General features: G+C 46.2%; 1 long non-coding RNA gene and 1 pseudogene across 1 annotated transcript; both read left to right on the top strand.

The window, feature by feature from the left end:
- The first annotated feature begins 20,301 nt into the window (after positions 1 to 20,301).
- LOC137861237 (GTPase-activating Rap/Ran-GAP domain-like protein 3) lies at positions 20,302 to 42,141 on the top strand (annotated as a pseudogene).
- LOC137861088 (uncharacterized) lies at positions 28,074 to 31,283 on the top strand. The gene is made up of 2 exons (XR_011099370.1): positions 28,074 to 28,982; positions 29,960 to 31,283. It is a non-coding gene; the product is annotated as an uncharacterized lncRNA (long non-coding RNA).
- Positions 42,142 to 72,089: the final 29,948 nt, after the last annotated feature.

The following is a 72,089-nucleotide window of genomic DNA, read 5'->3' as shown; positions in this document are numbered from 1 at the left end:
CACTTGTTACCCAAAGCCTTCTTTTGGGGGCACTTTTGGATGGGCGAAAGGGGCTTTCAACGCCTTTTCTGGGACCCGAGTTTTCAGTAGTCTCCGATGCCGGTTGGGATATATTTCGGCTTGTTCGGAAAGAGCGAATACGGAGGGTCCAGTTGCATGTGGGGCTGCGTAAAGGCTCCCCTGGGGAGTTCACTTGTACCCAAAGCCTTCCTTTGGGGGCACTTTTGGATGGGCGAAAGGGGCTCGCAATGCCTTTTTTTAGGGCCCGATTTCTTAGTCGTCTCTGATGCCAGCCAGGGTTATGTTTCGGGTTGCTCGGAAAGAGCGAACCCGGAGGGTCCAGTTGCATGTGGGGCTGAGTAAAGGCTCCCCTGTGGAGTTCCGCTGTACCCAAACACTTCCTTTGGGGACACTTTTGTATGGGCGAAAGGGGCTCGGAACCTGTTTTCTGCGGCCCAATTTTTCAGTCGTCTCCAATGCCAGCCAGGGATATGTTTGGGGTTGCTCGGAAAGAGCGAACCCGGAGGGTCCAGTTGCATGTGGGGCTGCAAAAAGGCTCCCCTGGGGAGTTCACTTGTACCCAAAGCCTTCCTTTGGGGGCGCTTTTGGATGGCCGAAAGGGGCTCGCAATGCGTTTTCTGGGGCCCGAGCTTTCAGACGTCTACGATGCCGGCCAGGGCTATGTTTATGCTTGTTCGAAAAGAGTGAAAGCGGAGGGTGCAGTTGCATGTGGGGCTGTGTAAAGGCTCCCCTCAGGAGTTCACTTGTACCCAAAGTCTTCCTTTGGGGACACCTTTGGATGGGCGAAAGGGGCTCGGAACCCGTTTTCTGGGGCCCGATTTTTCAATTGTCTCCGATGCCGGCCAGTGTTATGGTTCGGGTTGCTCGGAATGAGTGAACCCGGAGGGTCCAGTTGCATGTGGGGCTGCGTAAAGACTCCCCTGGGGAGTTCACTTGTTACCCAAAGCCTTCTTTTGGGGGCACTTTTGGATGGGCGAAAGGGGCTTTCAACGCCTTTTCTGGGACCCGAGTTTTCAGTAGTCTCCGATGCCGGTTGGGATATATTTCGGCTTGTTCGGAAAGAGCGAATACGGAGGGTCCAGTTGCATGTGGGGCTGGGTAAAGGCTCCCCTGGGGAGTTCACTTGTACCCAAAGTCTTCCTTTGGGGACACTTTTCGATGGGAGAAAAGGGCTCGGAAACCGTTTTCTGGGGCCCGATTTTTCAGATGTCTCCGATGCCGGCGAAGGATATATTTAGCCTTGCTCGGAAACAGCGAAGGCGGAGGGTCCAGTTGCATGTGGGGCTGCATAAAGGCTCCCCTGGGGAGTTCAGATGTACCCAAAGCCTTCCTTTGGGGTTACTTTTAGATGGTCCAAAGGGACTCGGAACGCGTTTTCCTAGGCCCAATTTTCAGTTGTCTCCGATGCCGGCTTGGGATATATTACGGCTTCTTTGAAAAGAGCGAACCCAGAGGGTCCAGTTGCATGTGGGGCTGCGTATAGGCTCCCCTGGGGAGTTCACTTGTACGCAAAGGCTTCCTTTGGGGGCACTTTTGGATGGGTGAAAGGTGCTTGTAACGCGTTTTCTGGGGCCCGATTTTTCAGTCGTCTCCGATGCCGGCCAAAGCTGTACTTAGTGTTGTTGGGATAGAGTGAATACGGGGGGTCCAGTAGCATGTGGGACTGCAAAAAGGCTCCCCTGGGGAGTTCAGTTGTACCCAAAGTCTTCCTTTGGGGACACTTTTCGATGGGCGAAAGGGGCTCAGAACCCGTTTTCTGGGGCCCGATTTTTCAGACGTTTCCGATGCCGGCCAAAGATATATTTAGCCTTGCTCGGAAACAGCGAAGGCGGAGGGTCCAGTTGCATGTGCGGCTGCGTAAAGGCTCCCCTGGGGAGTTCACCAGTACCCAAAGCCTTCTTTTGGGGTTACTTTTAGATGGTCCAAAGGGGCTAGGAACGCGTTTTCCTAGGCCCAATTTTCAGTTGTATCCGATGCCGGCTTGGTATATAGTTCGCCTTTTTTGGAAAGAGCGAACACGCAGGGCCCAGTTGCATGTAAGGCTGCGTAAAGGCTCCCCTGGGGAATTCACTTGTACCCAAAACCTTCCATTGGGGGCACTTTTGGATTGTCCAAAGGGGCTCGGAACGCGTTTTCTAGGGCCCGATTTTTCAGTCGACTCCGATGACGGCTAGGGATATATTTAACCTTGCTCGGAAACAGCGAACCCAGAGGGTCCAGTTGCATGTGGGGCTGCGTAAAGGCTCCCCTGGGGAGTTCACTTGTACCCAAAGCCTTCCTTTGGGGGCACTTTTGGATTGTCCAAAGGGGCTCGGAACGCGTTTTCTAGGGCCTGATTTTTTAAAACATCTCCGATAGTGGCGAGGGCTATGCTTATGCTTGCTTGGAAAGAGCTAACACGCAGGGTCCAGTTGCATGTGGGGCTGCGTAAGGCTCCCCTGGGGAGTTCACTTGTACCCAAAGCCTTCCTTTGGGGGCGCTTTTGGGTGGCCGAAAAGAGCTTGAAATGCGTTTTCTGGGCCCCGAGCTTTCAGACATCTCCGATGCTGGCTAGGCCGATGTTTAGGGTTGCTTGGAAAGAGCGAACCCGGAGGGTCCAGTTGCATGTGGGGCTACATAAAGCCTCCCCTATGGAGTTCCGCTGTACCCAAAGCCTTCCGTTGGGGACACTTTTGGATGGGCGAAAGGGGCTCGGAACCCGTTTTATGGGGTCCGATTTTTCAGACGTCTCCGATGACGGCTAGGGCTATATTTAACCTTGCTCGGAAACAGCGAACCCAGAGGGTCCAGTTGCATGTGGGGCTGCGTAAAGGCTCCACTCAGGAGTTCACCAGTACCCAAAGCCTTCCTTTGGGGGCACTTTTGGATTGTCCAAAGGGGCTCGGAATGCGTATTCTGGGGCCCGATTTTTCAGTCGACTCCGATGCCGTTAAGTCTCTATTCAACCTTACTCGGAAACAGCGAACCCGGAGGGTCCAGTTGCATGTGGGGCTGCGTAAAGGCTCTCCTGGGGAGTTCAGTTGTACCCAAAGCCTTCCTTTGGGGGCACTTCTGGATGGCCGAAAGGGGCTCCCAACGCGTTTTCTTTGGCCCGATTTTTTAAAACATCTCCGATAGTGGCGAGGGATATGTTTATGCTTGCTTGGAAAGAGCTAACACGCAGGGTCCAGTTGCATGTGGGGCTGCGTAAAGGCTCCCCTGGGGAGTCCACTTGTACCCAAAGTCTTCCTTTGGGGACACCTTTGGATGGGCGAAAGGGGCTCGGAACCCGTTTTCTAGGGCCCGATTTTTCAGTCGACTCCGATGCCGGTTAGGGGTATATTCAACCTTGATCGGAAACAGCGAACACGGAGGGTCCAGTTGCATGTGGGGCTGCGTAAAGGCTCCCCTGGGGAGTCCACTTGTACCCAAAGCCTTCCTTTGGGGGCACTTTTGGATGGGCGAAAGGGGCTCGCAATGCATTTTCTGGGGCCCGAGCTTTCAGATGTCTCCCGTGCCGGCCAGGGTAATGTTTATGCTTGTTCGGAAAGAGCGAACCCGGAGGGTCCAGTTGCATGTGGGGCTGCGTAAAGGCTCCCCTGGGGAGTTCACCAGTACCCAAAGCCTTCCTTTGGGGGCACTTTTGGATTGTCCAAAGGGGCTCGGAACGCGTTTTCTAGGGCCCGATTTTTCAGTCGACTCCGATGCCGGTTAGGGGTATATTCAACCTTGATCGGAAACAGCGAACACGGAGGGTCCAGTTGCATGTGGGGCTGCGTAAAGGCTCCCCTGGGGAGTTCACTTGTACCTAAAGCCTTCCTTTGGTGTTACTTTTGGATGGTCCAAAGGGGCTCGGAATGCATTTTCCTAGGCCCAATTTTCAGTTGTCTCCGATGCCGGCTTGGGCTATATTTCATCTTGTTCGGAAAGAGCGAACCCGGAGGGTCCAGTTGCATGTGGGACTGCAAAATGCTCCCCTGGGGAGTTCAGTCGTACCCAAAGCCTTCCTTTGGGGGCGCTTTTGGATTGTCCAAAGGGGCTCGGAACGCGTTTTCAGGGGCCCGATTTTTCAGTCGACTCCGATGCCGGTTAGGGCTGTATTCAACCTTGCTCGGAAACAGCGAACCCGGAGGGTCCAGTTGCATGTGGGGCTGCCTAAAGGCTCCCCTGCGGAGTTCACTTGTACCCAAAGTCTTCCATTGGGGACATTTTGGGATGGGCGAAAGGGGCTCGGAACCCGTTTTCTGGGGCCCGATTTTTCAGTCGTCTCCGATGCCGGCCAAAGATATATTTAGCCTTGCTCGGAAACAGCAAAGGCGGAGGGTCCAGTTGCATGTGGGGCTGCGTAAAGGCTCCCCTGGGGAGTTCAGTTGTACCCAAAGCCTTCCATTGGGGGCACTTTTGGAAGGGCGAAAAGGGCTTGCAACGCCTTTTTTGGGGCCCGATTTTTCAGTCGTCTCCAATGCCAGCCAGGGTTATGTTTCGGGTTGCTCGAAAAGAGCGAACCCGGAGGGTCCAGTTGCATGTGGGGCTGCATAAAGGCTCCCCTGGGGAGTTCAGATGTACCCAAAGCCTTCCTTTGGGGGCACTTTTGGATGGCCAAAAGGGGCTCGCAATGCATTTTCTGGGGCCCGAGCTTTCAGACGTCTCCCGTGCCGGCCAGGGTAATGTTTATGCTTGTTTGGAAACAGCGAATGCGGAGGGTCCAGTAGCATGTGGGGCTGCGTAAAGGATCCCCTGGGGAGTTCACTTGTACCCAAAGTCTTCCTTTGGGGACACCTTTGGATGGGCGAAAGGGGCTCGGAACCCGTTTTCTGGGGCCCGATTTTTCAGACGTCTCCGATGCCTGCCAAAAATATATTTAGCCTTGCTCGGAAACAGCGAGGGCGGAGGGTGCAGTTGCATGTGGGGCTGCGTAAAGGCTCCCCTGGGGAGTTCAGATGTACCCAAAGCCTTCCTTTGGGGTTACTTTTGGATGGTCCAAAGGGGCTTGGAATGCGTTTTCCGAGGCCCAATTTTCAGTTGTCTCCGATGCCAGCTTGGGATATATTTCGGCTTATTCGGAAAGAGCGAACACGGAGGGTCCAGTTGCATGTGGGGCTGCGTAAAGGCTCCCCTGGGGAGTTCACTTATACCCAAAGTCTTCCATTGGGGACACTTTTGGATGGGCGAAAAGGGCTTGCAACGCCTTTTCTGGGGCCAGATTTTTCAGTCGTCTCCTATGCCAGCCAGTGTTATGTTTCGGGTTGCTCGGAAACAGCGAACTCGGAGGGTCCACTTGCATGTGCGGCTGCATAAAGGCTCCCCTGGGGAGTTCACTTGTACCCAAAGACTTCCTTTGGGGGCACTTTTGGATGGGCGAAAGGGGCTCGCAAAGCGTTTTCTGGGGCCCGAGCTTTTAGACGTCTCCGATGCCGGCCAGGGCTATGTTTATGCTTATTCGGAAAGAGCGAACCTGGAGGGTCCAGTTGCATGTGGGGCTGCGTAAAGGCTCCCCTCAGGAGTTCACTTGTACCGAAAGTCTTCCTTTGGGGACACCTTTGGATGGGCGAAAGGGGCTCGGAACCCGTTTTCTGGGGCCCGATTTTTTAGTCTTCTCCGATGCTGACTAGGCCGATGTTTAGGGTTGCTCGGAAAGAGCGAACCCGGAGGGTCCAGTTGCATGTGGGGCTGCATAAAGAGTCCCCTTGGGAGTTCACTTGTACCCAAAGACTTCCTTTGGGGACACTTTTGGATGGGCGAAAGGGGCTCGGAACCCGTTTTCTGGGGACCAATTTTTCAGACTTCTCCGATGCCGGCCAGGGCTATGTTTATGCTTGTTCGGAAAGAGCGAACCCGGAGGGTCCAGTTGCATGTGGGGCTGCGTAAAGGCTCCCCTGGGGACTTCACTTGTACCCAAGGTCTTCCTTTGGGGACACCTTTGGATGGGCGAAAGGGGCTCGGAACCCGTTTTCGGGGGCCCGATTTTTCAGTCGTCTCCGATGCCGGTCAATGTTATGTTTCGGGTTGCTCGGAATGAGTGAACTCGGAGGGTCCAGGTGCATGTGGGGCTGCGTAAAGGCTCCCCTGGGGAGTTCACTTGTACCCAAAGCCTTTCTTTGGGGGCACTTTTGGATGGCCGAAAGGGTCTTGTAACGCGTTTTCTGGGGCCCAATTTTTCAGTCGTCTCCAATGCCGGCTAGGGATCTATTTAGGGTTTTTGGGAAAGAGCGAACCTGGAGGGTCCAGTTGCATGTGGGGCTGCATAACGGCTCCCCTCAGGAGTTCAGATGTACCCAAAGCCTTACTTTGGGGGCACTTTTGGATGGGCGAAAGGGGCTTGTAACGTGTTTTCTGGGGCCCGATTTTTCGGGCGTCTCCGATGCCGGGCAAGGATATGTTTAGGCTTGCTGTGAAAGAGAGAATAAGGAGGGTCCAGTTGCATGTGGGGCTGCATAAAGGCTCCCCTGGGGAGTTCACTTGTACCAAAAGCCTTCCTTTGGGGGCACTTTTGGATGGGCACAAGGGGCTCAGAACGCATTTTCTTTGGCCCGATTTTTCAGTCGTGTCCCATGCCGGCTACAGATATTTTTAGGGTTAGAATCATAGAATCATAGAATATCCTGAGTTGGAAGGGACCCTTAAGGAACATCAAGTCCAACTCTTTACACCGCACAGGTCTATCCAAAAGTTCAAACCATGTGACTAAGTGCACAGTCCAATCTCTTCTTAAATTCAGTCAGGCTCGGTGCAGTGACCACTTCTCTGGGGAGCCTGTTCCAGTGTGCAACCACTCTCTCTGTGAAGAACCCCCTCCTGATATCAATCCTAAACTTCCCCTGCCTCAGCTTAACCCCGTTCCCGCGGGTCCTGTCGCTGGTGTTAATGGAGAAAAGGTCTCCTGCCTCTCGACACCCCCTTACGAGGAAGTAGTAGACTGCGATGAGGTCTCCCCTCAGCCTCCTCTTCTCCAGGCTGAACAGGCCCAGTGCCCTCAGCCGTTCCTCGTACGTCTTCCCCTCCAGGCCTTTCACCATCTTCGTAGCCCTCCTCTGGACACTCTCCAACAGTTTCATGTCCTTTTTATACTGTGGTGCCCAGAACTGCACACAGTACTCGAGGTGAGGCCGCACCAGCGCAGAATAGAGCGGGACAATCACCTCCCTCGACCTACTAGCGATGCCATGCTTGATGCACCCCAGGACACGGTTGGCCCTCCTGGCTGCCAGGGCACACTGCCGGCTCATATTCAACTTGTTGTCTACCACGACCCCCAGATCCCTCTCTTCTAGGCTGCTCTCCAGCATCTCATTGCCCAGTCTGTATGTGCAGCCAGGGTTTCCCCGTCCCAGGTGCAGGACCTGGCACTTGCTCTTATTGAACTTCATGCGGTTGGCGATCGCCCAGCTCTCCAACCTATCCAGATCCCTCTGCAAGGCCTTTCCACCCTCAACAGAGTCCACAACTCCTCCAAGTTTGGTGTCATCAGCAAACTTGCTCAAAATACCTTCTACTCCTACATCCAGATCGTTTATAAAAATATTGAAAACTACCGGCCCTAAAATGGAGCCTTGAGGGACCCCACTGGTGACCGCCCGCCAGCCTGACGCAGCGCCATTCACCATAAACCTTTGGGCCCTGCCCGTTAGCCAATTGCTCACCCATCGTATGATGTTTTTATTTAGCTGTATGGTGGACATTTTGTCCAGTAGGATCCTATGGGAAACCGTGTCAAAAGCCTTGCTGAAGTCCAAAAAAATCACATCAGCTGGTTTCCCTTGGTCCACCATACGGGTGATCTTATCATAAAAGGAAATCAGGTTAGTTAGGCAGGACCTACCCTTCACAAACCCATGCTGGCTGGGACCAATGCCTGCTTTGTCCCCCAGGTGCGCCTCACTAAGTTTGAGAACCATCTTCTCCATGATTTTACCAGGCACTGACGTGAGACTGACAGGCCTGTAATTGCTAGGGTCTTCTTTCTGACCCTTCTTGAAAATCGGCACAACATTTGCCAGCTTCCAGTCTACCGGGACCTCTCCAGACTCCCAGGATCGTTGAAAAATAATTGAGAGAGGTTCCGCGATGACGTCCGCCAGCTCCTTCAGCACCCGGGGATGAATCCCATCCGGACCCATGGACTTGTAGGGATCCAGGTGGAGTAGCAAATCCCGCACACGTTCAGGGTCGGTTGGGAGTTTGTCATCCCCACCGTCCCGGTCATCCAGCTCAGGGCACCCTGGGTCCCGAAGCCCATCATCGGCATTGAAGACAGAGGCAAAGAAGGCGTTAAGCGTCTCTGCTTTGCCTATGTCATCATCTGTGAGAAGACCTTCCCTATCAAGGAGCGGCCCTATGTATTCTTTAGTTCTCCTTTTTCCATTCACATATCTAAAAAAACCCTTTTTATTTTCTCTCACAGACACAGCCAGCTTCAACTCTAGGTGTGCTTTAGCCACACGAATTTTCTTCCTACAAACACGAACAGCATCCCTGTATTCTTTCCATGTCACCTGGCCTTCCTTCCAGTAGCGAAACACTCTCTGTTTCCGCCTAATCTCCATAAGAATGTTCCTGGTCAGCCACGCCGGCCTCCTGCTGCGCCTGCCTGACTTGCGATATTTAGGAATTGCCTGATCTTGTGCTTCTAGGAGGCATCGCTTAAAGAATGACCAGCACTGGTGGACATCAAGGCCTTCAAGAGCAGCTTCCCAGGGGACCTTGCTGACTAGTTCCCTGAGCAGCCTGAAGTCCGCCTTCCCCATATCTAGGGATGAGGTTTTGGTGGCACTTTTCCTTCTGTCACCGTAAATTTTGAACTCAACCACTTCATGGTCACTATGACCGAGGCGGCCACCAATCACCACATCTCCCACCAGACCCTCTCTGTTTTCTAGCAACAGGTCTAGGAGGGCACCTTTCCTAGTTGGCTCCGTTAGCACCTGCACCAAGAAGTTATCATCTAGGTGCTTCATGAACCTCCTGGACTTGCTCGTGTCAGCCGTGTGGCACTCCCAGTTAACGTCTGGCAAGTTGAAGTCCCCCATAAGGACAAGGGGAGTTAATCTCGAGGCCTCTCTTAGTTCTGCAAAGAATAATTTATCGGCGCTATCGTCCTGTCCAGGCGGTCTGTAATAGACTCCCACAACGACATCCCCTTTATTCGTTCGTCCCTTGATCCTTACCCAGAGGCTCTCAACTTTGCCATCGCCGACCTGGAGTTCCACACAGTCCAGCCCCTGCTTCACATACATCGCCACCCCACCACCTCGCCTACCCTGCCTGTCCCTCCTGAAGAGCCTGTAACCATCTATCGTAACACCCCAGTCACAGGACTCATCCCACCAGGTTTCGCTTATGCCGATGATGTCGTAGTTGCGGGACTGGGCCAGGACTTCTAGCTCATCCATTTTATTCCTCATACTGCGTGCGTTCGTGTAGAAGCATTTCAGGTGCGTCTCCTTACACTCAGCACCTTGTGGATCTAACCGAAGGACCTCACTGGCACACAGCCCCTCTGATTCTAGCGTACCATCCCTTGGGTCTTCACCGGCGTGCCTGGTTTTAGCCCCTTCCCCCTTCGACTCTAGTTTAAAGCGCTATCTATCAGCCCTGCCAACTCCTGACCAAAGATCCTTACCCCTCTCCGAGAGAGGCCCATCCCATTCGGTGCCATCAGGCCCGGTGTAGCATAGACCTTCCCGTGATCAAAGAACCCAAAGTTCTGCCGATCACACCAGTCTCGAAGCCACGAGTTTATGCGAACAGCACAACTTTCAGCTTCGATCCCCCCTATCGGAAGGACAGAGGCAAACACAACCTGCGCGCCTGAACCTCTACGTTGTCGCCCCAAATCCCTAAAGTCTCTTTTGATCGCCTTCGGACTTCTCTTTGCTACTTCATCGCTACCAGCCTGAAAGACCAGTAGGGGGTAGTAGTCAGTGGGCCGTACCAGGCGCTTGACTTTCTTGGCAACGTCCCTGACCCTGGCCCCAGGGAGGCAGCAGACTTCCCTACAGGTAGGGTCAGGCCGACAAATAGGGTTGCTCGGAAACTGCGAACACGGAGGGTCCAGTTGCATGTGGGACTGCAAAAAGGATCCCCTGGGGACTTCACTTATACCCAAAGCCTTCCTTTGGGGGCACTTTTGGATGGGCGAAAGGGGCTTGTAACGCGTTTTCTTTGGCCGGATTTTTCACTCGTCTCCGATGCCGGCTAGGGATATGTTAAGGCTTGCTGTAAAAGAGCGAATAAGGAGGGTCCAGTTGCATGTGGGGCTGCAAAAAGGCTCTCCTGGGGAGTTCACTTGTACCCAAATCCTTTCTTTGGGGGCACTTTTGGATGGGTGAAAAAGTCTCGGAATGCGTTTTCTGGGTCCCAAGTTTTCAGTCGTCTCCGATGCCGGCTAGGGCTATATTCAACCTTGCTCGGAAACAGCGAAGGCGGAGGGTTCATTTGCATGTGGGACTGAAAAAAGGCTCCCCTGGGGAGTTTACTTGTACCCAAAGCCTTTCTTTGGGGGCACAATTGCATGGGCGAAAGGGGCTCGGAACGCGTTTTCTGGTGCCCGAGTTTTCAGTCGATTGCTATGCGGGCCAGGGCTATATTTAGGGTTGCTGTGAAAGAGCGAACCTGGAGGGTCCAGCTTCATGTGGGGCTGCGTAAAGGCTCCCCTGGGGAGTTCAGATGTACCCAAAGCCTTCCTTTGGGGGCACTTTTGGATGGTCCAAAGGGGCTCGGAACGCGTTTTCCAAGGCCCATTCTTCAGTTGTCTCCGATGCCGGCTTGGGATATATTTCGGCTTCTTCGGAAAGAGCGAACACGGAGGGTCCAGTTGCATGTGGGACTGAAAAAAGGCTCCCCTGGGGAGTTCAGTTGTACCCAAAGCCTTCCTTTGAGGGCACTTTTGGATGGGCGAAAGGGTCTTGTAACGCGTTTTCTTTGGCCCGATATTTCAGTCGTCTCTGATGCCGGCTAGGGATATATTTAGGCTTGCTGTGAAAGAGCGAATAAGGAGAGTCCAGTTACAGGTGGGGCTGCATTAAGGCTCCCCTGGGGAGTTCACTTGTACCCAAAGCCTTTCTTTGGGGTCACGTTTGCATGGGCGAAAGGGGCTCGGAACGCGTTTTCTGGGGCTCGAGTTTTCAGTCGTCTGCCATGCGGGCCAGGGCTATATTTAGGGTTGCTGTGAAAGAACGAATACGGAGGGTCCAGCTTCATGTGGGGCTGTGTAAAGGCTCCCCTGGGGAGTTCACTTGTACCCAAAGCCTTCCTCTGGGGGCACATTTGGATGTTCCAAAGGGGCTCGGAATTAGTTTTCTGGGGCCCGAGTTTTCAGTCGTCTCCGATGCCGGTTAGGGATATATTTAGAGTTGCTCGGAGACAGCAAACCTGGAGGGTGCAGTTGCATGTGGGGCTGCGTAAAGGCTCCCCTGGGGACTTCACTTGTACCCAAAGCCTTCCTTTGGGGGCACTTTTGGATGGGCGAACGGGTCTTGTAACGCGTTTTCTTTGGCCCGATTTTTCAGGCGTCTCCGATGCCGGGCAAGGTTATGTTTAGGGTTGCTGTGAAAGAGCGAATAAGGAGGGTCCAGTTACATGTGGGGCTGCATTAAGGCTCCCCTGGGGAGTTCACTTGTACCCAAAGCCTTCCTTTGGGGGTACTTTTAGATGGTCCAAAGGGACTCGCAATGCCTTTTCTTGAGCCTGATTTTTCGGTCTTCTCCCATTCCGGCTACGGATATGTTTAGGCTTGCGGTGAAAGAGTGAACCCGGAGGGTAGAGTTGCATGTGGGGCTGTGTAAAGGCTCCCCTGGGGAGTTCCGCTGTACCCAAAGACTTCCTTTGGGGGCAGTTTTGGATGGGTGAATGATGCTTGTAACGCGTTTTCTGGGGCCCGATTTTTCAGTCGTCTCCAATGCCGGCCAAAGCTGTATTTAGGGTTGTTGGAATAGAGCAAATACGGAGGGTCCAGTTGCATGTGGAACTGCATAAAGTCTCCCCTGGGGAGTTCAGTTGTACCCAAAGCCTTCCTTTGGGGGCACTTTTGGATGGGTGAAAGGAGCTCGGAACGTGTTTTCTGGGGCCCAATTTTTCAGTCGTCTCCAATGCCGGCTTGGGATCTATTTAGGGTTCTTGGGAAAGAGCGAACCTGGAGGGCCCAGTTGCATGTGGGGCTGCATAAAGGCTCCCCTGGGGAGTTCACTTGTACCCAAAGCCTTCCTTTGGGGGCACTTTTGGATGGGCGAAAGGGGCTCGGAACCCGTTTTCTGGGGACCAATTTTTCAGACGTCTCCGATGCCGGCTAGGGTTATTTTTAACCTTGCTCGGAAACAGCGAACCCAAAGGGTCCAGTTGCATGTGGGGCTGCATAAAGGCTCCCCTGGGGAGTTCACTTGTACCCAAAGACTTCCTTTGGGGGCACTTTTGGATGGGCGAAAGGGGCTTGCAACGCCTTTTCTGGGGCCCGATTTTTCAGTCCTCTCCAATGCCGGCCAGGGTTATGTTTCGGTTTGTTCGGAAAGAGTGAACCCGGAGGGTCCAGTTGCATGTGGGGCTACGTAAAGGCTCCCCTCAGGAGTTCACTTGTACCCAAAGCCTTCCTTTGGGGGCACTTTTGGATGGCTGAAAGGGGCTCGCATCGCGTTTTCTGGGGCCCGAGCTTTCAGACGTCTCCGATGCCGGCCAGGGCTATGTTTATGCTTGTTTGGAAAGAGCGAACACGGAGGGTAGAGTTGCATGTGGGGCTGTGTAAAGGCTCCCCTGGGGAGTTCACTTGTACCCAAAGCCTTCCTTTGGGGGCACTTTTGGATGGGCGAAAGGGGCTCGCAATGCCTTTTCTGGGGCCTGATTTTTTAGTCTTCTCCGATGCTGGCTAGGCCGATGTTTAGAGTTGCTTGGAAAGAGCGAACCCGGAGGGCCCAGTTGCATGTGGGGCTGCATAAAGGCTCCCCTGGGGACTTCAGTTGTACCCAAAGCCTTCCTTTGGGGGCACTTCTGGATGGGCAAAAAAGTCTCGGAACGCGTTTTCTGGGTCCCAAGTTTTCAGTCGTCTCCGATGGCGGCTAGGGCTATATTTAGCCTTGCTCAGAAACAGCGAACACGGAGGGTCCACTTGCATGTGGGGCTGCATAAAGGCTCCCCTCAGGAGTTCACTTGTACCCAAAGCCTTTCTTTGGAAGCACTTTTGGATGGGCGAAAGGGGCTCCCAACGCGTTTTCTTTGGCCTGAGTTTTCAGTCGTCTCCGATGCCGGCTAGGGATATATTTCGGCTTGTTCGGAAAGAGCGAACCCGGAGGGTCCAGTTGCATGTGGGGCTGCATAAAGGCTCCCCTGGGGAGTTCCGCTGTACCCAACGCCTTCCTTTGGGGGCACTTTTGGATGGGCAAAAAATTCTCAGAACCTGTTTTCTTTGTCCCAAGTTTTCAGTCGTCTCCGATGGCGGCTAGGGCTATATTTAGCCTTGCTCAGAAACAGCGAAGGCGGAGGGTTCATTTGCATGTGGGACTGAAAAAAGGCTCCCCTGGGGAGTTTACTTGTACCCAAAGCCTTCCTTTGGGGGCACTTTCCGAGCAAGCCTAGACATAGCCCTAGCCGGCATCGGAGACGACTGAAATATCGGGCCCCAGATAACGCGTTCCGAGCCCCTTTCGCCCATCCCAAAGTGCCCCCAAAGGAAGGCTTTGGGTACAAGAGAACTCCCCAGGGGAGCCTTTACGCAGCCCCACATACAACTGGACCCTCTGGGTTCGCTGTTTCCGAGCAAGGTTAAATATAGCCCTAGCCGGCATCGGAGACGACTGAAAAATTGGGCCAAAGAAAACGCGTTTCGAGACCCTTTCGCCCATCCAAAAGTGCCCCTAAAGGAAGGCTTTGGGTACAATTGAACTCCCCGGGGGAACCTTTATGCAGCCCCACATGCAACTGGACCCTCCGGGTTCGCTCTTTCCAAGCAAGCCTAAACATAACCCTGTCCGGCATCGGAGACGACTGAAAATGCGGGCCCCAGAAGATGCATTCCAAGCCCCTTTCGCCCATCCAAAAGTGCCCCCAAAATAAGGTTTGTGTACAACTGAACTCCCCAGGGGAGCCTTTACGCAGCCCCACATGCAACTGGACCCTCCGGGTTCGCTCTCTCTGAGTAAGCCTAAACATAGCCCTAGCCGGCATCAGAGACGACTGAAAAAGCGGGCCACAGAAAACGCTTTCCAAGCCCCATTTGCCCATCCAAAAGTGCCCCCAAAGGATACAAAAGACAATGAACAAACATTTATTGTGTATTACAATCCCTTCTCTTTCTTTTAGTTACTCATTTTGTTAATTGAATATCTGCAATGCTTGTCTACTAAGAACTAATATTTCCTCGATTTCTTCGTTAGTACTTACTGGTTCATATTTGGCACGTATGAGCATTATATGTGCCGCTTCTAAATGACCTTTTACAATCGCAATCAGTTTATCAAAAATACATGGCCCGAAAGTTAGCGCTGCTATTAATAACAATAAAGGTCCTGCTATAGTTGATAGTAAGGTAGTAAGCCAAGGTGAATAATTAAACCAAGATTCCTACCAATTCTGTCGGTCTTCATATTCCCATTTTCTCTTCTCCAATCCTTCCCTGAGCTTGGACTCTTTCCAAATCTTAATTAAAACCTTGTCCCCGGGTTGTATCTTGTGAATTGCTATGTCTAACGGAGGGCGTTGTGCTACCAAACCTTTCACTCTGTCGGTTCGTGAGTTGTATTAAATAAGGTCTTAACTGGGCATTCTGTAACTGAGGGTGATCAAGTGGCAATTCCAAGTCATAGGGCATACCATATAACATTTCAAAAGGAGAAATTCCTACATCAGTCCTGGGCTGTGTCCGTATGTTTAACAGCGCAAGAGGTAAACATTTTACCCAAGAGGCTTTTGTTTCCAGCATTAGTATAGTTAGTTGTTTTTTAATTTCACCATTCATTCGCTCTACCTTTCCAGAACTTTGGGGATGCCACGGAGTGTGGTATTCCCAGATTGTTCCTAACGCTTTCATGGTCTCTTGAGACACTTTGGAGACAAAATGAGGGCCTCGGTCAGAGTTAATTGTTTCTACAATTCCATATCTAGGAATAATATTCTCAAGTAGTATTTTTACCACGGTTTGAGCCGTGGCCCTTGCTGTCAGAAAAGCTTCCACAAAATGTGTAAGATGATCTACAATCACTAATAGATATTTGTACCTCCCTGTTTTTGGGAGGTCTGTAAAGTCCAATTGAATTTTAGCAAAAGGTCGGTGAGCCAATTCCCGACCTCCCGATACTTTTTTTCTCAAGTGTTGGGCGTTTACCTTTCTGCAAGTTAAACAATCATTTACAATTTGTTTTGCTATATTATAAATTCCAATACACATATACTTTATTGCAACTTGATCCACCAATTCTTGAGTTCGCCAGTGGGTGTTTTCGTGAAACCTTTGTAATACCCTCAGAGCTGCGGATTTTGAAAGCATTCCCCATCCATCAGGCAGCACCCATTTGCCTTTATCTGTTTCTTTTATCCCCATCTGAATCATTTTGCTTTTTTCTTGTAATGTGAAGCTAAGCAGAGTATAAATTGGCCTATGATGGTAACAATGTGTATATTTCTTCCTGTCCCCCCATTCATAATCATAGCATGGAAATTTCATTGAATCATTCCCACAGTCTGAGCAGTCTTCCCTTGTTTTTATAATTCGCACGGTCATTAGTGCCGCTCTCTTAGCCTCCTGGTCTGCCAAATTATTCCCTCTGATCTGAGGGGTGAGGCCTCGCTGGTGTCCTTTAACGTGTACTACAGCAATTTCTTTAGGTCCTCTGATAGCCTGTAGGACTTGGGTAATCAGTTCTTGGTGTACTAATACCTTTCCCTGTGAATTAATGAGCCCTCGCTCTTCCCATATTTTACCAAATGTATGTAATACCCCGTATGCATATTTTGAATCTGTATATATTGTGCCACTTTTGCCCTTTAACAGTCTTAAGGCCCGTAGTACAGCATATAATTCACAAGCCTGGGCAGACCAACTTGGACTTAAAGGTCCGGATTCAATTATTTCAAAAGTTTTCCCATTCACTAATGCGTACCCCGATTTCCGTTTCCCTTCCACTATTCTTGAAGAACCATCTACATATATCTGTTCCCCTATAAGTAACTCTTCTTCCTCCAAATCAGTCCTCAATTTTGTTTGCTCTTCTATATTTTGGAGGCAATCATGTTCTAAGGGCTAGTTCGGTTTCCCATAAAGAAACTGAGCAGGACTTTGCAGGGAAATTGTTGTTAATGCTAGTTTTGGGGAGGAAATTAAAATTCCTTCATATTTTAGTAACCTAGCATCTGTGATCCATTTTTCTGCTTTTTGCTGTAGTACTCTCTGGATATTGTGTGGGGATATCACCTTGATTTCTCCTCCGAAGGTAATTTTCTGTGCTTCTTCTACTAATAAAGCAGCTGCTACTACTACCTGTAAACAACTTGGCCAGCCCCGACTAACTGGGTCCAGCAATTTGGATAGGTAAGCCACAGGTTTTTAACTCCCTGCCCATTCTTGGGCTAATACTCCATATGCAGTGCCCTCATTGCTGTTAACAAATAAGAAAAACGGTCTCCTCAAATCCGGAAGACTCAACACCGGAGGGCGTGCTAATTCTTCTTTTAATTTTTCTAATTGTTTTTCATCTTCTTTGGTCCATTTTAGCAACCCATCCTTAGTCAATTTTTTATAAAGAAATTTAACTTTGCCGCTGTAATCTTCAATCCATTGTCTACAATAGCCAGTCAACCCTAATAACTGTCGTACCTGCCTCTTAGTTTGTGGAGTCGTTAAAGCCAATATCCCACTGATTCTGTCTGGGTCTAATTTCTTAGTTCCCTCACTTAGTCGGTGGCCCAAGTATTTTACCTCTTGTTCTACAAACTGCAGCTTCGATTTCGAGACTTTCAGTCCCTGCAAGCTAAGAAAATTCAACAGCTGTATGCTGGCCTGCCTAACAGTATCTTCATCTCTCCCTGCTAATAACAAATCATCTACATACTGTTATTGTTACATACATATGTTACTCCTGGTGGCTTATTGTAGTTTTGTAAAATTTGCTCCAGGGCTTGTCCAAATAAATTAGGTGATTCAGTGAATCCTTGAGGAAGGACAGTCCACCGTAACTGCTGCTTTCGGTGGGTATCTGGGTCTTCCCATTCAAAGGCAAAATAATCCCTACTACCTTCCTCCAGAGGACATGCCCAAAATGCATCCTTTAAATCCACTACACTATACCACTGACCATCTGGGTGCAATTGACCTAATAGGGTATGGGGATTTGCCACAACAGGAAATCTGGTTACAGTTCTCTTATTAATTTCTCTTAGACCATGTACCAATCTATATTTGCCATCTTTCTTTTTCACTGGTAATATTGGAGTATTAAACGGGGACATACAAGGTTCTAGCAACCCTTGTTGTAATAACCTTTGAATTTCAGGTTTTAACCCTTGTCTGCCTTGCTCAGACAGGGGGTATTGTTTAATTCTCGTTGGTACACCCGGGTTGGTTATAGTTACCTTAAAAGGTTTAATATCTAATCTTCCTACACTTTCTGGAGTGTACCAGACTTCAGGATTTATACTTTGCTCGTCCTCCGTTCTCAGAGGACACAACATAATTTTTAGCTCTTTATCTACTACCTCTAAACTTATGCCTAATTCTACTATTAAGTCTCTCCCTAACAAGTTATATTCTGCCTCAGGCGCTAAGAGTAAGGATCCCACCCCTAATTTAGAATCCGATTCAATTAACACCTCTTTGATAACAGGGACCCCAAAGGGTTCCCCTTTTGCTCCAATTACTTGAACCTTTTCTGTCGAGATTTTACATCCTAAAGGCAGATTTTGGACGGTAGATCTTTCAGCCCCTGTATCTATGAGGAACTCAATTTCCTCACGCTGGGGACCTATTTTTAACTTTATCAAGGGCTCAGTTTTCTTTCGGGTCCCCAGCAGATAGAGCCCCTGACACCCCTAGTCTTCCTTAAACATCTTCTCATCCTCCATTCTCAGTCGACACTGGTTCTTCTTATGACCTTTCTTATTGCAGTAAAAACAAGTCACATCCCTCAATCCTCCCGTCACTTTCCCTTCTCCCTCTAGTTTTTGGCGAACCACCTTTGAATCTTTTCTGTATTCGCCTCTTCTCTGCCCCTCCCGCATCACACCCATCATTATTCGTGCTTGCTTCTTCTCCTTTTCATCCTCCCTCCTTAAATACACTTTCTGTGCCTCCCTTAACAATTTGTCTAGACCCCGGTCTTGCCAATTGTCTATTTTCTCTAATTTTTTCCTAATGTCTATCCAAGACTTTGCTACAAACTGAGTTTTTAGCAAAGCCTCTCCAACAGGGGTTCCTGGATCTAATCCCGAGTATAGTTGCAAACTTTTGCGTAATCTCTCCAACCATTCTGTCGGCGTTTCATCTTTCTCTTGTTGCTCATTAAAGGACTTATTAATGTTTTGCCCTCTCAGGACTGATTCCCTAATTCCCTGAATGATAATGGTCCTAAGGTCCTGCATATGGCCACGATGTATAGGGTCCTGATTATCCCAATTGGGCCTCTGTAATGGCCATTTAACATCTGCTGCAGGACCTTGCTGGTGTTGCTGATCCCAAATTCGCATTCCAGCTTTTCTAATCATTCCTCTCTCTTCTGATGTAAATAATATCCCTAAAATAGATTGCATCTCTTCCCAGGTGTAGATATTGGGCCCTAAGAACTGATCTACCCGTTCTGCCACCCCTAAGGGGTCCTCCAATAGGTTTCCCATTTCTTTCTTAAAGTCTCGGACATCTCCGGAGTTCATGGGGATGGCCACATATCCCATACCGGGTTGTGGTCCTCCCATTGCTATTTCCCTTAGTAGATACAACCCCTCTTCATTTTTAAGCTGCTGTCTTCTGGCCTGACTCCTAGTTATTGGTCCCTGAGCACTAGAGTCAGAGTTGCTGTCGGCATCTCCCTGGGGGTGCAGATTAGGAGGCCCGGGAGTCGGAGGGGCTGCAGGTGGGATTGGTGAAACATAGGGAGGCGGTGGGGCTGGGATCTCTAATTCTTGTTTTTTCTTATGCCTCCCGTCCCCTCCTTTTTCTTTTAGAGGGTATAATTTGGTCTGAGTTTCCGAACTGATCCACAAATGTGCATACTCACTCTCTTCTAAACTAAAGGGTTCCTTTGAGTTCACATAAATATTTAGGGCCTGGCAAACCCAATCATCAAAGGACCCAAATACAGGCCAGTAAAGGTGGTCTCCTCGAATCTGTTTACCACTCCAAACTTCAATGCAATAATGTATCATTTTTACTTTATTTCTTCCCCGCCTAAAAGGGGAATCATCCCAATTTTTGATCATTAATCCCAAAGGACTATCTGGAGGAATAGGGGGTAACCTAACATCTGTCGTTACCCCGCCCATGGGACCAGAAGGCTTACTCTTCTTCTGTCCCATCTTCTGGAGCGCCTTCACACACACACACACAAATCGCTTCCCCCTTTTCATGGCCCAGTCCCTCGCGGGATGTGGGAACCGCACTACCGAGGGGTCCGCACTCGCTTCGTCCGCAATTGGACGTCTCACAACGCTACGCTCCAGGATACCCAACCCCAACTGAACGGATCACCGGCCTATACTTACTCACTCCTGAGTCTTCGTTCGGTCTTCGTGCACAAAGATTACTGGGGGTTGCCGGCTTTATTTGCTTGCTGCCGAATTTAGGGTTCGTCAGTGAAGGATTTGAATGAAAGTAGTCCAAGCGAAGGCCGCTGAAATCAGCGGGGCGACCCCTCTGAAGGTCTTTCAATCAACTTGCCTTCATCCGAGTCACAGCACCAAATTTGTTATAAGTTGCCCCCTTAATTAATTTTCAGACAGCATTGCATTAATAATAGAAAGGAATTTATTGAGTAAGCAACAGCAAGCAAAACAGCGCTGGGTGGCCAGGGAGTCTCAGCTCCACCAACGGCGCGCACCTCACCCCCCCCAGGGTCCCTTTTTATATCTTGGTAATTCCGGGATTACGCAGCACATCCTGGTATATTCTGCGACTGCGTGCACTGTTGCTAGGGGGTCGTCTCTGTCCCTCTGGTGGTCGTGAAGATGAAGGCCGTAGTCTTCCTCGGCGTTGTGGTTCAACTTCTTTTTTTATTTGGTCATGTTGGCCCAGCGTGAGACAGGAAGGCAGGATGTTGATACACTAGTTTATCAACTTATCAGGAGATGGTTACATGAGCTTTGCAGCAGGGTCTTTGAACAAAAGAGGCACCCAACATGGCTGCCCGAAAGCCCATGCTGGAGAACTGCGTCTCCCGACATGCTCTGGGCACCCAACATGGCCTCCAGGAAGTCCAGTGCCCGAGAACTGCATCTCCCGGCATGCTCTGCGCACCCAACATGGCCTCCATGGTTTGGGTCAATCCTGGACATGAAGACGGACTGGGAGAAGCACTCTTTGAGAGCAGTCCTGCAGAGAAGGGCTTGGGTGTTCTGGTGAATGAAAAGCTTGAAATGAGCCAGGAGTGCATGCTTGCAGGCCAGAATGCCAACTGAATCCTGGGCTGCATCAACAGAGGAATGGCCAGCAGGTTAAGGGAGGGGATTGTCTCCCTCTATTCTGCCCTTCTAAGGCCCCACTTGAAGTAGTGTGTCCAGGTCTGGGCCTCCCAGAACAAGAAGGATGTTTATATTTTAAGAGCGGGTCCAGAGGGGGCCTACAAAAGTGCTCAAAGGGATGGAACACTTCTCCTATGAAGAAAGGCTAAGAGAGCTGGGGCTTTTCAACCTACAGAAGAGAAGGCTCCGGGGTGACCCCATTGCAACCTTGCAGTACTTAAAGGGGACGTAAAAAAAAAAGATGGGGAACAACTATTCCTAATCAGATAAAGACAGGATAAGGGGGAATGGCTTTAAACTAAAAGAGGTGAGATTTAGATTAGAGGTTAGGAGGAAATACTTCACTTGGAGGGTGGCGAGGCACTGGAACAGGTTGCCCAGAGAGGTTGTGAATGCCTCATCCTTGGTTCAAGACCAGATTGGACAAGGCCCTGAGCAATCTGATCTAGTGAGTGGTGTCCCTGCCTATGGCAGGGTGGTTGGAACTGGATGATCTTTGAGGTCCCTTCCAACCCAAGCCATTCTATGATTTCATGCTGTCGTTCTGTTGATTACTATGTTGGACACTTCATATTTTGAGCTTCCTTTTTTTTTTATAAGCTATGTAGGCTTTGGCTGCAGCTCCATAGTGATCAGTGCAGTCTTTCTTCAGGGTATAGATAATTCCCCTTCTTTCTTAATAACTGTAATAGCAATTCCAAGCTGTAAACTACTTTGTCATCCTAAGTTGTCCTTTCTTCTTAGGCTTTAGGTTATATATTAGTGACAAAAGCTTAATTTAATTAAAATACCTGTTTGTATTAGGCGCTGAATTTGAAAACCACTGTGAAAGGGGATACACCACCTACCCTGGCAACCACCAGCTTCTGTAAAAAGGAGGTGAGTGAACCCATTTGTGTAAGGAGAGTTCAAAAAAAAAAAACCACTAAATTCAATTGAGCATAGCACTGTATATCAGTTGTATATATTGTTTATTTACTTTTCTGATTAGATACTATAGCAGCAAAGTTGTAACGTATAGTGTGTTAAAGTGATTCTTCAGCCCATAGCAAATGAATAAAGGATGAGCCTGAAGGTAGTAGTACTTCTCATGCTAATGCAAGTCTGGATATTTTTATATCTGATCATATTTCATGAAAGAAAAAAACAAAACAAAACAAAAAACCATAATATGCTCCATAACCAATCATCTTTTGATTATTTTAACATCTTTATCAAGTTTAAAGCAAAATTTAGTTGTGTTTTTATTTCCTGTAACTACATTTTTTTTACAAGGCATAGGAGTGAAAAATGTAAATTACAATTTTCTAGGTGCATCTTATATATAGAAACTTCAGAAGTGCTTGTAGAATTTCAGACTGCAGCTTAATACTGAATATTAGAGAAGAGAGGGGAGAGAGGACAGAACTTAGGAGGTAAGTACAGAGAACACATGACAAAAGAACATTTTTGGGGAAAGGTAGTTTTAGCAGTACCATGTCTAAATATCACAAATGAACCATGAAATGAAATCAAACTGTATATGCATGGTGGTGCATATATTTTAAGTCTGTATTTTAATTGTTTAATAAGAAATTTCCAGGGTTGCACTGAATATCATCTGCTTGGGTTTTAATTCCAGTGTTCCAAGAGTGTATCATACTTATTAGTCTCCAAATCCAATTGGTAGGGAGAGTATTTCTCTGCAAGAAAATTAGATTTTGTTATTTCAAATTCAAAAAATATACTTTTAAGAAATGTACCCTGCCAAAAGTATTTGCGTGTTCTTACATGTCACATCTCATTCGTGTCTATATGATCAGTATTTCTTAGTATAATTAATATGTATCCCTTATGTTACATCATAGCCTTGGGAGTCCCAATCTTTCTGCAGTAATTTTCCTCATGAAGTTGTCTGTGCAGATTCCTGGGGCCAGTCCTTGCTGGTTTCTACAGACGCTGGCATCTTGTTAATTGATGGTTAGTAAATGATGCTGTGTTCTTGTGTCAATTATTTATGTATCTGACCATTTTCTTCAAAATAAATGTTCATAAGCTCTGTTTAGGTAATTGGTAAGTCCTCACCTGCAAGGAGAGTACCAATCCAAGTGAGTCTATTACATTTATGTAATCTAGCTGCAGATTTTTTCTCTGCATCAGAATTCTTATTTGGAGCCAATTTTTGTGCAGATTTCTGAATGTTTTGTTATTTCAGATGCTGTTATCGTGGCCATCTGAAAAGATTTATGAAGTCAAACCCAAACTCAAGGAGCGTCTGGATTTTTTAGCCCTTGATGATACTAATGAACATGAAGCACAAGGCTTATGTGGTGATGAAAGCCTGTTTCTTCCATAGCAGTGCTTTTACTAGTTTGACCTCTTATCTTCTGTGTGCCACATAAGGCCATTGGGACTAAGGGAATGAAGTTAGTTATCAGTGAAAATTTTCAGACTTTCGAAAGAAAGGTCCCTTTCAGGCTTCAGTTGCATAATTTCATCCATGGCAATGATAAAACACTCCTATAAGGAAGTACTGGTTATGATGCTGCAGCATACATACGAGCTTTGTGCAGAATGTTTCCTTTTCATGAGAAAAAACAAGACTTATTTTATTAGAAAGAAATAGTTCAGAACCATTGACTACCAAATTTTAGCAGAATTTTAAAGAAATACGTGTGTTTTCTTTTTTAGATGGTCAGCCATCAGTTCAAGTATTTGATAAAACTCTCCAAATAAAGCAGATGCATGTGTTGGAAGCTCTGGATCTTTTGATTGCCCGAACAGACGAAAGTAGGAAAGGTCCTTGTTATTTTGTTCTTATTTGAATGTCTGTTTAACTGTTTATTTGGCAGACATATCAGTAGAAGGGAATGCCTTAGGTGCTTTTCTTTAAGAGTTGTTTTTGTTTTTTAACTTGGAAGCATGCTGTAGAATTTTAATTCCCACAGCACTAGATTTATATAATCACCTTTTGTCCTTTTGTCACATCACATAGCTATTCTTAATTATTGTAATTAGGTTTTTGAGCTCTGAGTTTATTGTTCTCCTTTTCAGATCTTTCCACTACTTTCCCTTTGCTGATTTCCCCTGGGCTGCTTATATACATGCCCTATGGCTTTAGGGTTTGTAAGTGTCGTGAGGTAATCATGTTTTTATCAGTGGCAAGTGCATTAGATGCCTCATTTAGAATAAGGGAGTGCATACAACAAGTACTGTTTGTTCTTTGTTTGCTTGTTTTTCTAAAAGGTGTGGAAAAAAATCTCTAGATGCTCAGAATCATGCTTCAGAGCAAACCTGAAACTGGCCATATTGAATCATCAAATGGTTTTGGTTGGAAACAACTTTTCAAGACCTTTTAGTCCGACCTCCCTGCCATGGTCAGGTACATCTTTCAGTAGATGAGGTTGCCCAAAGCCTCATCCAGCCTGACCTTGAACACTTCAGGAGATGGGACATCCACATCTTCTCTGGGCAACCTGTTCCAGTGCCTCACCACTCTCATAGATTGGATAAAGGGAATAAATTCTTTGCTAAATCTACCGTCTTTCTGTTTGAAACTATTACGCCTTGTGCTGTCACTACGTGCCCTTGTAAAATGTCTCTCTCTCTCTCTCTTTTTTATAAGCCTCCTTTAAGTATTGAAAGGCCACAATAACGTCTCCTCAGAGCCTTCTTTTATCCAGGTTAAAAGAACACAGCTTTCTCAGCCTTTCTTGTAGGTGTTCCAAGCCCTCTTATCATTTTTGTGACCCTTCTCTGGATCCACTTTAACAGGTCCATGTCCTTCTTGTGCTGGGCGCACCTGAGCTGAACACAGTACTCCAGGTTGTATCTTACAGGGGCAGTGTGAAGTGGGGGAGTATCACTTCCCTCGACCTTCTAGGCCACACTTCTTTTTGTGCAGCACAGGATACGATTAACTTTCTGGGCTGAAGGTAGACATTACTGGCTCATGTCAGATTTGTCATCCACCAGTATATATTTGGTCTCCAGCTACTCTTAGAACTCAACACTCTGGAAATCTCCCTAGCTGAATAATGTGTTTGTTCAGTTGTACAAAAACGTGGAGGAAATTACTTATGCTGTCACTGTTCTACCAAATGTGTTACTGGTTTTTGTTCTGTGATGTGTAACTGTAATACACAATAAATGTTTGTTCATTGTCTTTTGTAAAAACAAGGAGTTCTGTTTGAGGAACGGGAGTTGTGAAAACTCCCTGCTGAAGTAAGGAGCTGTATAATGCTTAGCTAGACACTATGAAAATTCCTTTGCTTAATGTAACAAAAAAGAGAACCCTCTCCCCTTCTCTCCTTCTGCATCTCAGTAGCCTCTTTTGTTCAAAAAAACACTGCTTCAAAGCTCATGTAACCATCTCCTGATAAGTTGATAAACTAGTGTATCAACATCTTGCCTTCCTGTCTCAGGCTGGGCCAACATGACCAAATAAAGAAAGAAGTTGAACCACAACGCCGAGGAAGACTACGGCCTTCATCTTCACAACCACCAGAGGGACAGAGACGACCCCCTAGCAACAGTGTGCACAGTCGCAGAATATACCAGGATGTGCTGCGTAATCCCGGAATTACCAAGATATAAAAAGGGACCCTGGGGGGGGGTGAGGTGCGCGCCGTTGGCGGAGCCGAGACTCCCCGGCCGCCCAGTGCTGTTTTGCTTGCTGTTGCTTACTCAATAAATTCCTTTCTATTATTAATGCAATGCTGTCTGAAAATTAATTAAGGGGGCAACTTATAACAAATTTGGTGCTGTGACTCGGATGAAGGCAAGTTGATTGAAAGACCTTCAGAGGGGTCGCCCCGCTGATTTCAGCGGCCTTCGCTAGGATTACTTTCATTCAAATCCTTCACCGACGAACCCTAAATTCGGCAGCAAGCAAATAAAGCCGGCAACCCCGTGCACAATCTTTGTGCACGAAGACTCAGGAGTGAGTAAGTATAGGCCGGTGATCCGTTCAGTTGGGGTTGGGTATCCTGGAGCGTAGCGTTGTGAGACGTCCAATTGCGGACGAAGCGAGTGCGGACCCCTCGGTAGTGCGGTTCCCACATCCCGCGAGGGACTGGGCCACGAAAAGGGGGAAGCGATTTGTGTGTGTGTGTGTGAAGGCGCTCCAGAAGATGGGACAGAAGAAGAGTAAGCCTTCTGGTCCCATGGGCGGGGTAACGTCTGATGTTAGGTTACCCCGGGATTAATGATTAAAAATTGGGATGATTCCCCTTTTAGGCGGGGAAGCAATAAAGTAAAAATGATATATTATTGTGTTGAAGTTTGGGGTGGTAAACAGATTCGAGGAGACCACCTTTACTGGCCCGTATTTGGGTCCTTTGAAGATTGGGTTTGCCAGGCCCTAAATATTTATGTAAACTCAAAGGAACCTTTTAGTTTGGAAGAAAGTGAATATACACATTTGTGGATCAGCTTGAAAACTCGAGCCAATTTATATCCTCTAAAAGAAAAAGGAGGGAATGGGAGGCACAAGAAAAACCGAAAATTAGACATCCCAGCCCCACTGCCTCCCTATATTTCACCACCACCATCTGCAGCCCCTCTGACTCCCGGGCTTCCTAATCCGCAACCCCAGGGAGACTCTGATAGCGACTCTGACTCTAGCACTCAGGGACCAGTGACTAGGAATATGTGGCCGTCCACATTAACTCCGGGGACATCCGAGATTTTAAGAAAGACAGGAGGAGCGTAAGCGAGCTTTAATGGCAACTGGCATAATGTTTCCAACTGCTGAGGAATAGTTGTAACTGGAATAATAACTGTACATTGTATATTGTATATATAAAAGCCCGGGCATTTTTGTTAAAGTGTTCTTTTATACATATGTTAATATGTAAATATGTAAATATAAGAACTGCCATTGAGGTGTATGTCTAAGGGAATAAAATTTGCCCAGGCATATTATCGGCTCATCAGGTTTAAATGTTCCCAGTGTAATTGTCTACAGGCAATTAATTTACAGTGGTCTGATTTTACTTGTGTATCTATATATTGTGGATTTTGGAGGGATTGGGATTGACTAGTAAAGAGCTTCTAGGAAAACGGTGGAATATTAACCACTGCAGATTACAATAGGAAAAGTTCAAAGCAAAGAAATCCCGAGGAAAAGCCCCCTAGGATGTATACTAACTAACACATTGGAGGGATATAGTGGGGTGAGCGTGTACAGAGAGTAAAAGAACTCTTATCAAATATTGTAATCAGTGGTGGCCACTTTATAAACTAGAGGATGGAGCGGAGTGGCCCCTAAATGAAAGTATTAATTATAACACCATATTACAGTCAATGTTGTTTTTGTGGAAAGAAGGAAAACAGGATGAAATGTTGTATATTGATGTTGTTTCAGCATCTTGGAGGGAAAAGGTACGGAATTAAGTTGGCCCCTGACTGAGCCTTTGATGTCAGCATTAGAAAAGTAAAGGCTAGAGAAAGATAAAGGAAGTGTTAAAAGGTTTGTTGAAAGTGTTAAAGGTATTCGAAGTTGAATGAGCAGGGAAAGGTGATGTAGGCATTATCTCTAAGTAACAGTCTAGAAGTTTTGGTATATTTGCATATTTGCTGTGGTGTTTGTTCAGTTTCCCAAGCATCGGGGAGGGGGACGGTGGGGAGGGAACAGCCTGCTCCACCAGGGGCCTCTCCAGCGGCCGCAGGGGGGCTTCGGCTCCAGCACCTGGAGCGCCTCCTCCCCCTCCTTCTGCACTGACTTTGGTGTCTGCGGGGGGGTTTCTCGCTCTCCCAACTGCTGTTTCTTGTAAAGTATCAGGGAATAAATTAACTAATGAAACCCTAAATGTGATGGGGGTAGAAGGGACTGGGATAACAGTGCCACTTTTGGGGGATACCAAGCTGAGACTAGGGGATAAAATGATCACTGGGCAATTATTGTATGTATCCAAGGCAGAGACTAACTTGTTGGGAAGGGATTTGATGATTAAATTGGGCATTCAACTAGTAAATTGTTAGACTGGAATAACAGTGTTATTAATGGAGTGCTCTCTGGCCCTGAGAGCAAACATACATGTATATTCACCTCTGACTGGAAAGACCCTGAAATGGGGGCGGAAGCAACAATATAGGTGGACAATTTTACCTCAGGGGTTTACAGGGCCACCTATCTATTTGGGTAAATTCTAAAAAAGATTTTGGAGCAATTACAACCTCCCAAGGAGGTATTAATGTTACAAATATGTGGATCATTTTAAGGAAAATCGATACTCCCTGATGGGAGAGAAATGCTGAATAAAGTGATAATGAGGCAAATATTAACTGTTTTACATCAGAAGAGTCATTGGGAGGTGCAAGCAATGTGTGATGTTGTTCTAAGAAAGCATGTTTGTGTAGGAATATATACTTTAGAGAAGCACACATGCAGAGGATGTACTATATGTCAAAAGGTAAATAAAAAGGTCTTCTGTAACCTAGAAGGGGGACGGGAGCCAGGGCTTTGACCTTTCCAAAGTATACAGGTAGACTTTACTGAGTTACTTGTTTGTCCTAATTGACCACGTGACTGAATGGGTGTAAAGCTTTACTGCAAGGATCAAAGCAGGCCTTAGAGATTGAGTGGGATTTTCACAGCCCCTGGCACCCCTCCTCTTCTGGAAAGGTAGAGCGAATGAATGGTAAAATTAAGAAACAACTAACAAAACTTGTGCTGGAAACTAAGGCTTCTTGGGTAAAATGCTTACCCCTTGCACTGTTAAACATACGGACACAGCCCAGAACTGATGTAGGAATTTCTCCTTTTGAAATGCTATATGGTATACCCTATGACTTGGAATTGCCACTTGATCACCCTCAATTCTAATTAAGACTTGGAAAGAGACTGCTTTAACACCACGATGGGGAAGGCCCCTATGTTGTTTTGCTTACCACAGAAACGGCTATTCGAACTGCAGAGAAAGGATGGACGCATGCCAGCCGTGTGAAAGGACCAATCCGGGAAGGTAAATGGGAGGCAGCTCCAGGCCCTGACGACTTGAAGCTGACACTAAGACGGACTCGATAAGTATTTTATATTATCTGTGTATCGTGGGAAGGGGAGGAGGCCCTGTTTCAAAGGCTCCCTAGTAGGTTCCCCTGAAGAACACTGCTGCTGCCAAGAAGAACCGATACCTTGTAGTTCGCTGCAACCGAACTGACAAGCGAGGCAGAGAAGTGAAAACGGTGGGGGACTGAGGGGCCGACAATTTAGATGGGCTCCAACCACCTCCTACGATACATGGGAGTCAGTACCATCGTTTTGGTCAGCTATGGGTCTGCGCATCCCCATCAGCCTTTTAAATGGAGCTTGATCAGATGGAAGGATCAATTCGTCATCCAGCAAACAACGACAGCGGGTGCTCCCAGTTTCCGCATCACATTATGTGACCTGGTATCAGTGCAGCCATGCTTTAACCGATCAGGATTTTATTTCTGCCCAAGTTCTAACCCAGGAAAGGGGTACTGTAATTACCCAAACATGTATTATTGTGCATACTGGGGGTGTGAAACCATTGCTATGGACTGGACACTCGGGGCTGGTCGGAATAAATTCTTACAAGTGGGATATGGGCCGCAAGGTTGTAACCAACAAGCAGGTCCCCGTTACAGGTGGTGAGGGCATGGTATAGGGTATACAGGAACTTTCCATGGAAATAAAGAAATTTGCAAGGTTCTATATATAAATATAACAAACTTGGATGATACTAGCTGGGTACTAGGAAAAATGTGAGGTGTCAGATTTTACAAACACAGAACAGATAGGGGAGGACTCATACTAATAAAAAGGAGGATGCTGATAGGCCCCAGGCAGTAGGACCAAATGAGGTATTGTCAGAAAATGTCCAGGGAATCCAGCCTGTGGAAAATACTACACTTCCAACCCTCGGCAGCCCTACGAGCTCAGGTGAAGCCGAGAATTATAACATAGCTGAGAATAACATATGGGGGGGTCATGAATGCCAGCTACCAATTATTAAACAAAACAAACCCAAATGTAACAAAACACTGTTGATTATGCTTTAGTATAAGGCCTTCATATTATGATGCTATTGGGAATCCTGGGGAGCCCTCCCGCACAAACGAGAACAGCCCTCTACATTGCAGTTGGGGAAAAGACATAAGGGTAACACTAACATAAGTCACTGGAGGTGGTAGGTGTGTGTGCACGGTTCCTAGTGGGAAGTGTCACCTATGTAATATCATGGAGAATGGAAAACAATCAGCCAAGTGGTTAATCCCAGCCAACAACGCTAGGTGGGTTTGTTTGTGAGTGGGCATAACTCCTTGTCTATCACTAAAACTCTTTAATGCGTCTCATGATTTCTGTATACAGGTGATAATTATACCAAGGATTCTATACCACCCTGAGGATTATATGTACACCCAGACACAGTGGAAAGTCATCATCTGGAAAGATGGGAACCATTCACGGCTCTAACTTTGGCCACCCTAGTAATCCTGGGAGGAGCTAGAGTGGGGACCAGGGTAGCCTCATTGGTTAAACAAAATCAAGAATTTACTTCTTTATGCATTGCTGTGGACGAGGACCTGACCCAAATTGAACAATCCATCTCGGCCCTGGAAAATCTATCAGGTTGCTTTCAGAGGTAGTGTTACAAAATCATAGGGGATTAGATTTGGTATTCCTTTTACAACAGGACAGGCTGTGTGCAGCCCCGAAAGAGGAATGCTGTGTGTATGCTGATCACACTGGAGAGGTAAGAGATACAATGGCAAGACCCAGGGAAGGGTTGAAAAAAAAAAGGAAACGGGAGAATGAAGCCCGACAGAGCTGGTACGAATCTTGGTTTAATTATTCACCTTGGCCTACTAGTTTATTATCAACAATAACAGGACCTTTGTTGTTCTTAATAATAGCACTAACTTTTGGACCATGTATTTTTAATAAATTGATTGCGATTGTAAAGGGACATTTAGAAGCGGCACATTTAATGCTCATACATGCCAGATACGAGCCAATAAGTACCAACGAAGGAATCGAGGAAACATTAGTTCTTAGTAACCAGGCATTGCAGAGCTTCAATGAACAAAATGAGTAACTAAAAGAAAAAGGAGGGATTGTAATACACAGTAAATGTTTGTTCATTGTCTCTTGTAAAAACAAGGAGTTCTGTTTGAGGAACAGGAGTTGTGAAAACTCCCTGCTGAAGTAAGTAGCTGTATAATGCTTAGCTAGACACTATGAAAATTCCTTTGCTTAATGTAACAAAAAAGAGAACCCTCTCCCCTTCTCTCCTTCTGCATCTCAGTAGCCTCTTTTGTTCAAAAAAACACTGCTGCAAAGTTCATGTAACCATCTCCTGATAAGTTGTTAAACTAGTGTATCAACATCTTGCCTTCCTGTCTCAGGCTGGGCCAACATGACCAAATAAAGAAAGAAGTTGAACCACAACGCTGAGGAAGACTACGGCCTTCATCTTCACAACCACCAGAGGGACAGAGACGACCCCCTAGCAACAGTGTGCACAGTCGCAGAATATACCAGGATGTGCTGCGTAATCCCGGAATTACCAAGATATAAAAAGGGACCCTGGGGGGGGGTGAGGTGCGCGCCGTTGGCGAAGCCGAGACTCCCCAGCCGCCCAGCGCTGTTTTGCTTGCTGTTGCTTACTCAATAAATTCCTTTCTATTATTAATGCAATGCTCTCTGAAAATTAATTAAGGGGGCAACTTATAACATAACCACATTCTGGTGCTATAGATTATATTCTCTTAAATATTCTGGTATAAAAAAAAAAAAAAAAAAAAAACTTAAAACCCATCTGTCCAAACAACTTTTTTTTTTTTTTTACCCTCTTTTCAAAAGGATTAAATGTCCCTAAAATATGCACTTCTTCAGTTAGGTACTTTTTACCCAAAAGTCTGTGAAGTGAATACGCACAGTGCAAGAACAGGATCTGTATGTGTAACACAGATAAAATAATTAGAAATCTGGTTGTTTTATTGTTTTTTTACCACATTATGTCTGTTTGCTCAATATTAGCTGAAGTGACATTTACCCAAGCTAAGGGTAAAATGCGGTTCTTTTCATATCATTGGGAGTTGCCCATTTTGGCTGGACCTGATGAAATTCATCCTGGAACCCTTGCAGAACCAGCTGAGATTACCTGAGAGTCATTTGCAGTCATCTCTGAAGACACCTGGCGGGTGGGTGACATTTTTGAAGATCTGAAAAGGGGAGTTGTATCTGAAGCTTAGTTTATGAAACTTCTAGAATAGATAATTGCATTTAATAGTCAAAACGCTGTGATGATTGGTTAAACCTGAAGAGAGAGATGTTACAAGCCATTTTGAGGTAACAGGATTAGGCATTACTGGCATCAATTCATGATGCTTCAAGCATATTTTGATAAAGAGTTTTTGTGTAAAAAGTTGAAGAGATTTTTGACTGCTGTTGTGGGTGCTTTCTGAATCATTTAGAGGAGAGAAAGGTCTTTTGTTCTTGCTAGTATCCTTGCCTCTTGTTTTGTATTTGTATACCATATTGAAACTGAGATCTGGAGTGGAAGTTATCATTGCCCTTTATTTTCAGACTATGCCTTAGTCTAGTTAAATGTTAGATGGGTAAAAGCAATCTTATATTGGGTGTACAAATTGGTATTAAAAACTATATGGGTTTTTAGGATACAATAATATATTAAAAGGTTAATTTTGTATGTACTTTAAATGTGTCCTTCTGATGTACTTCAAGTGCATCGATGTAGAACTGGTATTTTAAGACTCAAGCAGAAAGACTGATGTTTGTGTTATGAAAATGTTCATATAGAATGTGGTATTATCCAGCACTCAGTTCTAACAACCAGGTTTGAGATCACTTTAAGGTAGCTCATTTCAGAAGAAAATACTGTTTCTACTGCTTTCTAGTACCCTCTGCATTTCTGGGAGAGAGGAAATGTTAACAGTGAAACTAGAACTGAAGATAATGCTATCACTGAGATTTTTCAGGTCAGCATACCAAAAGAAGGGGGTATTTCAGGCACCAACAATACATCTGGTATTAATGACAGATGCAGAAATTGCTTTGGTAGCAGTGCTCTCTTTTCTAATGTTAATTAAATTTGACTTAGTAATGAGAGATGAGTTATAGAAGTGGATCCACTTTGTCCTCCAAACATGTTTGTTTATTTTTTTGCTACAACTTATTTTGTGAAACACTTAGACATGGTGAGGGGGAAGGAGGAAGAGCTCCTTCACTTGGAATAATCAAGTCTGTAGGAGGTGAAGAAAAACTCTCTTAAAAAAAACGACACCAAAGAAAAGCTTGGATGATAGTCAGTTTCATGAGCAGCCACAGATGTAACACCGCAGTGGGGTTATTTGGACATTTGCAAAACAACTAGTATCCTGAAAGAGGAACGCATTGAGGAGTGCAATCTCTAGGATGCATCCTATAGGACACACCTGACAAAGAGACAGAGCTGAATTAATGAGTAGTAATGCTGTTCTTGAACATTTGATTTAGCTTATGTTTTCTAGCCTTCCTTTCAAAAGGGTGAATTTTGCTTGCCATTCTTCCTCCATGAACTCATTCATGGAAGCACGCATTCTTGTATGTACGTTCTTGAAAAGAGAGAGATTGCATATATTTCATTTTCCTTTTATCGGTGTTGACAGTAAGAATTTGTTGGTTGATCAGTGTTTCAAGTTGTGGTGGACTTAAGGAAACATTGCATCTTCTTTTCTCTTACACTTTCTATGGGAAAAGAAGACCATAAAGGTTCCAGAAGCTGGATTCATGTTTATCTATTATCAGAATTGAAGGCAGCACATGTGATCTTGCTTTTGTATTTATGGTTGGATCCACACTGACTATACATGTATATTAAGAAAGCGTGCTTATGTTTCCAGCTATACCAGCTGGACTAGTAAGAGAGTATACTTTTGTCAGAAAATCTTGTTTTACTTCCATTTTAAGAAACTTGGCTTTTAGTTAAGAAACTACTCTTAACAATAGCTTATTTCCAACTGCAAATAGTAGTGTATCATTTATTTATTTATTTATTTTAAATTTCAGAGTTGTGTATTCCACTCATGTCTATCTTTGTGGAAAAAAAAACATTTAGCCGTGGTGGTGGATTCTGTGCTATTTTTGCAGTTGGAATATGCCTTGAACCTAACTTGCCTAACGTTGAAGAACTGATAAGCAAAACCAGTCCGCATCCAAAAGGTTTTCAGACTCTGTTAAGGATCCAGGTATCAGCTGCTAGGCTGGATGGTTCCAGAATTTAAAGTTAACCCTTCTTCTCTTGCCTTTAGTTTGTATCTGTCGTATTTTCACCGTCTCCTAGCAGTGTAGGTTTCACTGTTTTGAGGCTCCTATTATTTATTGCCGCAGCACCATCTGATGGGAAACTCTGCTAGTGAACTGAAAGGGTTGCTTACTGGAACTGTAGAGTCTAGATAGAGTTCACAAGCAGTCTTCCTGTCACATTGCTGCTTACACTCAGAGAAGCAAAATTGTTTAACTTTGCTTTTATGGCAATGCTGTCTGTTAGGTGATTCATCTCTTTGGAAGTATTAATTTCAAACCACCACTGTCTTTTTCTAATTTGCTGTTTCACGACTTTCTCCATCTTCAGGAAAAGACTCTCGTCTCCTTGTCTTCAGATTGAGTGCTGTCCAAAAAGATATAGAAACAAAGCAGATGATAAGAAGCAAATATGACTGCAGAGAAAATAAATTGGAGAGAACAAAAGGTAGCTTTATTATCTTGTATTAAAAGTGTCCACTGTGGTATTGTGCCAGTAGTTGCCAGGGTTTATTAGCTCCCTTGAGGCTGTTGTAGGTATTCACCTTTAGTTTTATCCCTGGACAGTTAATTCAAACTTTAAGCTTATGTGTGAAAATAACATAGGGTACAGTCCAGCCTATCATTTGAGAACTTGGTAAAAAAATACCATGTTACTTGGCAATCACTGCTGATGAAAAGCTCTGGTGAAAAACAGATATGTTGCTTTCAGGATTGAGGGGTGTAAGAAAAATTACATATGGATGTAAGACTGAAATAAAGGTCACTGTGAGGTAGAAGAACAATGGCAAATCTTTTTTAATTAGTAATGCTTAGAATAGTTTGGGTATTGCAGATTATTTTAGTAGATGTAAACATTTTCCGATATTCAGCATCAAGCTTCCTTGGAAAGCTGGAAACTGCAGAATAGTAAAGAAAAAAACATATTTACTCTTTTACTTGCAAAAGGAGTAAGGGGGAAAATTGTTTTCAAAAGAGTTCCTGCCTCTTGTCTTTTTCTAGAATTTAATATTACCCTGTTGGGATGTTTGTAATTGTGTGGTGCTCAGGTATCAGATACCCATTGTACTAACCATCATACAAATACAGAACAAAAATAAAAAAATTAAAAAAAAAAAACAGTCTTTACCCCAAATACTTACAACCTAAATTGTTTTTTTTCTTAGGCTGCCATTTGCATGCCATTAATACTCGCCATGGCAGTGAACTGAGGATTGTTGTGGCTATTCGGAACAAACTACTTCTCATCACAAAGAAATACAATCCATACAACAGTTTAACCAGTAGCTCTCTGCTGTCATTACCTGAATCTCCAGTAGACGAGTTCCAGTACATCTGGGTATGTGTAATCTAATCACTAATCACTTTTACAGACTGGGCAGCACTCAGCTAGTGGAGGAAAAAGGCAAAGAGCATGCATTTTATCGTCTGGAACCTCCAGACAGATGTAAGTGAGAAGCAATATGATGGAGATCCATCATTGATATGCCAAAGAAATATTTCAGACTTCTTAAATTGTCATCTTGTTCTGTATCATGCTTCTCTGCTTAGATTACATCCTTGTAAATTCATGGAGTAGTTCAATATTCACACTAAGAGCCTGAAAAATAGAATAATACTATTATTTATCTCATAGGAAATATGCCTTTCTGACCCTCCAGTGGTTATGACACTGGTGGATGGACCGACTGGAGACAGTGACGATATGATCTGTGTGGCGTATCGGCATCAGTTTGATTTAGTTAATGAAAGTATTGGGGAGTCCTATAGACTGCATCATGTTGAAGCAAACAAAGTAAATTTCTAGCATTTAAACTATTTTCTTGCAGAATTGGTCCATGCTGTGCTGGCCTCCTGGGAGCAGCATTTACGGAGATCCTCTCGTCTCCTTTACTTTTCACTTTTTTAACTTCTACTTTAGAGTACTCTGAGGCATTTTTTCCTTTTGGAATGTGTGATAATAATCACTCCTAGGAGAGGAGTGGAGTTATAAGGTATGATATATTAGGAAAGAGCCTGTGTTTCAAGCTCTGGAATATTGCTGTCAGTATAAATGCAAAGCCATTTTTTCTCCTTTCTCAGTCAATATTTTGATTTTTGTCTTTTCTTCATGGTCTCAGTGTTTTATTCTTTAGGAGGTTGCAGCAAAATAAATTCAGGTTTTGGCCACCATTATCTCATTCAGATTTGCCTATTTGCATGTACTAAAACTGAAATATTTGTGTATATCTTTTAGTTCTAAACTGCTGCCCAGCCAAGTAATACATTAACTGTATCTTACTAACTGGGACATAGGGTTGGGATTTAAGTAAACATCCTGATTTTTGGAAAAGGGTTCAAATGTTTCCTGTTGCTGAGAAGATAATGATCTTCAGCATTTTGAAAATCAAATAATTTCAATAATTTCTTAATATGGATGTGAATGTATAGCTTTAAGTGTAATTTAAAAAAAAAAAAAAAAAGAACCTTTTACAGGGTTACTCTTGTGTTCTGTTGACTTCTCTGCTCATAATGGTATAAGGGACGTCTCTTTTGATTTGATGCTTCTTGTTGATTTTTTTTAAAATCATCTGTGTTTTTATTCAGATTTGATGATGAAGAGGGTTGGTACTCCTAGCATTGGCAATACAGTGTTAAGATTCTCCACAGCAATGGGAATCTATTTTAATCTGGATTAAGAAGGAAATACAATTAAAGAATGTGGACAGTCAAGAATCGCCCCCCTCTGTTCTCTTCCCCATTAACCCTTATTTCCTTTGAGAACACAGACAAAGCAGGAAGTTAATTAGACCTGTGCCAGTGATTTTTGTGTTGTTGAAATTGGTTACCAAATTATTTCCACAGGTCACAAAGCAGAAATGTCTTTCAGTTGCTACAAAGGATAGGTCAAAATGTGTTTTGTATAGATATATATAAGTTTCCAGATCTGATTAACAGTTCTTGCCTTATATTTGTCTTAAATCAAGAGAACACCTACTTTATTGCACAAAGGAAAGCCATGAAGTTCATGAAGTCAATCTCCAGCCCTGCCCAAGTAGCAAATAATGTGGTCTAGGAGACATTTGTCTAATCCAGTCTTAAGTATTTCATCAGGGAGGTCTCCTTTTCTGAATGTATATACTACTACTTATGGGTGTCTTGTTTTTCTTTTAATTTAACTGTAAAAGACAAATACAGGATTAAAGTATGAGAATATAAGTAGCCTATGCTATGCAAAAACCATTTTAGTTTATCCAGCAGTGGTTCTCAGTTTCTAAATTCAGCTTATTCAGTAATTCTTGAAGTACATCCACATCAATCAATGTACCTGTTAGTGGTTTTGATCCAGTAATTGGCACTTTTGATCTTTCTGCTAGTCATGATTTTCAGTCGAGCTTTTTAGATTTCAGTTTTTGGAAAGAATTGCTATTTTTAGCATAGCATGTTAATTCAAAGCTACCCTGAAATAACTCAGTTTCCCAAAATTTATATTGTCAAGTAAGTTAGGTATGTTTGTATCATTTTATACTGTAGGTATGTATTTATACTGAAGTTACAAAATTGAATATGCATTACTGAAATACAGCATTGAATACAAAAGAAATTGATTTCCATCCTATCAGCATCCTGAAAATGAATCACAAAAAATAAAAAGTTTTTTTTTTTTTTCTTTTCTTTTATCTGTAATTGTGCACCAACTGATTTGATTGCTTCTTAGTCAAAACCTGGTCATACTAACATCAGTATCCTATCTGCCTGATCATTACCCTTTCCTGTTATCATTGCAGGTAAATTTTGTTGCAGCTATTGATGTATATGAAGATGGTGAAGCTGGCCTACTGTTATGTTATAACTGTAAATAGTTAGGGAAGACTGGAAATGATAATATCTCAACATGTAATTCTTTCTTCATTGGAGTTTAGATCTGTATTTTAAAGTTTCAGTGTTTCATGGAAAGTATTTCAAAATACATTTTTTTTTCAATTTAAGCGCATATTAGAAGGACTAGAAATGGAAGTACTGTTTTATTGTGGTGTGTGTAATTGGACAGACGTTACCATCTTACTCACAAAAGTCCTATTTCTTCAGATCTATCTTATTCTTTGCCTAGTCTCACACTGGGTGTTTCTAGGACATGTACAAATTAGTATTCCACCCCTTTTTTTCTTTGTGCTTTCCCATTCTGTCATTGTGCTTTCTTTCCTTCTGCACACTTATTTGTGCTGGCACATTTTAAAATTGTAACTCTCTTAATCTCTTTTTATAAAACGGCCTTGGATTTAATATGCATATGCTCTTCTGTGCTGTACACATGTAGTTTTGCTTTCAGTCCTCAGGAAAATCAAAGTTATGAGTATGAAACGTCCTTTATGAGGTGATGCTGAAGGACAAAGCACAGCTTTCTGTTTCAGATGGCATGTCCTATTTGCCTTTCCAAAGAGAGCATTGATGGAAACAGGATAAATACATCTACGTATTCTAGCATTGGCCGTTAGATTGGTACCACAGGGAAAAAGTCTCTAAAGTGTATCTTTGTATGCTCTGTGAGGCCTCATTGGTTTCGGTAGTTTAACAAATCCTACCTAGTTCTGGTTCACTCAGTACTGCTTCAGAACTAAAAGGTCTGAGACAGAGTAGTGTGAATTCCCAAACCTGTACTTCTGTGCAGAATCAGTCCTACTCTAGTAGGCTCATCACAGAGCCAAAGGTAACAAACTTGGTTGATCCTAAGGTCCTAAAGCCTGTTGCACAGGGTTGCAGCAACTTGAATCCCTATTTGTAGGGCCGTGTCACAGGGAAACCTCTTTTGGTCTTGTGACAGTTTTACAATTATGAAAGTATCATCATGGAACAAGTATGAAAACACATGATTTGACAGTGTTCTATGTTTGGGTTTCAAACAAGACCTTTCTTTTACACTTGTGGATATAAAGTTAGTTTAAGTTTAAGGACACCAATTACAGAAAAAAAAAAAAAAAGGATTTTACCTAAAAATAGAGAAGTAGTAGATTCACAAGTTATATGATTAATGAAATCTTGGTATCTGTAGTATCCCATGTGTATTACAATCCTCAAAGAACACAAACTGTGCTAGTATGTGGCTGCTTGAAGGGTAGTTCTTACAGTCAGAGGGGTATAGCTCTGCTTACATCACTTTCAGAAATGTTCTTAACTATTCCTCTATCCATAGACAAAGTAAAGAGCTGATGATTGCTGAAACAGAACAATACTTACTTTGTGAAATCTGACAAGTTGTTAAAATGTAGCTCTACTATTTGTATCTTGTAAATGTATTCTCAAAGGAAGCACATTTCCCTTATGGTCTGTTTAGATATAGAGGGACTTCTACATAAGTGTTTGATATTTATCTGTGTATTATCCACACTTCTGTAAAATCTACCTATAATGTTGGTGTTTGTCATTTGTGCTGTAAGATATTGGAGGTTTCTTTTTTTCCTTTTTTTGTTACAGATGTTTGCCAATATAGAAAGGTGGATCCTTTTAATGGAGGTTCTCCACTCATCCAGTCATCGGCTTTCTAACTTTCTAACTTTTAAACTAACTTTCAATTTAGCTGGAATCAAGTTCCTTATGCTGTTGGTAAGAACATTCCTCTTTTACCTTTTTTTCATTACTATTTAGGCTTGCACTTGGCTGTTGGTAGAATTGCAGAATGTGTGCTAGGAATATATAAGAATAAATATAAAATTAAAAATAATTTAACATACATACATCTATTTTTAATATAATAAAATTTAATAAATATGGATTAATAAATTCCTATAAATAAGAATTTCTTCATGGAGAGGGTGGTTAACCATTAGAATGGACTGCCCAGGGAAGTGGTGGAATCCCTATCCCTGGAGAGGTGTTGACATAACACCAAGGTGTTGAAGGATTTTTTGAAACAGCAAAAATCCCATGGCTTGCTGCAGCTGAGCAAACCAAGCTACCAGGGCAACTATGAGAAGTTCCCATGACAGTGTTCCCACATCGACCAATTGAGGAATTTAGAAAAATATTGCTACCAGCCTCTGGCTTCAAGGACAAGGTCTACGTGACTGCTAATCACAAGAGGGGTTGTTTTCTTGCAAGTGGGGTAGTTTTCTTGTAGTTGTTTGTCTGAGTGCTTTTGACCAATAATTTTGTGTGAAACACTATCCACCCCTGTTAAGTTCACTATAAAAGGCTAGTCGGGCAATAAAATGGAGCATGATCTGACTCTACTGGTGTCTGTCGTGCTTTCAGCCGTGCTTCCTGCAACACCAAGGGACATAATGATGGAACTTGGTAGGTCAGGTTGATTGTTGGACTTGAAGGTTTTTTCCAACCTAGATGATTCTGTGATTCTCTAAGCGTGTTGCATTCATGATGCCACTTCAGCTAAGATTCTGCATATGGTATCTTTAATAAGTAGAGCCTTGGGGCCAAGTTTTTCCTCTGATAAACTTGTTTTTTCCTTTCTCTTTTTTCTGTTTTTTATTTTCCATTCAGTTTATATTCTGCCAGTCATGGAGAGTGACGTTTTCTTCAGGCTTGTATCTGAATGTCCATCAGTACAGTAGGCAAATTTTGTCATAGGAAAGGGAGATACCAGAGTAGGTCAGATACTCAAGAATTGTTTTCAGGGAGCATCTGAGAAACATTTACATTAATCATTCTTCCTTGAAAAATAATTTTTGTTTCATTGCAGTCTGCGCTTTCCCTTCTATCCTTGCCTTCACTACTGATTCCATTGAGATCCAATTAGTGGTGAGTGGAAACTTAGTCCACACAGCATTTGTGCCTGAGCTTCAGCTTGTAGCATCAAGGGTAAGACACGAGAAGAGCATGTTTGACTATTTGTGAGGTGTTGGGACCTAATTCACATAAACAGTTGCTGAAGCCCAAACCAAACCAAAACTGACACATTTTCTGATTTGCATTAACTGTTAATTTGTCTGATCTTAGCTTGTAGTGAGTACAGTGAGAATCAGAATTGATCTAACTGTCCTTTATTGCTTGCAGTAATGCAGAGCTGAAGTATTTGATTATTTACAGGGCAAATGCTCTTCTGAACATCACAGAAGTTCTCCCCATTTACAGTGAGATAGCCTTTCTGTGGCCAGCTGTAGTTAACTTAGCAGCAATACAGCAACAGTGGCAATAGAACATAGTGGGCAAACATTTAAGCTCTTCTTCAGCAAGTGTTTAAGAAAGTTTTGCTGTACTAATGATGAGTTCTTTGTGATTTCAGTCAGATATTTATTTGAAAGCTACTGCTGCAGTAAGGGGATCATCTCATAGCAGTTCTAAGGAAATGAGTTCAAGTTCTCCTCAAGCACCGACGGCTTATGAAATACCAGAATGTCCTCTTTCTTCTTGAGAAGGTAACATGGTTTCCAGGCTGCTTGAAGCTTTGATTATTATCTTTAGTAAAATGAAATCAATCCGTTAAAAGATTTTGTTTTCATGGCTGAGAGTCTGGAAGATGGAAACCTTATCCAGAGATCTGAAACACCTGGCTGAGCTTTTGCCCCATAGTATCTCTTCTGAATGCACAGCAGCACTGTTTTGAAGAAATCATGTCTGTAGGAGGGGAAGAATTAATCTTCACTACCTTAATGAGCCTTTGGCAATATGGCCAAGACTATAAAGCAAAAAGAGGTATAAAGTTATGGGAAAACTTTCAGACTTCACATATGCCATTCCTTTCATTTATGAACAGCTAATTAATTCATGATAGCTAATTAAACTAATGAAAACTAAAGGCAAGAAGTATTTATAGTCTCAAAAGAGTTAATAAATTTAAAGTTAATAAATGCACAGTAAATTTGGTGTAACATGATCTGTGAACAATCGATCTACAGGGATAAATAATAGAGAAACAAAGGAACACCAACTAGATAATGCAAGATGTATGTAGATCTTGTTCATTTAGATGTATTTAAATCTGCTGCTGCACTGTTGACAGAAGAGGAAAAGAGAAAGGAATCTGAATTTCAGTTTTTAAGACAGGCAACATGCTTTTTCTCAGTAAGCCAAGTTGTCAGTCTGCAAAATGTGGACGTATTTCTTCCTCCTCCTAGCCTATTTATAGTGAAAGATACAGTACAAGGAAGATCTTTGTTACTTGGGTTAAAAAGCACCCCACATAATGTTTATATCTTTTCTGTATAACTTTTCATTGGAAGTATTTAGAACTGATACTGGTAAGAAAGTGTAACGTTCTTTTTTCCTTCTGCATTTCAGGTGAAGTTCCAGGCTGGAGTAGTGGGCCCACGTGAACCTAATGAGGTTCAACAAGTCCAAGTGCAAGGTGCTGCACCTGCGTCAGGGAAATCCCAGATATTAGGACAGACTAGGAGAAGCACTCATTGAGGGCAGACCTGCAGAGGAGGACTTGGGAGTTCTGGTGGACAAAAGGATCGACATGAACCAGCAGCGTGCACTTGCAGGCCAAAAGGCCAACTGCATCCTGGGCTGCATCAACAGAGGAGTGGCCAGCCAGTTAAGGGAGGGGATTATTGTCCCCCCTCTACTCCACCCTTCTGAGGCCTCACTTGGAGTACTGCATCCAGGTCTGGACCCCCAGCACAAGAAAGATTTGGACCTGTTAGTGCGAGTACAGAGGAGGGGCTACAAAGATGATCAGAGGACTGGAGCACCTCTCCTATGAAGAAAGGCTGAGAGAGCTGCAGCTGTTCAGCCTGGAGGAGAGAAGGTTACAGGGAGGACCTCACTGTGACCTTTCAATAATTAAAGGAGTCTTGTAAAAAAGATGGAGAAGGACTCTTTACTCGGGTAGAAAATGATAGAATGTGGGAAGTGGTCTTAAACTAAAAGAAGATAGGTTTAGATTAGACTAGGAGGAAATGCTTCACTGTAAGGGTAGTGAGGCACATGTAACCAAGAGAAGTCGATGCCCCATACCTGGAGGTGTTCAAGGCAAGGCTGGATGGGGCTTTGGCCAACCTGATCTAGTGGGTGGTGTCCCTATCCATGGCAGGGGGGTCAGAGTTAGATGATCTTTAAGATCCCTTCTAACACAAGCCATTCTATGATGATTCTATTGTAACCATATTCTAAGCCATCTGGGAACTTTTTAGTTAGTGTCGCGTTAAAGGGGTGTAGCTGATTAACCGTTACGGGCCCGGTTGGATTCAGAGTACTGAACCAGTCGGACATTCACCAAAACTGGGGGTCCGTTCGGACATTCACCAAAAACGTAATAACCGCCTGGGGGTCCGCTCAGACATTCACCAAAAACGTATTAACCACCTGGGGGTCCGTTCAGACATTCACCAACAATGCATTAACCGTCTGGGGGTCTGGTTAGATTCAGAACACTGAACTATCACGGATAACCACCCTCACCCTAGTTGCATTAATGAGAGCTATCACAATGCAATCAAGTATGGTTTATTAGAGCAACAGATAATCAGGTTCTTTTGGATTGCCGGTGATAGTGACTATCTGCAAAAGCAAGCTAGAATGCATGAAATACACAGGTGTTATAGGTGTTACAGATGTTATACAGGTGTTGTAGGTGTTACAGATGTTATAGATGTTATAAGTGTTACAGATGTTATAGGTGTTATAGGTGTTACAGGTGCGCAGCCTAGAAATAAACGCGTTAAAAGGATCAAAGACTCTATAGAGATTTATAAGCAAATATTCAGATCTCACCCAAAGGCGTCCCAATGGGGGGGGAAGAGAGGCTCAGCCCGTCGACTGATCCCAGGAGTCAGGAGATCCTAAGGATGTTGTATGTCCTCGGGATGGTATCTCCCCTGACGATGGTATCTTCCCTAACATCCCCTCTCTCTTGGGCCAATTTATATTATTTTCTATCTTTTAGGTGGAGCTTGAGTGGCTCTAGTCAAGCATATCTTAGTTATGATTGGTGTAAAGTTTTCCCGTCTCCGTTTAAAGTAATAGGCTCCGAGAAATTCAGGGCGCATGCTCAGTGAGGGGTGGTCGCACCTTGGAGGCGGGTAGCTTTTGGGATGGAGGTGTGTTTTGGTATTATAATGATATTATAATGAGCAAAAAGTACACTAAGGTACAGCATTTGTCAAAACATGACAGGTCTTTGGCTTAGGGTGGCAAAAAGTGCAGCTTTGTGCACAAGAAAAATTGAGGCCCCACCTGATTACAGAGCCTAGCCGTGGTGTCTCCACTCCACTCCACGTTCCGTGGTGTTCCTTAGAGCTAGCACACCAAGTTTCCCCAGCGCGATAGCATCTAAGGTTGGGAGCCTAGGGAACGCTCAGATAATGCAGTTATGCCCTACCCTGAAAGCCTCTTCAATGCTGTACCTTTTCCTTAAAAGTGTGAATGTTAGTTTTATTTTCCTAGTTACTTCAGGCATTTACACCACAGTTAGTAATGAAAACCATCAAGAGAGATCACAATGTTTTTTGTGAATGTTTTATTTCCTTTTGAGAGTATTAAGACTTTTATTCCTTTATTGAGGCCTTTTGAATGAACCTATTCCCAAGACAGAAGGTGCACAGAAGCAAAAAAAGGCTCCTCGAAGACAGTCAGATCCCAAGCAGGGAGTGGTAAGATCAACTAGTAGCGACAGGTAAATATATGGGCTTTAGAAAATAACCTAAGTTAGATTGTAAGTATTTTGGGAATTGATTGTTTCTCAACGTTTTTACTCTAATCTTAGTTCGGTATAGACTGACTGAGGCCCTTGTATACTACTGAGAATTTCATCCTAATGTGTGTTCAGAGTATCAGATATTATTCAGAGTATCTGAATACTATCAGTACTGAAATGGTTATACCTCTTGCTAAAGATATGTTATGAGCAAAGCAAGACTAAATGGGACTTTGTGGGGACCTGGTGCAGTTGAGACAGTCATCAGGCCTACAGCATCTGCACTGTGCAGCCTCACTTGCTATTTTCTTCATATCCTTGTGTCTCATTATCTCCAAAATAAATTTTGTAAAGAAACACTATTGCATATGTCTGTTTGTATCTTCTTACCAGACCCCCTACCATTTTTTTTTCATTGTTTTTATAACCTGCATTTGTGATAAGTAGCAGCAGAATTCAGCCAAGATACAGTAGACTGAAATTATTTTTTTTCAATCCACTGCAATGTAAAACTTTATTATATTTATTCCACTACTGGAAAATTATATGGAGGGGAGCATTCATTAACGTTACCTTCGGGCAATAATCTGATGTATGTAATCTCTGTTTTAATATGAGTTGTTATCAAGTCTCTGGTTCAGTGCTAGCCTGGTGTGGAAGCAGAGTGAAACAGAGAGAAATTCAGTTTTAATGGTTTGTCTCTGCCTTTAGGATAACTTGATTGTATGCAGAAATAGCCACTGACCCTGCTTGCCCTTACCTGTGTATTGTTTCTCAGTAACTTTTGTCTTCATCTTTGCAGAATAATCTCAGCCTCTTTTGAAAGCTTTTCTGAGTCATTATCTTTCCACTAGTTCAGATCCTGATACTGTAGCAAGCAGAAAGGAGAGCTCACCGTCTAGCTATCTGTTCCATCTGACTTCTTTGTACGATGAGGACATCATTGACTTGAAGTGAACACAGACATACTGTTCCTTACCTCACCTTTTCTTACAGATCTGTGAGCTCTGTAGGAATGTCACAAACACTGCTTCTAGTGGTAAAATGTGGCTGGAAGTATTGGTGATTAATCTTTATAGATCCCATGTTGTTCTGGCTTGCTTAGCCTGATTTGGTGATGCTTACATCTTTGACATGTGTATGTTTTCTTATCTCAGTTCATGAAACATTACTTTTTGTGGCATTCTAAAGGTAGGTAATCAATGAGAGCTTCAGGCTGAAAATGAAGTAAAAAGTATTATTTATTCTGAGCTTCTTATAATTGAAGTAGCTGAATGAAAGTGGCATTCAGTTAATTGCTGTTACTAATATCTTGAGCTGTTTTACAGGTGTGCACCATGTAGAAAGAAGAATTTGATGATGTAAATGATTCATTTTGTTTTTTCATTCTTAAAAAAAAAAAAAAAGCTTTTAGACAAGGTCTGTCCAGACAACGCAAGTGCAGTCTGTCCTTGAAATGATGGAGCTGTGTTTTATTCACTGAGGAATGATGGTTACTCTATAAAGATCAGGTAACACGAACGTGCTGTTTTCTTTTCTCAGACCTGTCCTTGCACATTTTTTTTTTTAAGAGAAACTTGAAAACTGTTTTGACATTAAGAATCTTTGAGTAGAAGGACTTTTTATAAGAAAATACAAGCTTTCAAATCTTCCATAAAATTGGAAGTCAAAAACACATTGTATTTCTCCACAAAGGGAATGCTGTTTCTGTAGTGCACCTGCAGATTTCCTCATTACAGGCAGAAGCCCATGCCCTGATTTTCTTTCTGACTACACAAAGATTCCTGTGCTGGCATCAGAATTAATTGTTGTCTGCTTTTACACCAACAATAGAATTCATTGCTCCAAGTAAACATATTTTTCTAAATGGACGGGGCTGAAGTTTTACTGCCAAGAAGCTAGTTTTCTATGATGAAATAGTCATATTAGATCTTTTGTTTAGTTAAAGGACAGTATTTCATCATTAAAGCTTGATTTTTTTTTAACCCTTTCCTCCATGCCAAAAATCAATTTTATACAATGTTATGAAGGGGTTTGCTGTTTTTCATGAAAAAGTGATGCTTCCAGGCTTTTTGTATATGAAGATTTGGGCTTTATTAGGGTATTTCTTGCTCTTTGTGTAGAAATATTTCTGTATCCTTGATTTATTTTGTAATACCATTTATGTGTCATGATTTCCCCTGTCCAAGCATGACATCTGGTGATTTGTGCCTTTTGCTTCAGTCTGTCTGAATGTAAAACTTTTTTTTTTTTTTTTGCAAAGTTTCATGGTATATGATGATTTTATTTCTCCATCTAAGAAAATATGCAAGGCCTTAACTGAAAGGATTACTTCTTATTCTCAGTCAGAGCGGTTGATCAAGAAAAGAAGCAATATTTTAAACATTAATTAGTACAGGAACAGAAGCAGTATTAACCAGTGGCTACTTGTACTTTAGTATTTTTGCACCTAAATATGTATGGAGTGAACCTTAGTAAACACCCGGAAGTGCCACCTCAAAGTCTTTGCAAGAACTTGTAATTCTTTTTGAGAATGTCTCGGGGGGGAGAAGGGCGAGGGACAGTATCCATTTTCTCTGTTCTACTTACCTGGTTAGCTATGGTTTAAAAAAAAAATCACTCTCAAAGTATTGTGTAGTCCTTATTCTGCTGCAAGTTGTAACCACTTGTGTGGACTCGTTGAATCAATTTTAGGGGAAGCACCGTTTGGGCTTGGGTATTTTTAGAAAGCGGAAGCATCACCTTTTTCCATAAACAGGTTTCTCAGTGTAGTATTTTTATTCCTGTTGTGTGGGTGTTTTTGAAGACTGTACTAGTGTGCTGCAAAACTCAGGCTTTAATTTCAATTTAATAAAATTTGAACTGGAAAGTTTGATTTGAACTTTTAGATTATCAGATTTTAAATGTATTGCAGAGGTTCACTTCTGCTATTCTAGCATGATTTAACATGATTAAATGATAGTTTGGTAGTAGTTGAATACACGTGTATACGTATGTTGATTAGAAAATTTGTTTGAAGAACCTGAACAAACACATATTTAGGTATCCTGAAAGACATAGAAAGACCTTTTAGATGGAGCAGTAGAGAGATCAAGAAGAATGGAGAAAGCTTGACTATAACTGACCTAGGGTGATAGTCAGGATGAAAAACCACAGCAGTGGCAATAAAGTATTGCTATGAAGTTTGTGTGTGGAGTTCTGCCTGTAATAGCAGCATTGATGACATCTAGCAAATACTAAACAAGCAGCGAAACTACTGTAAGGAATACAGCAAAAGTCTGACTGCTTAAACTAGATGAAAACGAAAAAAAAAAAAAAAAAAAAAAAAAAGATCAGACTAGCTTCCTGGTATTTATTTTATCTGGAACAGGATGTTGGAAGAGTTTGAGGAGGGAGGAAGCACAGATCCCATATCAATTGGCTTGTCTCTCCCCTCGTCCGAATTTTATGGTATAGTTTAATGTGTCTGATGCAAACTGTTATGCAGGTCACATTGGGAACTACCAGACCTAAAATAATATTACTTGTACAGGACAGGCAGGATCTGAACACTGGAGAAAATGACCTGTCTTCATGCCTTAGGTATGCAGTAAGTGCCTTAACAGTGCTGTCACTTCTTGAGTATTTACTTCTGTGGTCAACCAGCATGTCATGCAGGCATGGAGGAATAATATTAGACCTAGCAAAAGGAGGTGAAGGAGGGATCAGGCAAAATGATTTTGTTTTATATGACTCCTAGGTATGGTAACTGAAGCTTTAGGATCATGTATGTGTAGTTTACTCTCTACTTACCATGCAAGAGCAGCCTGGAGTGTAGGTAGAAGGCAGGGAACATGGTAGTTACGCTTGAATTTTGTTTGACACAAGCCACAAGAACCAGTGTGAAGTTCTTTTTCACATTTGTCTTATCTAAAAGACAAAGTACCATACAATAATATGAAACTGCTGGGAAAACTGGACAAATAGCCAGTATACGAGTAGTCTTTGTCAGACTGTGGCATGAATTTACATGCATCTTAGTGTGATGAGACGTTGTTCTCTGCACTAGCTTCTAGACATTGGCTGTCTCAAAGTAGTGTCTTAGATCCATCCTATTCAGGCTCTTGATCAAAACAAAAGCCAACTGTTGGTATTGATGGATATGTTCTTGTTTGTCATTTCTAAAGGCCACATTTTTCATACATCTGTGTAATCTCTCTTCAAACCAGTGTCAGGTGACCAGGAAACATGAAATGGCTTATTGGAAGGCTACTGAGATGGACAGGTATACCGTTCTTTACTCTGCCCCCTTGGAATCATGTTTTTTCTCTTCTTTGTAACATGCGTCTACTCATTAAAGCTTAGAAAGTAGCCTTTGTTAGAAATGGCTCATTCTTCAAAATAGGATTAAATAAAAAATAGGATTTATTAAAAGAATAGAGGTAAGCAAACAGTGCTGGGTGCACCGTGAGTCTCCGTTCCACCAGGACGCACACCAATTACATCAAGTAGCTGATTTTTATGCTCCTAGACTAATACATATTCATTACTACTTCTAAAAAAATAAGGTTTTTATAATTAGCTTCCGGGGTCCAGTCCCTCCTACTGGAGCATGCGCATCAGTCTCCGGTCGTCCCTCTAGGGGTCTCTAGGGGTTTTTCATGCTGAAGGCTCGTAGTCTTCCTCTCCAAGTTTTTTTCTCGTCCTTCCCCTTTGTACTCCTTTGGCACCGTATCAAGTTTATAGAACATTCCCTGCAGGTCTTGTCTCCTAGCCGTCCTTCAGCTTCTTTTTTTTCTTCTTCTTAATCTCTTGGCCACCTGGCCAGATATCAGAGGCTTGCATAGTATCCCATAACAGTCACTAGTTGTTATCAGTTGTTCTGAAACCCCCAGACATCAAAGACTTCATACAAACACAAATAGCTTTCTTATTGACACTTCACCAGTAATTAAAACATTCTTCACCAGCCATTCACAGGGACAGTCACACCTATAGCAGTGTTAAGTTAATCTCAAAGAAGACAAAAAAAAAGGCTGTAACTGTTAGAAGTCTGGAATAACAAAAGCAAACAGGTTCATAAATTTGAGGAGTATTTTCTGCAGACTTGATAAATTGACTGGAATGAGGGGGAGACTGGGACACACTGCATCTATGGTTCAAGAATTAAATTGCCAGTGCAGGACCCAGAGGCAGACAGGACTGTTCTTTATGGACACGAATTGTTAAAACATTCCTAACAATCCCTTATCTTCTTTTTAATATCCCCAATTTGTGTCTCTTCTGTTGTTAATAACTGGATTTCATCAGTCCGTTCTTGGAGGGTCCAATTCTTAAGCATTATAATTGACATATCCCTTTCCTTTTTTAATGAAGTTATTAGCAATGTACTATTTATCACCCAGTGTATTAATAATGTAAGGCAAGGTATCATACAAGGTATAAACAATAACATCATTACACCACATAACAATGAAAATAACACTCTTTTAAACCATGGTCCACCAGGCAGCCATGAAAATAAATCCCATTCCATATCCTTCCAGGTTTGTGCTGGTACGTGGGCCAATTTTCTAATTTCCTTTACAAGTTCATTTACAGCTTTTCTTTCTGTTGTGATTTAACCCAGTGGGCAGCTAAACAACACACAGCCGCTCGCTCACCTCCCCCCCTCCTTCTCTGGGATGAGAGAAATGGGAAAGTGAAGCCTGTGAGTTGAGATAAAAACAAGGAAATAATAACAATAATAATAATAACAATAATGATGATAATAGTACTACTAGTAATAATGTGTACAAAACAAGTGATGCACAATGCAATTGCTCACCACCTGCTGTCCGATGCCCAGCCTAACCCTGAGCAGTCTGGCCCTCCTCCCAGCCTGCTTGCTGGCAGGACAGTGAGAAGCTGAAACATCCTTGGCTTGGTGTAAGCACTGCTCTGCAACAATTAAAAACATCAGCATATTATTAACATTCTTCTAATCCTAAACCAGAACATAACATTCTATCAGCTACTAGGAAGAAACACCCTTTTCATCAATCTTTAAACAGCAATTACTAAAGTTAAATTTTCCACAGACTTCTCCTTCTTGTGCTAGTAAATAATCCAAAGCTAGGCAATTTTGATACAAAGCAGTTCTCATCTTGGTATTTTGCTTTGCAATTAATCCAAGTTCATCTCCGGTTTTATTTATAACTATTTCTATTACAGCTAATAACCTAATTATTCTATTTAGTATATATACTGGGGTCCTATAGACCCAGGATCTGTCTTCTGCTCATGTAGCTGGATCATAATAGGCAAACGCCTTCAATCAAGGGGTTGGGCCTGCTTTCAGGGTCAATTCAGGCTTGTGTTACCGTTCAGCCTGTCAGGGTGATCCAGCTCCTGGAAAACTAATCACAATTTTATATAGGTTTAAAAAAAGGTTCTTATGTTATTTTCTCAGGACAACCTAACCCTAGTGTGGGAGAAGTCCAGTCGAGGCCCTCTCACTCGGCAGGCAATACCCATAGGGGTTGCCTCCCTCGGTAGACCATACACACCGCAGCGGAGGGTCCTGTCCCGGTCTTGCCTTCTCCCTTTTCTCCCTTCAGGCTTGTCCCCTTTATTTGGCATCCTTAATTCATGCAGAGCTCGTTGCCAGAATATTAGATCTTCCTTAGCTTGAGTTTCAGTTTCCCAGGAGCGGACTCAGCCCTCCAAGTTTCAGTAGTTACTGGTCCTTTTATTCTGGATGCGTGGGTCCCTTTCTGTGGTTCTCACAGCTGTTTCAGTAGACAGTAAAACAAGGTACAGTCCTTCACATCGGGGGTTCAGTGATTCTTCCCTCCCGTGGCTGCTTGTTGAAACACTTTCTTTTTTATCTTCTGACAAGTTAAGCCATGGTTATGTAGCAGGATTCATCTGATAGCCATGGCTACATTCACATTTGTAGCCACCTTTCAGGTTGATACAGATTTGACTACAGATACCAGGGTTTTGGCATTCATCAATATTTCCACAGTTTCCCAGCTGGACAGTCACATTCATTTATGTTGCATTCCTTCAGGGGCTCATCACCCCAGTCCTTGCAGTCTCTCTGCTGGTTACACACTTTATTGATATCTATGTATTCTCCACTTCTGCACTTGAATTTGCCAGGTCCAGAGCACTGAATAACATTGTTACAGTTTGCTTCATCAGTGCCATCCAGTCTCTCACACCACTGCACTGCCTACTCCCATGGACACAGTTCCCATCTTCACATCTGAACTGGTCTGACCTGCAGGTCGAAGAAGGGCAGTTAATTTCATCACTTCCATCCTTGCAATAAGGATCTCTGTCACATCGTGGCCACACTGCTCCAAAGATTCATCCGAGTTGTCAGAGCAGTCACCTTGACCATTGCAGACAAAGCTTTTGGAAATACATTGCCCACTGCTGCATGTGAACTCTGCTGCACTACAAGTCACATTGCCACAATTCTCTTCATCTTCTCCACTGTCACAGTCTTTTTACCATCACATTTCCAGGACACTGGGATACACTGGGTTGACTGAGGACCACAGCTGATTTCATTTACCTGACATGTTCTCATATGACACAGCTCAGCACTCTTGTCAGACCCATCTTCACAGTCTGGATTCCCATCACACTGCCATCTGTTTGGCACATACTGACCACTGTTGCACACAAAGTCAGATTCAGCACACGTCTTCTTCACACAAGCACTCTCATCACTGCTATCTGAGCTGTCTTCACATTTTGCTCTAGCACCGTCGGCAGCAGTGCACAGTCAGGTGAGGGCTGCCCCGCACCATCACCTGTGTCACTTATACTACCCCTATTACCCATGCTGTTAATGTCAGTGGCATCCTCCTTTTCTTTTTGCCACTGACCATTCACCACAAATGGATGAGACACATGATTAACACATGATTACTAGTTCGGAAAGAGAGTGTAACGTCTGCTATACAGCTGCAGGCAATGCCAGCTGCAACCTTAGAAGCGGTTAGTGAAAGAGCCTGCTGGTGGTCATTTGGCAGTGTAATCTGCGTCTCTGCACTCCTGCCCCACAATAGAGCTAAGTCGTCATTAGTAATAGTTATAACACCGATCTGGGGACAAATAGTCTTTTTTGCATTGCAAGATAAACCTCTTATAAAAAGAATGCTAGAGTGAAGCAGCACAGCCGCCGCTGCCTCCATGGTTACATCAGACAGGCTGCAGGGTCCTGATGTCCGCCCCTCTGCTCTGTGCCGACTCGCCACACAGTGAGGGTCGGCTGCCATTGTCCACTGATGCCTCTGGTCTCCCGTCGCAACTCGATCTCTCGGCGCCGCTCCGGGCTCCCAGCCTGTTCAGGTCTCAGCGAGTCCAGGTCTCGGCCTGTGCGGGCCTCAGCCTGTTCGGGTCTCATATGTTGCAGGAAACACAGCCGAAAGCACGACAATAGAGTCAGACCATGCTCCCGCCTTTTTCTTGTCACAGTCAAAACATTTAAGAGCAAAAATAGAATCACAAGATACACCGCCAGGCCTGTATATTAGGCACCACCACTCAAAACTTGGATAAAACAGCACGTCTTTTCAGTCTGTCATGCACTTTGTTCATCTCTGCCCACTCCCCTTGCAGAGAGTACAGACCCACGGATCAGCACTCTGCACTCACTTTGCATCTCACTCACACAGCACAATCGCACACAGAGGCCTCCAGCACATCTCATTCATACCACAGGAATATAATTTAGAATGATAACCAACCAAACAAGTATTGTCTCTGACTGTGTTCTTCGTGAAGTGACTTGTAACACTTTGTTTCAAACCCTTACATTTACACAAATACTTTCAACACAAAATACATACATAAAAACAAATACAATTATTAACACTCCAGTTAGTATCCCTCCAGCAGCCGAAAACATACCGTTTGTCTGCAGTTTCAGGAGATCTTTGCTCCTGCGGTGAGCAGCTGAGAGTGGAGTCCCCTCCGAGCAAAAACACTCAGGGTGCACCTAGGGGCGTCCACGCTGCAGCCGATCCCGCAGCCGAGCAGAGTGTCTCCTGCCTGGCTCACCAAAATGACTCACAGAAAGCTGACTCCACAATCATTAGGATTGTAAAGTAGGTATGTTTACTCAGTTCCGTGCAACACGGGGTGGGTAGTCCCACCAAAGTCGTGCACGCCTAATGTGACAAATTGCTTTAGTAAAGAGTTACATATACATAAACATTCCTATACATATGCATAACCTGTCCCTTTGTGAACAGTCCTCCTTATCTTAGACCCCTTGATTAAAGTCCGTACCATGAGGTTGTTTTTGATCTGGTTCTCGGGGCCCGAGAGGCTCCTGTTATCTGGAGGTATGGCACAAATGTAGCACATATTCATTCTTAATCAATTGCTCTCTAATTTCTAATTCCAATGTTTAAGCTTGCTCTTTTCCGGATCCATGGGTATTCTACTATTAATGTTCAAAGCCTGACAGACCCCGTCCTCCGTGGATCAAAATACATGGGGTCTTAAGGGTTCTTTTGGTCATTCCATCATATAATACTGGATCATTTTTAATTTACTCTTTAATTTTCTGGGGCCCCTATTGTTCCAATTTCTAATCATTATTTATAATGGACTTTTTGCTCCCTTCTTCCTGGTCCTTGGTCTTCGATTTTATCTGACCCATCTGGGAATTTTACTAGTGGCAATTCCCACAGCCCTTGGTTGCCCCCAGTGAGAGTGTCTTGCAGGGGGTTTAGGACCTATCACCCACCCATGTAGCACTCCCTTTACCGGCCCAGCCCCCCCACAGGAGATTAGAACCGGTGAGAAAACAAAAAGACCTCCACACTGACTTTAGAAGTCCTGATTACACTCTCACACACACAAACACTGGCAACCGCACCTTTACCCAACCTGATGGTATCCACTTACGAATCAGTCGTCTTCGTCCAGAATCCAACCGGACGGTATTCACAAGCGTCTCTGCTGTCTTCGTCCAGTTCGATCCCGGACACCGGAATCCAACCAAACAGTATCCAAACGTCTTCGTCCGGATCTTCGCGCGCATAATTACAGTCAAAAAAAAACAGCCGGCAAGGGAGCTCAAAAAAAATCAAATTCTTTGCTTACCTTTATTCAGGTTCAGGATGACATTAGTCCCGATCTGACTCAAACAAAAGCCACCAAATGGTGGGGCGCCTTTCCTAGATTAAATCAGAATTCAGGAACTATAGCCATCCCGGATGAGCCCCCAAATTGTTAGAAATGTCTCATTCTTCAAAATAGGATTACATAAAAAAAAATAGGATTTATTAAAAGAATAGAGGTAAGCAAACAGCACTGCGTGCGTCCTGGTGGAGCGGAGACTCCTGGTGCACCCAGCACTGTTTACTTACCTCTATTCTTTTAATAAATCCTATTTTTTTATTTAATCCTATTTTGAAGAATGAGCAATTTCTAACACCTTGGACACAAATAGCAGCCCTGTCCACCCTAAGAACAACCTTTCCCACTTTCACATCTTCTGTTAAAACTGCTACTAGTAGTGATATTGTATAAACTCACTTTAGGATAGAATAAAACTTGTGGTTAAAAGTTAGCAAGGACAAAGTAAATGACATCTTGTTATCTGTAGACCTTCTGTTATGTTTAAGCATCTTGTTATTTGAAAACATCCCGGTATCTGTTAACCATTAGTCAGGCTGAGACTTGAGATAACTTGAGTCAACTGCCTGTTATGTCTTGTTAACTGAGACTTCCTGTTATCTGCCGACCCTCAGTTAAACTGAAAGCCAACTCAGCATTTTTACAGCTTGGAAAACAACTGATTAAGCAAAGGTGAAAAGTGCATTACGAGGAAGACCTACGGCCTTCCTCCCAAAGACCACTGCCCACATCCTGAAGACCCTGGCCCACAATTCTTGGAAGGCTTTGCGCAAGCGCAAGGACTGATAAGCTAATTAGAATATGAAGCGAGAGTAGGCGGGGTTAGGTAATGAATATGTATAGGCGCTAATAGAATATTCATTGTTTCACTGTATGTTGAGGGATTTCTTGAAACAGCAAAAATCCCATGGCTTGCTGTAGCTGAGCAAACCAAGCTACCAGGGCAACTATGAGAAGTTCCCATGACAGTGTTCCCACATCGAGGAATTCAGAAAAATATTGTTACCAGTAGCTGGCTTCAAGGACAAAGTCTATGTGACTGCTAATCACAAAGGGTTGTTTTCTTGCAGGTGGGGTTGTTTTCTTATAGTTGTTTGTCTGAGTGCTTTTGACCAATAACCTTGTGTGAAACACTGTCCACCCCTGTTAAGTTCTCTATAAAAGTTAGGCTATTCGGGCAATAGGATGGAGCATGATCTGACTCTACTGGTGTCTGTCGTGCTTTCGGCCGTGCTTCCTGCAACAGCTGTATAAATACGAGATAGTTTGTCATTTCAAACATGCACGATAAGCGGAAGGATCCCCTGTGCATCCAGCGCTGCAATAAAGAATATACCACTTAAGGAAATTTCGGCTTTGATCTTCAAATCAGTAGCCTGTATTCTTAGTGTTGGCTGATCATCATATCCATGAGAAAAAAGAAAGTCTTTCAAACTACAGCTATGATGGGTAGATGCTTTTTCTAATGAAGAAGACTACTGAATAAAGCTTGCTACCACCATCAACAGAAGGGTTAAAAAATATTTAGGCAAAATATGGGCGAAAGGGGCTTTGTACACATTTTCTGGGGTCCTATTTTAAATTCCTCTCAGATTCCGGGTAGGGATATATTTAGGGTTGTTCAGAAAGAGCACACACATAGAGTATTCAATGTATTGTTGGCAAGGGTATAGTAATGAAGCAGTTTTTGTCTTTCATTGGGACTTGGAAAGGCTGATCTCTCTCAAGAGCTTGATGTTGTCTGCTTTTCTTGATGGTAGCCATCATGGCCCTCAGTCTCTTGCTTGTGTGTTTTCGTGCTCATGTACGGTTTGGGAGCCTGGCTCCATGTGGTTTTGGGTCCCGGTTCTGAAGTTTTTGACTACTGTTTCTGGTTTGGGGGGAGAGATGGCTCCCTGCATTGCTCTTGCTGGCCTGCCCTGCGCTGCCCCCTCCCCCTGCCGCCACTGGGTTGTGCCAGCCAGCCCTGGCCCTGTCGCATTGAAGCTGTGAGGAGCTGAAGAAGAGCTAGTGAAAGAGAGGTATTGCAGCAGGTAGGCTGTGCCTGTTAGGTGCCTGAGGATCTGCCTTTTTTTTTCTTTTAAGGCTGCTTCTTGCAGTCCCAGGGGGTTGAATCCTCTCCGGAGTGCTGAGGAAAGGCGGGAGGGTCGTCAGGCCAGTCAGTGTCCCTAAGCAAGGGTCCCCCTAAGGCAAGTCTCTGAAGTGTTTCCCCTCTGTTTTAGTGGTGCTGTGGTAGGCATTGCTCAGAATCTGCTGAGGGTTTGAGGTGGGGGGGGGGGGGGGGGGAGCTGCTTGTACACTGTTGGAGCCTGGGTTGGGGGGGGGAGCTGCTTCTACACCTTTGGGGCTGGCATCAGGGGTAGAGGGGTTGGGTGCAGGTTGTATACTGTAGGGGCCTGTTTTTGGGGGGGGCTTGGGGCCTGCGTCTGGGGGAGGGGTGGGAGTTGTTTGTACACCTTTGGGGACTGCATCTGGGGGTGGCTGGGAGCTGCTTGTACACTTTAAGGGCTTGTGTTTGGGGGGGCTTGGGGGCCTCCCTTGGGGGGAGGGTTGGGAGCTGCTTATGTAGGGTAGGGGACCTGCCTTGCAGGGGTTGGGAGCTCCTTGTAGAATTTGGGGCCCTGTGTCTCGGAGGGTTGGGGCCTGTGTCTTAGGGGGGTTAGGAACTGGTTGTACACCCTAGGGGCCTGTCTCTGGGGTGGGAGCTACTTGTACACTTTTTGGGCCTGTATTTGATGGGGGTTGGGAGCTGCTTGTACACTTTAGGACCTATGTTTAGGGGGGTTGGGAGCTGCTCATACATTCTAGGTGCCTCTCTTTTGAGAGGGGTTGGGGCCTGCATCTGTGGGTGGTTGGGAGCTGCTTGTACACTTTAGGGGCCTGGGTCTCAGAGGGGGGGTCTGGGCTGTTTGTACACCTTTGTGGCCTGTGTTTGGGGGTGGGTGCCTGTGCCTGGGGGAGTTGAGAGGTGCTTGTACACTCTAGGGGCCTCCATTTGGGGGTCTTTGGGGGGAGGGAGTTGGGAGTTGGTTGTACACCTCTGCATCCCATGTCTAGGAGGGGCAGGGGGTTGGGACCTGTCTCTGAAGGTCTATAGATCTATAGATGTTATAGAGCCTTAGTACTGAATAAGGAGATATTGGGGAGGCAAGGACAATCCCCAGACAAAGACTGTATATTTCGAAACAAGACACTGGAACCCATGATAAGGAAGCGGCAGACGGACAGAGAAACAAATGTAAGGACTATAAATCTCAAAACTGGACATTGGAATTCATGATAAAGATACAACAAACGGAAGAATTAGCAACAGCCAGCTCTTGCAATTAAGAAACATGCCAACTCAAGCAGAATCCTGACCAAAGGTGAAAAGTATACTGTGAGGAAGACTCGGGGTCTTCCTGCCAAAGACCACTGCCCATATCCCGAAGACCCCTGCCCACAATTCTTGGGAGGCTCTACGCAGGCGCAAGGTGCCAAAAGGCTAATTAGCATGAGAAGCGAGGGAAGACGGGGATAGGTAATGAATATGGCGCTTGTAGAATATTGATAGATTGATTGTATAAATTCAAGACTGCTTTCCGCTTTGGGTATGCACGATAGGTGGAGAGATCCCCCATGCATCCAGTGCTGCAATAAAGAATATACCACTTAAAGGAATATCAGTTTCAATCTTTGAATCAAGGGTAAGGGTTAGGGTAAGTGTTAGGATTAGGGTAAGGGTAAGGGTTAGGGTAAGGGTAAATGTAGGGGTAAGGGTTAAGGTATGGGTAAGGGTAAGCGTAAGTGTTAGGGTATGTTAAGGGTAAGGGTAAGTGTAAGCATAAGCACAAGTGTTAAGGTATGTTACGGGTAAGTGTTATGGTAAGGGCAAGTGTAAGGGCAAGTGTAAGGGTAAGGGTTAGAGTAATGGTTAGGGTAATGGTTAGGGTTAGGATAAGGGTTTGGGTAAGGGTTAGGGTAAAGATAAAGGTAAGGGTAAGAGTAAGGGTAAGGGTAAGGGTATGGGTTTTGCTTGCTGTTGGCTTACTCAGTGAATTCTGTTATAAGTTGCCCCCTTAATTAATTTTCAGAGAGCATTGCATTAATAATAGAAAGGAATTTATTGAGTAAGCAACAGCAAGCAAAACAGCGCTGGGTGGCCAGGGAGTCTCGGCTCCACCAACGGCGCGCACCTCACCCCCGCCAGGGTCCCTTTGTATACCTTGGTAATTCCGGGATTACGCAGCACATCCTGGTATATTCTGCGACTGCGCACACTGTTGCTAGGGGGTCGTCTCTGTCCCTCTGGTGGTCGTGAAGATGAAGGCCGTAGTCTTCCTCGGCGTTGTGGTTCAACTTCTTTTTTTATTTGGTCATGTTGGCCCAGCGTGAGACAGGAAGGCAGGATGTTGATACACTAGTTTATCAACTTATCAGGAGATGGTTACATGAGCTTTGCAGCAGGGTCTTTAAACAAAAGAGGCAACTGAGATGCAGAAGGAGAGAAGTGGGGGGGGTTCTCTTTTTTGTTACATTAAGCAAAAGAATTTTCATAGTGTCTAGCCAAGCATTATACAGCTCCTTACTTCAGCAGGGAGTTTTCACAACTCCCGTTCCTCAAACAGAACTCCTTGTTTTTATAATACAAAAGACAATGAACAAACATTTATTGTGTATTACAAATTCCTTTCTATGGTTAATACAATGCTCTCTGAAAAATTAAGGAGGCAATTTATAACAGGTAGAGGCCTGCTTCTGGGGGGGGGGGGGTTGGGACCTGCATCTGGGGGAGGGGAGGGGGCTATTTGTATTCCTTTGGAGCCTGGGGGGGGGGGGCGGGGGAGTTGGGAGTTGCTTGTACACTGCTGAAGCCTGGGTTGGGGGGCGGGGGGTTTGGAGCTGCTTCCACACCTTTGGGGCTGGCATTGAGGTTAGGGTTTGGGTGCTGGTTGTGTACTGTAGGGGCCTGTGTTTGGGGGGGCTTGGGGGCCTGTGTCTGGGGGAGGTGTGGGAGCTGTTTGTACACCTTTGGGGCCTGCATCTGGGGGTGGTTGAGAGCTGCTTGTACACTGTAAGGGCCTGCATCTTGAGGGAGGGTTGGGGCTGTTTGTACACCTTTGGGGCCTGCATCTGGGGGGTGTTGGGAGCTGCTTGTATATTGTAGGGGCCTGTGTATGGGGGGGGAGGGGGGGGGGGCGCTTGAGGCCTGTGTCTCAGGGGTTTGTGAGCTGGTTGTACACACCTTTGGGGCTTGCGTCCATGGGGGGTTGGAGCCTGCCTCTGGGTGGGGGGTTTGGAGTTGCTGTTGCACTGTAAGGGCCTGCGTTGGGGGGGATTTTGAGGTGGTTGTACACCTTTGCGGCCTGTGTCTGTGGGGGGTCAGTGCCTGTGTCTAGGGGGTTGGGAAATGCTTGTACAATGTAGGAATCTGTTTCTGCGGAGGTGGGAGCTGTTTGTACAACTTTGGGGCCAGGATTTGGGGGTGGCTGGCAGCTGCTTGTACACTGTAGGGGCCTGTGTTTGGGGGGGCTTGGGGCCTCCCTCAGGGTAGGGGGGGTTGGGAGCTGCTTATACAGGGTAGGGGGCCTGCCTTGCAGGGGTTGGGAGCTGCTTGTAGAATTTGGGGCCCTGTGTCTGAGGGGGGGTTGGGGCCTGTGTCTCAGGGGGGTTGGGAGCTGGTTGTACACCTTTGGGGCCTGCCTGCTTTTGGTGGAGGGTTGGAAGCTGCTTGAACATGGTAGGTGGCTGCATTTGGGGGGAGGTGTTGGGAACTGCTTGTACAATGTAGGGATCTGCATCTGGAGGGGGTTGAGTGGTGCTTGTACACTGTAGGGGTTTATGTTGGGGGGAGGATTGGGAGCTGTTTGAACAGTGTGGGGGCCTGCTTTTGGAGTAGAGTTGGGATCTGCTTGTACACCTTTGGGGCCTGTGTCTGGGAGGGGTCGGGGCCTGCATCTGTGGGGGTTGGGAACTGCTTGTACACTTTAGGGGCCTGGGTCTCAGAGGGGGGGTCTGGGCTGTTTGTACACCTTTGTGGCCTGTGTTTGGGGGGGGGTGCCTGTGCCTGGGGGAGTTGAGAGGTGCTTGTACACTCTAGGGGCCTCCATTTGGGGGTCTTTGGGGGGAGGGAGTTGGGAGTTGGTTGTACACCTCTGCATCCCATGTCTAGGAGGGGCAGGGGGTTGGGACCTGTCTCTGAAGGGGTGGGTTGTGAGCTGCTTGTACACCTTTGGGACCTGTGTTTGGGGGGGTGGGAGGGACCTGGGTCTGGGGCCTGTGTCTGGGTGGAGTCCAGTTCTTGGGAGGGGGTGTGGGGGTGGGAGCTGCTTGTGGGCAGTTGGGGTCTGCATCTGGGTGTGGTTGGTGCCTGCTTCTGTTGGCAGTTTGGGGCCTGCTTGTAGACTTCTGCAGCCTGGGTTTGGGGGCTTTTCTGTAACATTTGGGGTCTGCATTTTTGCTTTGGGATGCATCTTGAGCTTTTGAGGCCTAGCTGTAGCATTTGGGGCCTGCATCTGGGGCTTTTCTGTAGCATTTTGGTTGCGTATTTGTGATTTGGGGCCTGTATCTAGGGTTTTGACTTTTTTGTAGTTTCCATCTTTGTGTCTGTGTGTTTCGTTGCTGGTTGTCTGGGGTTAGGGGCAGTTTGGGGTTTGGATTAAGGTCAGTATCATTAGCGTTAGGAGGTTGATAATAAGGGTTAGGGTTGTGGTTAGAGTTGTTAGGTTTAAGGGGAATAAGGATTTCAGGGTAAGGGGATCAAGGTTGTGGGAATAAAAATGTTGGTTTTGCACAGTTACATCCTTTAGAGGGAAGGAAGGTGGTATTGAGATATTCTTGCAGTGCTAAGAGAGCTTAACAGTGTGAAATGTGTTCATCTGATTTGTGTCAATATGGAACAATGCTAGGGCCGCCTGATATGATGAAATGAGACCTTCTGTCTTACATACCCTTGTATAACCACAAGTCTAAGAAAACCAGAGTGGTTAATGTATATAGTTTTTGTATCTTGCAAGGGAGTGGTCCAGCAATTCGGGTCAATAGGGGATAAGAGAACAAAGGGGTTTCAGAATAACTGCTAACTATTACAACTGCTGCATGGGACACTATGCAAGTCTCTGACATCCAGCAAAGATGGACAAAGGAGAAGGACAAGGGAAAAGCCTGGGAGGAAGACTACGAGCTTTCAGCATGAGAGACCCCCAGAGGGACCACCGGAGACTGATAATGCATGCACCAGTGGGAGGGTTCAGATTCCATGAACTAATTATAATAACCCTGCCTTTTCTAGAAGTAGTAAGGAATATGTATTAGCCTAGGAGCATAAAAACCTGGAGCCTGCTGTAACTTGTGTGCGTCTTGGTGGAGCAGAGACTCCCGGTGCACCCAGCGCTGCTTGCTTACCTCTATTCCTTTAATAAATTGTAAACTTTAATTGCAATCCTATTTGGGACTCAGTCATTTGTTACAACTGGGACCTCCCAATGGGTGGAAGCTATCGGGATAGCCCGGGATGCTGAGGCATGGTGCCGCAACGGGCGGCGGGTGGTTGGTGGCTTCTGTGGAAATGGCCCTTGTGTGGGGCGAGGGCAGCGTGTTCAGAGGAACCTTGTCAGGCTGCAGATAGGGGCAGGCAGGAACCTTTTGAAGTTCAGGAGAGGGAAATGCCAAGCCCTACCCCTAGGGAGGAACAACTCTATTCACCAGCACTGGATATCTGGATACTAAATAAGCATCTCTTCATGGAAGGGGTGGTTACACATTAGAACAGGCTGCCCGGGGAAGTGGTAAGAGTCCCCATCCTTAAAAGTGTTTAAGAGACGTGTGGACATAGCACTTAGGGATACAATTTATTGGTAGCATTAGGTTGATGTTTGGACTTGATGTTCTTAAGTGCCTTTTCCAGCATAAGAATTATTGTTAAGCATGGGGATTCAAATAACAAATGCATTTTCGGGAAGTGGCTCTATCCTTCATTGTAGGTGACAGCAGCTCACCTTGCAAATGGAATCCACCCAAAGATCTCGGGTCATGTCATCACAGATACTGTAGAAAGGAAGAAAGTTGGAACTTTTTTTTTAGAGGGAAAACCTGCAGGTGAGTACAGAAGTAACATGTACACTGGGAGCTGTAGAGACTCCCTGAAAGTTTAGGGTTGAAATTTGGCTAGGCCTGCCTGTTCAACAAATGGGAAACTATGCTCTGCTTGACAGACAGCTTTTGAAAGGTAATTTTCAATGATGGAATGGAACATCGTGAATCCTTTTCTTGGGTTCCTTCCAGCTGATGACTTGCTGCATCAGCCTTGCATTCAAAGAACTAAGCAGAATTTGTATTGCTTTCAGTCTTAGAGGTTATCATGTCTTATTGATGATTTCAGGGTGAAAGCATGCATATAGAATGTACTGCTGAACTAAGACAGTGTGCGGTTTCATTTTTTATCCTAAGTTCTTTTTATGACTCAGTCTTTTGTTACTGTATGTAGCAATGTTTTCCTGCCTCTGTGTTGCTGTGACAATGTAACAAGGGCCACAGAAAGTCAGACCAAAGATCTGTGATCTTAGCAGAATAGAACAAGTATAGAGTGATACTTGTGACTTGCACTGTAAGACAAGCAAATGCCTTGGAGTATAGAAATGTTTAATGGATTTCTTGTAAAAATTGGCCATATCCTTTGAACCCATGTAAACACTTAGCATCCATGGGTCACAGCAGTCACGAGCCTTAACTAGGTATTGTGTGTAAACTCTGGAGCTAGCTTCACTATGTGAAGAACTGCTGCCTTTATTTTGTGTGTGCTTGTGGGCAGGAGGAGTGAAATTTGCTTCGTGCTAGCTTTTGATGCCCCCATCTTCTGTATGGAAAGAGAACATTGGTGATCGATCTCTGTTCAACTTCTATGATATGAGACATCGTATTTTCCCTCATCTCTCTTTCACCTGAAAGAGGTTTTTTCTTAGTCCTTTTCTACAGAAACTGTTCCAAACGTTTGGCAACACCTGTTTCTCTTGGCTGAAACTGTTTTTATTCTACTGTGACCTTTTTAAGGTGGGCAAAAATAAAATTTTGTGTAGCATCCAAGATGCAAATGAACCTTCAGTTTATAAGATAGCAAGGCTACCTTTGAGTTTTGATTAGATTGGTGATGCTTTTTGTTGCCTTTCCTAGGCCTTTTCCAAAAGGTTAAACAGGGAAGTTGGCTGTTCAATGCTGATGAGCATTAAAGTTATGTTTTCATAGGCTTGTGTGCAGTACCAAGGCCTGATTTCCCCTTTTGCCTGGAGGCAGCCAATGTCCTGAACTTCCGGTTGCCTTCATCCAGAGGCGTGGGATCCGACCATCCCAAGCCCCTGGGCTCCGGGTCTTGGGCGACACGTGTGCTAGCCGCACCGGGGTCCAGGGCCGACCTCGAGCGGCTTGGGGACAGCGTGTCCGGGAGTTTGGCCTCGGGCGGCCCAGCGGCCAGCAGTCCCAAGCGTTGAGGGGGCAAGTCTCGGGTGGCAAGGGGGGCGGCTGTCCCTTGACCCGGGGTGGATGTCCTCAGGCTCATGTGGCCTGGGATCCTGGGAGCCGGTCTCTGGAGGCACAGGGGCTGGCTGTCCCGCGTCCCGGGGGTCCAAACTCGGGTGGTGTGGGGGCCAGCCATGCCGCAAAGCGGGAGGCTGGCGTCCGCTGGCTTGTGAATTGGCCATCCCAGAGACCTGGGAGTTCAGTCCCGTGCGGAGCGGTGGCTGGACTTCCCGAACTCCTGGGCTCCGGTCTTGGGCGACATGAGTGCTAGCTGCCCCAGGGTCCGGAGCAAATTTCGGGTGGCTCGGGGATGGCGATCCCGGGGACCGGGTGTCTGGTCACGGGCTGCGCAGGGGCCAGTTGTCTCGTGTTCTGGGGGTCCGGCCTAGATCGGTATGGGGGCAGGCCAAGACTTGAATCAGGTGGCTGTCTTCTGCTGGCTCAGGCCTCCCTTTTCACGGCACGCCAGCACTTACGTCCCAGAGGATGGACCCTCGGGACACGGGACAGCCGGCCCCCACCGCCCATGGCTGGGCACCCGGTCCCCGGGATCGCCGTCCCCGAAACGCCTGAAGTCGACCTCGGATCCCGGTACGGCTAGCACACACGTCGCCCAGGACCGAAGCCTAGGTTTTCGGGATGGACGGCCGCCGCTCCGGACAGGACAGAACCCCGGGTCCCCAGGACGGACAGCCCCTGAGCCTGTGGACAACAGCCTCACACTTCACGACATGGCTGGCACCCATGCCTCTTGTGGCCGGACCACTGCGTCGTGGGATCTCTTTTACCGAGCTGCCCGAAATGGGATCCGGACCCCGGTGCGGCTAGCACACACGTCGCCCAGGACCGGAGCCTAGGAGTTTGGGAAGGATGGCTGCCGCTCCGGACAGGACAGAACCCCTGTCTCTGGAACGGCCAGTCCCCTAGCCAGCGGATGACAGCCTCCGGCTTCACGACACGGCTGGTACGCATGCCGTTCTTGGCCGGACACCCGTGTCGTGCGATCGCTGTCCCCAAGCCGCCCGAGACGGGACCCGGACTGCTGTACAACTAACACACACGTCGCCCAGGACCGGAGCCCAGGGGTTCGGGATGGATGGCTGCCGCTGAGGACGGAACAGAATCCCTGCCTCCGGGACGGCCAGTCCCCGAGACAGCGGATGACAGCCTCCGGCTTCACGACACAGCTGGTGCGCATGCAGCTCGTGGCCGGACAACCGTGTCGTGGGATCTCTGTCCCCAATCAGCCCAAGATGGGACCCGGACCACGGTGCGGCTAGCACACACGTCGCCCAGGACCGGAGGGTGGGTGTTGGGGATGGACGGCTGCCGTTCCGGACAGGACAGAACCCCGGGTCCCCACGACTGCCAGCCCCTGAGCAGGCGGAAGACTGCCTCCCTATTTATGGCACTGCTGACCCCCACCTCCCAGTGCACGGACCCTCGGGACACGGGACAGCTGGTCCCCACACCACCCATGGCTGGGCACCTGTGCCCCGGGATCGCCGTCCCCGAAATGCCTGAAGTCTGCCACGGACTCCGGTACGGCTAGCACACATGTTGCCCAGGACCAGAGCCTAGGGGTTCGGGACGGACGGTTGCCGCACCAGACAGGACAGAACTCCTGGTCTCCGCTATGGCCAGGCCCCGATCTGCCGGATGATAGCCTCCAGCTTCATGACACGGATGGCACCCATGCTGCTCGTGGCTGAACAACCGTGTCGTGGGACCGCCTTCCCCAAGCCACCAGAAACGGGACCCGGACACGGTCCAGCTAGCACACATGTCGCCCAGGACTGGAGCCAAGGGGCTCAGGACAGCCGGCCCCACACTGCCCGTGGACGGACACACGGGTCCTGCGATCACCATACCAGAGCCGCCCGAGGTCCAACCCTGACCCTGGTGTGCTAGCAAACACTTTGGCTGTGACCGGAGCCCAGGGACTCTGTACGGCCCGCCTCTGCCCTGCACGGGAATGAAGCTTCGTTCTCCCTGAGGGCCAGTCCCCAAACCGGCGGACAACAGCCTCCTGCTTCATGACACGGCTAGCACCCAAGCAGCTTGTGGCTGGTCACCAGTGTCGTGGGAACGCCATCCCCGAGCGGCCAGATTGGGGACCTGGACCCCAGTGCGGCTAGCACACACGTCGCCCAGGACCGGAGCCTAGGGGCTCAGGTGGGTCGGATCCCGCGCCTCCACATGGACACAACCGGGAGCTCGGGACGGCCAGCCACCACTCCGCACAGGACCAAACCGCTGGTCTCCGGGATGGCCAGTCCCCGAGCCGGCAGACGACAGCCTCCCGGTTCACTGCACGGCCGGCACCCCCGCCGCTCATGGCCGGAAATGCGTTGTCGTGGGATCGACTTCCCCGAGCCACCTGAAATGGGACCCAGACCCCGATGCTACTAGCACAATCGTCGCTCAGGACCGGAGCCCAGAGGTTCCGGATGGACGGCCGCCGCTCCGGACAGGACAGGACCCCCGGTCTCCAGGACGGCCAGTCCCCAATGCGGCGGACGACAGCCTCCTGCTTCACTGCACGGCTGCACCCACGTCCCAGAGGACGGACACTCGGGACACGGGAGAGCCGGCCCCCAGGCCGCCCATGGCTCGGCACCCGGTCCCCGGAATTGCCGTCCCTGAGCCGCCCAAGATGGGACCCGGACTCCGGTGCGGCTAGCAAACACTTCGGCCGGGAACAGAGCCAAGGGACTCAGTATGGCTGGCACCCACGCTGCCCGTGGACGGATACCCGTGTCCTGAGATCGCCATGCCAGAGCCGTCCGAGGTCCGAACTGACCCCGGTGCAGCTAGCAAACACTTTGGCCAGGCACGGAACCTAGGGGTTCGGGAAAGGTAGGCCGCCGCTCCAGACAAGACAGGACCCCCGGTCTCCAGGATGGCCAGCCCCCAAGCCGGCGGACGACTACCTCCCACTTCATGGCACGGCCGGCACCCATGCCGCTCATGGCCGGACACCCGGGTCCTAGGATCGCCTTCCCTGAGCCGCCAGAAACGGGTCCTCGACATGGTCTAGCTAGCACACACGTCGCCCCGCACGGGAGCCTAGGGGCTCAGGTCGGTTGGATCCCGAACCTCCGGACTGAGGTAACCGGGAGCTCAGGACGGCCGGCCTCACGCTCCGAACGGGACAGGACCCCCGGTCTCCGGGATGGCCAGTCCCTGATCTGGCAGACGACAGCCTCCCGCTTCACTGCACAGCCGCACCCACGTCCCAGAGGATGGACACTCGGGACACGGGACAGCCGGCCCCCACGCCACCCATGGCTGGGCACCCGGTCCCCTGGATCGCCATCCCCGAAAAGCCCGAAGCTTGCCCCGGACCCCGTTGCAGCCAGCACACACAGGTCGCCCAGGACCGGAGCCCAGGGGTTCGGGACGGACGGCCTCTGCTCCGGATAGGACAGAACCCCCGGTCTCCGGGATGGCCAGTCCCCGAGCCGGAGGACGACAGCCTCCCGCTTCACTGCACGGCCGCACCCGTGTCCCAGAGGATGGACCCTCGGGACACGGGACAGCCGGCCCCCAAGCCGCCCATGGCGGTCCCCAGAATCGCTGTCCCTGAGCCACCCGAGATGGGACTTGGACCCCGGTGCGGCTAGCACACACATTGCCCAAGACAGCAGTCCAGTGGCTCAGGACAGCTGGGCGCTGCTCTGCACGGGACAGAACACCTGGCTCCAGGATCGCCAGTCCCTGAGCCGCCGGACGACATCCAAACACATCACGGCACGGCCGGCACCCACGCTGCTAGTGGCCGGAAAATCATGTCCTGGGATCGCCGTCCCCGAGCCGCCTGAGATGGGACCTGGACCGCGGTGCGGCTAGCAAACACTTCGGCCGGGAACGGAGCCAAGGGACTCGGTACGGCCAGCTCCCATGCTGCCCGTGGACGGATACCCGTGTTCTGCGATCGCCATACCAGAGCTGCCCAAGGTCCGAACTGTCCTCAGTGCGCCTACCAAACACTTTCCCAGGACCGGAGCCCAGGGGATCAGGACAGACAGCCGCCACTCCGGACAGGACAGAAGCCCCGGTCTCTAGTACAGCCAGTCACCGAGCCGGGAGACGATAGCCTCCAGCTTCACGACACGGCTGGCACTCATGCCGCTCGTGGCCGGACACCCGGGTTCTGGGATTGCCGTCCTTGATCCGCCCGAGGTAGAACCTGGACCCCGCTACGGCAATCACACACACGTCGCCCAGGACTTGAAACAAGGGGCTCGGGTCAGCCCGCCCCACGCTGCCCGTGGACGGACACCCGTGTCCTGCGATTGCCAACCAGAGCCGCCTGAGGTCCGAACTGACCCTGGTGCATCTAGCAAACACTTCGGCCAGGAACGGAATCCAGGGGTTCGGGACAGATGGCCGTATCTCCTGACAGGATAGTGTTATAAATGGCTCAGGATTCAAATTAGGATTAAATAAAAAAATAGGATTTATTGAAAGAATATAAAGGAATAGAGGTAAGCAAACAGCGCTGGGTGCTCCGGGAGTCTCCGCTCCACCAGGACGCACACCAGTTACATCAAGCAGCTGATTTTTATGCTCCTAGACTAATACATATTCATTACTACTTCTAAAAAAATAGATTATTATAATTAGCTTCCGGGGTCCAGTCCCTCTTACTGGAGCGTGCGCATCAGTCTCCTCTGGGGGTCTCTAGGGGTCTTTCATGCTGAAGGCTCGTAGTCTTCCTCTCACCTTTGTACTCACCCGGCACAATTCCAAGTTTATAGAACACTTTCTGTAGGTCTTGTCTCCCAACCGTCCTTCAGCTTCTTTTTCCTTCCTCTTAATCTCTTGGCCCCCTGGCCAGATACCAAAGATCCACATAGTATCCCATAACAGTCACTAGTTGTTATCAGTTGTTCTGAAACTCCCAGACATCAAACACAAACAGCTTTCTTATTTGACGCTTCACGAGTAATTAAAACATTCTTCCCCAGCCATTCACAGACACATCTATAGCAGTGTTAAGTTAATCTCGAAGAAGACAGGAAAAAAAAGGCTGTAACTGTTAGAAATAGAAGTCCGGAATAACAAAAGCAAACAGGTTCATAAATTTAAGGAGTGTTTTCTGAAGACGTGATAAATTGACTAGAATGAGGGGGAGACTGGGACACACTGCATCTGTGGTTCAAGAATTAAATTGCCAGTGCAGGACCCAGAAGCAGACAAGATTCAAACAGAATTGTTCTTTATGGACACAAATTGTTAAAACATTCCTCACAATAGGACCCCCGGTCTCCAGTACAGCCAGCCACTGCGTCAGGAGATGACTACCTCCCGCTTCACGGCACGGCTGGCACCCATGCCACTCGTGGTTGTATGCCTGGGTCCTGGGATCGCCTTCCCTGAGCCACCCGACATGGGACCCGGACCGTGGTGTGGCTAGCATACACTTCACCCAGGAGTGGAGCCGAGGGCCTCGGAACGCCAGCCCCAACACCGGCGGTAGCCGGACACCAGTGTCCTGGGATCGCCTTCGCCAAGCCGGCCGAGATGGCACCCGGACCCCGGTGTGGGTAGCACACACGTCACTCAAGACTGGAGCCCAGGAGTTCGGTACGGCCATGCGCCGCTCCGCACGGGAGAGAACACCCCTGGCTCCGGGACGGCCAGTCCCCGAGCCGGCAGACGACAAACTCCCGCTTCACGTCATGGCCGGAAAACACGATCGAGGCCGGACACCCGGGACACGGGACAGCCTGTCCGCATGCCGCCCGACACAATCCGCAGAATTAGGAACCAGCGGTCCCCATACCTCTCGACAGCAGCAATCCGGTTCAAGGCATGGCAAGCCCCGCGCGAAACGCGGCTGCATCTCCGTGCACTTGGATCGCGGTCCCCGAGCCGCCCGAGGTTCGGCCCCAATCCCCAGTGTGTCTAGCACACTTGTCGCCCAAGACCGGAGTCCAGGGGCTCTTGACGGTCGGCTCCCACGCCTCCGGATGGATATATCCAGGAGTGCGGGATGGTCATCCGCCGATCCGCATGGGATAGAACCCCCGGTAAATGGGATGGCGAGTCCCAGTAGCAGCGGACACCAGCCTTCCGCTTTACGGCACAGCTGGCCAACATGCCGATCGAGGCCGGACACCCAGGACATGGGACAGCCTGCCCACATGCCATTCGAGGCAGTCCTCAGATTGCGGAACCACTGGTCCCCAAACTGCTCGACAGCAGCATCCCGGCTCAAGGCATGGCAAGCCCCGCAGCGAACGTGGCCGGATTCCCGTGCACTTGGATCGCGGTCCTCGAGCCGCCCGAGGTTGGCCCTGGTCACCCGGTGTGTCTAGCACTCTTGTCGCCCACGACCTGAGCCAAGGGGCTTGGGACGGTCGGCTCCCGCACCTCCGGACGGTGGCACCCAGGAGCGCGGGACGGCCGGCCACCACTCCGCATGGGACCCCGGTCTCCAGGACAGTGAGTCACCAAGCCGGCAGACACTAGCCTCCCGCCTCACGTCACGGCTGAAAAACACGCCGATCGAGGCCGGACACCCGGGACACGAGACAGTCTTAAAAAAAAAGGACGTCTTAAAAAACTTAGGACGCTCAAAACCCTATCCCGAAAACATTAAGATGCTCAAAACCCAAACCCCCAAAATTAAGATACTCAAAACCCTAGCCCTGGAGAACCTAACCTGAAAAAAAAAAAAAAAAAAAAAAAAAAAGATCTTAAAACCCTAACTGTAAATAACTGACCAAAAATAAAACCCTAAGACTCTAACCCTAAAAAACATATCAACACTACAACCCAAAAAACTCTAATACCCTAACACGCTAACCCTGAAACCCTTAAAACCCTAACCCCCAAATCCTTAAAATCCTAACCGTTAAAACTCCAACCCTAAAAACCTTAAAATCCTAAACATAAACCCTGAAACCCCTTACTCTGAAACCCAACCCTAGTGCCCAATCCCTGAAACCTTAAAACCCTGAATCAATCTGTAGCAAATAGCATAGGCTGAGTCGAGGATCTCAGTACAGTAGCATTATTATTCGGGATTACAATGGCGGGTGTCCCACAAGCAGGAGGGTGCCTACTAATTCTATACACAGTTTATACACTTTTTTTTTCTGCCGAGGACCGGGACCCTCCCCTGTTTCCCCATTAACTGTGATATTCAAGGTTCATAATCTAGCTGGTGCTTCACAGAAAATACACAGCTGCTGGCCTGTTATAAGTCACATTTCTTTTGAGGTTTTTACTCTTTGAGGTGGTAATGTTTCTTACGCCGTGATTTCCACCTAATTGCTGAAAGGATTCTGGTTGTCTGCATTTTACAAGGTTGTCTGTTATAATAAATAATAAAAGTCCCACATAGGATTACAATCAAAGTTTACAATTCATTGCATGAATAGAGGTAAGCAAACAGTGCTGGGTACGCTGGGAGTCTCTGCTCCACCAAGACGCACACCAGTTATACACCAGTTACCTCCCTTAAGGGATATAGAGAAGCTCTCTCAGATACAGCAGTCCTACTTCTCGTGCATGCAGCTGGAGGTCGGTCTAATTCTGGTGCTGTTGGTGGTGGAAGCTGGGGCAACGGTGGTACTGGTGGAGATACCACAGCCACCGGAGAGGGAGCCGCCGGGGGTGGATTGTTGGATATGGAGGTGGTAGCTTATCCAATGGCTCACGTTTATCTTCTTTTTCTTTTTCATGTTCTTCTTGTTCTTCAAATTTCTTATCTGCTTTTAGTGTAAATATTGAGGCTGGAAAAGGACGTGAAGTCCTCCTGATTCATAATCCTGCATAATCACTTTCTTCCTGGCTAAAAGGTTCCTTTGAATTAACATGGATATTTAAGGCCTGGCAAATCCAGCCTTCAAAGGATCCAAAAAAAAAGGCCGAAAGACATGTGGTCTTAAAGGCTCCTTTGGCCATTCTATCACACAATACTGGACCATTTTTAATTTACTTTTTCCTTTTCTGGGGTCCCTATAATTCCAATTTCTAATTGTTATTCCTAAT

Source organism: Anas acuta, chromosome 9 (assembly GCF_963932015.1).
Source record: "Anas acuta chromosome 9, bAnaAcu1.1, whole genome shotgun sequence".
NCBI lineage: Eukaryota > Metazoa > Chordata > Aves > Anseriformes > Anatidae > Anas > Anas acuta.
This window is presented reverse-complemented; position numbering and strand designations above follow the sequence as displayed.